The 71,238-nt window shown below is 45.1% G+C and overlaps 2 protein-coding genes across 5 annotated transcripts; one reads left to right on the top strand and one right to left on the bottom strand.

Annotated features, from left to right (window-relative positions):
* The first annotated feature begins 28,729 nt into the window (after positions 1-28,729).
* CCDC167 (coiled-coil domain containing 167) lies at positions 28,730-39,290 on the top strand. 4 transcript variants are annotated; one of them, XM_026122945.2, is made up of 5 exons: positions 28,730-28,817; positions 33,907-34,039; positions 35,103-35,315; positions 37,973-38,025; positions 38,443-39,290. In XM_026122945.2, the coding sequence occupies exons 3-5, from the start codon at positions 35,200-35,202 to the stop codon at positions 38,544-38,546; spliced, it is 273 nt and encodes a 90-aa protein (XP_025978730.2). In that variant the 5' UTR covers positions 28,730-28,817; positions 33,907-34,039; positions 35,103-35,199; the 3' UTR covers positions 38,547-39,290. The 4 variants fall into 4 exon arrangements, 3 of the variants coding, with proteins under 3 accessions (XP_025978730.2, XP_025978729.2, XP_064365596.1); XR_010388521.1 differs by lacking the exon at positions 38,443-39,290 and having other exon boundaries at positions 35,221-35,315; XM_026122944.2 differs by lacking the exon at positions 33,907-34,039 and having other exon boundaries at positions 28,731-28,817; positions 35,221-35,315.
* A 479-nt stretch (positions 39,291-39,769) lies between these two features.
* CMTR1 (cap methyltransferase 1) lies at positions 39,770-69,899 on the bottom strand. Its single transcript, XM_026122943.2, has 24 exons — positions 69,465-69,899; positions 67,486-67,617; positions 62,811-62,953; positions 60,364-60,522; positions 58,930-59,022; positions 58,114-58,185; positions 57,354-57,448; positions 57,177-57,249; positions 56,775-56,973; positions 54,580-54,698; positions 54,231-54,327; positions 52,879-53,011; positions 52,038-52,217; positions 51,557-51,613; positions 50,594-50,651; positions 49,832-49,900; positions 49,525-49,656; positions 48,979-49,101; positions 48,168-48,259; positions 47,600-47,668; positions 46,147-46,194; positions 45,383-45,495; positions 44,722-44,830; positions 39,770-42,822 (listed from the first exon to the last, which is right to left on the bottom strand). Exons 2-24 carry the CDS (start codon positions 67,610-67,612, stop codon positions 42,690-42,692), a joined length of 2,493 nt encoding a protein of 830 aa, XP_025978728.1. The 5' UTR covers positions 67,613-67,617; positions 69,465-69,899; the 3' UTR covers positions 39,770-42,689.
* Positions 69,900-71,238: the final 1,339 nt, after the last annotated feature.

Here is a 71,238-nt window from a genome sequence, read left to right as displayed (position 1 = left end):
TGTAACCTGGCTGCCTCCAGCTCTGGTGACCCACTTCCTTCCCTCACCCCCCATCCTGTGGGGTTGCAGAAGCCCAGCAGTACATGGCACTGAGAGCACTGATACAAACATCTCTCCATTCATTCTGTGTGTGCCCAGCACAGACCACATCTCAGGGTAATTGTCTTTGAAGGTTCCTTGCTTCTAAGGTCTTGCATCTGTCACAAGGAATATTTCCCATCCGTTGGGATGGGTTTACTGTGGATTCCCAGACCCAGCCAATTCCTGTCTAGACCCCCTCAACCAAGAGCAGTCGCATCAATCCCTAAACTGGCTTGAAGCAATACTCCCAGGGCAGGACCTGTCACAGGGAGTACATGGGCTTGCACACCATGAATCCCAGCTGGTAACTCTGCAGGTTACTTTGCAGAGGCCACAGCAGTCTAAGTCATAAAAGATTTCCCCTCTGCCTCCAAACTTTGCCTTCTGAATCAGTGGACTCCTGTAACACAAGATGGTGGGTATATGTTATGCTGAGGAGGGCTGTGGCTCAGACCTATGTGATGCTCTGGCACGTTACAGTGCAATACCTGCAAACCCGATAGTTTTGCAAAATGGAAGTATGACATTAAGAGCCATATCCCAAATATTTTCAGATCAGACACCACCCAGAAGCGTGGGACCAGTACTGAGGAGCTCAGTGGCCCTGGCACTGCAAAATGAACACATTGGCTGCATGCAAAGATGGCACCGATTTACATTAAATTCTTAACTTTGCAGCTCCACCGGGTTTAGTCACAGCAACCTCTAAACACCCATCCCAATCCGTCCTAGTTCGCATGTCCTTCAAGATTCACTGCCAGACAGCAGAGATCACCCTGCACGCCTGTATCTTTGCCTTCTGGAGCCCAAGGAGGAAAGAGAAGTTGTTGTTCAGAGTGCTGCCTTCTCCAGATGCTCTGGACTTACAGACTTCCCTCTGTGAAAACCCTTGCTGGAAGACTGCAAGCACGTAGCAACATCTACAGAAAATCGAGGTGTACTGCAGGCTCTACAGAGAGCAGTGGAGCCAGCAGCAACAAGGAATCGGATCAGCACTCTTTAAACATACATCAGCTTTCCACATCACCACTTTCCCATGCAGCCATAAATGTGAGAGTCAGATCTCATGCACAGAGCAATAATTAGAAAAGGTGAAACATGTTTTCCATATCTCAGCTCTAAAGCAAGGGAGGCTTTGGTGCAATAAGTCTTGAAATATTCCATACAGTCTCCTGAATCTGAACAAGAAACATCTTAGCCCGCTTCCATGAGAAAAGAGGAACTAATGGGCTCAGTGCAACCAGTCTTTGGAAGGGCTGCTCTGCAAACTGCAACCAATGGGGGGTAGGGAGAATAGGAGGCGAATAAAGTGTGTGCTAGAGGACTCATTATCCCCATTTTACTGACTGGAGGACTGGCACAAGAAAATCTGATTGTCAGCCATTGCTCAAGGGTACAAGTCAGTCCAGGAGCACAAGACCTCAAAGCCTCCTCCAACACTGCCTTTTCCAGATGACAGATACTGCCAGAATTACTGGCTGTGTCTTGGGTACCAAACATCCTCTTCAGTCACGTGGCACATAGGGAGAGCTGGCACCTCTGAGTACTGCTCTGCTTCAGCCACTGGCTTTGATGGGGGCCCCAGAGCAAGGCTGGGAGAAGGCTCTGAGCACAGGCTGCACTTCTCAGCCCAGCAAGGCTGGCCAGGTGGGAGTCCAGCTTCCCTCCATAGCCACAAAACCTCATTAGTGATGGGAGTGAAGCAAATGGGATCTTTACTCATATTTCTAATTCCGGGTGTTTCCGGCAGCACTAGAAAGCTGAACCGAAAGCAGACGTCTCAGCCTCTCTAAGTCTGCCTCATCAGCTGACCGCATCACAGATCATGCTGAGAAAAGCTTAACACAATGCAGCATATTCATAGAAAGGAGACTATCTTTGAGGAATAGCCACAAGTGCAACGGCATCATAACTCTAAGCTGTAACATCGTGGCTGTGCCTGCAGTACTTTTTTGTTTGACTAGGGAGATGCACTGTGACATTGCTGTTACCTATGACGCAGAGTGCAGAGCAGCAGATCCCCAGTGTGTCACGGATTATTGTCTCTTAGCACAAACATCTCTCTGTTATTCTTTTACTGCTGAAGCTGTCAGTAAAATACACACCTCCATGCCAGAAGAAGAAGAAAAAAAAATGACACTTCTCAGCTGACAGACACATCAGTGCTTTGTTGTTACCTTTTCCTGGTGTTTAACTCTATGCCACAGCTCCTCTATTAACCCAAGATAAGATGCAACATTGACCAGAACCTGAGTACTGGGCTAGGCTCTATAATACAGTGATCACATCCTTGCCTGAATGCAGGTATATGATTTTGCGCTTGCTCACTCTCACTGTCTCCCCTGTGTTTATAAACTTCTAGCAATAAGAATTTGACTGCAGTGGCTGGTCTAGAGTTCATGGCAGAGACTGGGCTTGATATGTCCAAACCTGCCTGGAACTGTTTTCTCTCTTGGAAATCTTGCAGTGAGCTGGCTGGAGCACAGGAGGCTCTATGCTGTGAGCCACCTGCTCAGGTCCATGCAAAGTGTATACGGTGGCATGGCAAAAAGAGGGAGGGAGGACAGAGCCTGCACCTCTGAGTGAGGTGACAACAATGGAGATTTCCCTGGACATTCCTCGTCCCCATCTCCTGTCACACTGCGAGTGACACAGGACCCATACGGGGGTCACTGCACTGGTGTGGAGCCTCCACCTCACTCTCTGCCCAGCATCCACCCCTGCGGGTGACCCTGCTCTCTCCCAGCCCTCCCCACCTCTGCTCAGTGATCTGGAAACTCCTTCACTACTGAGCTGCATCCCACCACCCCTCTCAGAAAATCCTGCCTGTGGGCCTGTTTTATAGGCTTGGACAGTGCAGACCAGTGGAGGTGGTGCTGTGGTGCCTGCCCTCTCTGCCCAGTGCCTGCTCCTGCATCCTCTGGGTTCAGTGCAATGGAGAGGGCTTTGGGTAGCAAGGAAATCGTGACCCTCAGGCTAGCTGTGGGAGATGGGAGCTGAGTAGAGGAGGAAGCTTCCCATGATATGTGGAGATTTAACAGGTACCTGAAGACTATTTTGCAGAAAAGAAGAGGGATCCCTTGGAACATACAGAACGAAACCACACCAAGACCCTATAAGAAACAGGGAGAGCAGGAAGCCTCCTCCAGCTCTAACCCCTGCTCTCATGCAGAAAGGCAGGCTGGGGACAGCACCAAGAGTACAAAGAAAGGTGGAGGCAGAGGGACCCCAGAAGGGTGATAAGTCACCACATCTGAGCAAGAAAAGTCAAAGTGGGGATAAAAACAGTTGCTGGGCCAGTATGCAGAATGGGGGGCTTCAGCTTACTGAGCATGCCATCAGAATGCAATTTTTCTTAGCAGGTTGCCCAGAGGTGCAAACCTGCTGAATGGAAACATTTTCTCAGAGAGCATGGTTACAGATATTTGGTATATTATGGGAAAAGATAGTCCTCCAGCAATGGGAAATGCTGCCCAAATCCCCAGCAGTGAGCCAGGAGCATCAGGGCAACCTAGACCAATTATAGTGACTCATTTGATTTCCCAAAACCTAGACTTAAAGCAACCTAGAAAAGAAAGGAAGACTGTATTATAGCTCTGTTACAGCTGTACTTTTTTGGGGAAGCCAACAGGAAGAACTTTCAGCAAGGACTTAAAAATGGTAGTTTAGAAAAGGAAAAAATATAAAACATAACACCGACCAGCTATTGCCAAGCGACCCTCTCTGAAGCTTCAGGTTTGGAGAAATACTCTAAAAAGTAGTTTGGCCCTTCCTGGCAATTTAAAAACACAGGCTTGCAATTGAAACACCTGACTCAAATCCCCTACTCCTTCTGGCAAGCAAATGACCAATATACCTCTTACATGCTGACAAGCTCCTTCTTAAATCCCACTGGAGCTTTTTCTCCCCATTACACCTGGAGGGAAACTACTGCAGAATCTCACTGCTTTCAGATGCTTACAAAACCTTTTTCCAGACTACTTCTATTTGTAACCAGTTACAAATTAGCAGTTCCCACTCTTTGCAGGAAATACCTTATTTGAGAGGACTGACATTTGCCTTTCTCATGGCTACACTATTCTAGTGAACCAATGCAACTAAGTAGTGCTCCCAGGATCTTTATTTCTGTGATTGTTTCAAAGACATGTGCCCCCAGTTTATGGCTGAGGTTTTCATAAGCAGTTTCTAAGACTGGTTGGCACTGTATTTTATAGTGTTGGATGTAATTACCTATTATTTAAGCATTCAAAATGATCCAATTCCTTCTGTGTGATATTCTGATCTTCTCCTGTCCTGCTGAAGCCTTCTGATCTCCAGTGAATACCAAATTTCACCAGAGAACACCTATGTTTTCATTAATGAAAATATTAGATCAGTTTTAAGATTCAGCCCTATGAAACACTAGTAGAGTCTTCAGCCTAGTCAGTATATTCCTGTGAAACACAATCTTTCGTCATCTCATCTTGAGCCAGTTCTACTGATCCCCAAATCCTTCAGCTTCACTGACTCCTCAGTGGTACCCAATCAAAACTGTATTTGAAGCACAGTAGATGTTCCACATCCCCTTTGTTTAGAAAATCAGTTGTCTTCTCAGAAAAAGATATCATATCGCTCTGGCACAATCTGCCTAGGGCAAAACCCATGCTTCATTGTATGACCTTTTCCATTTACCACTGCTAATTTGTCTATCCTTCATAAGTTGCTCAAAAGCTTTAAATATTGTTGAGGTCAGACATGTGCATGTATATTCTCGGAGCACATTTATCATCCATATTAACTATAGATATTACCTCCACTAATCTCTAAGCAGACACTATTCACAGTTTGAAAGATGTATCAAAGCTCCATGCCAGCTGCCTGTCATTCGCATGCAAGTCCTTTTGGAGTTTGGAAATGCTCATTACCTGTGCTTTTCCCAAACTCAGCGCATCCAGCACAGAAACTTGGCTTCCACCCTGGATGTGATCATTTGACTCCCTGGTACCTGGTGCTATCAGGCAGCCATCAAAAGAGGAAGAACATGCTGATATTTTAATACAGCTGCCCCTAGCAGAAGTGCAAATTGAAAAGGGCCAGGGCTGGAGTAAGAAGGCAGCAACCCCCGATGGCTCATGCGTGGTGGGTGCGGGATGTAGAGGGACTCTCACAGGTGGCACCAGGGCCTGCCTTTCCAGCAAGCATCACCCACGGGTTTGATCCAGGGCTTTGGGGAATTCCAGCAATGAAAGAGATGGTTTATTTTATTCCCTGCACTAAGAAAATTATTCAGCTGGCAGATGGGTAACTGTTGTGGTGAAAGGTTGTGCTAGAAATAAAGTAGGTTAGGAGTAGCAGATCAAATTAAGAAAAAAAAACATGCTAGTAGCTTGGCATAGCAACAAATGAAAACAGCACATAGAGTCGACTGTTAAAATTAAACACACTGTCCTCATTTGTCCCTTAGCCACCCAGACAGAGGTTTTTAAACATTATTCTCAGATTATTTTTTATGCGCACACATAAAAAATGCCCAGAAAGTATTTGCATGATAATCCAGTTCTCCAGAATTTGTGTCATCAGCATATTTCCTCAGGACACTGACTGTGTGTGGGCATTAGGTAGATGGGTATAAAGGAGATATCTAGCACTGTCCTGGGGATACCAGAACATGCCTTTCTTTTATGTGGTTTTTTTCCCCCTCTCTTCCTCTACCAGAAATGCCATTGAGCAAAGTAGATGCTTATGCTTGTTCAATGCCTACCCCAATGGGTGCCCCTAATGGAGTTCCTAAGGACTCTTATTTAAGTTTGACTGCTCTCTACAGTATTTTCGCATCTTTTCCTCTCCATATCCAAACTAAATTGATGTCATTCAGCAGGATGAAGATGTTCAGATACCATTGTCTAAATCCCTGCCCTGAGATTATATCAATGCCTTTTAAGCAACGCCTATGACCACTTAATACTTGAAATTAATATTTTTTTTCCCATTTCAGACATGAAAAACAGGCTGCATTCAGCATAAGAGTTCAAGGCAACATTTTTTGCCACATAGGTAAGCCATTCACCACTCTAGTATGGTGGTTCTGCAGACACACAGCCTCCCTGGGCTGCCCCTCAGGGGACTATGGAAGGAAACTGATGCTATGCAGCTGCCTACAAACATGAATGTCCTGTTAGAAAGTATTTATGTTCCACAAATCAAAGCAGGTTGGGCTCCAGCTGCCACACCAGAAGGGCACAGATCCTCTGTCTTACCTGTCAGCCCAACAGATCCAACCAGTGTGGGTCCCCAGATGCTCTAAGGCATCTCAATCAGCATGAGGCACCTGCATTTAGGCAACTAAATTCTGCCTTTGTCAATGCAGCCTGCAGAGCTGTTCAGCTCACTCTGATGCAGTCATTTCCCTCTGATGAGCTGCTTTGCCATCCGGACTCTGCTGACTGCCTCCACTCCGTCTCTGCTGACTGTAGTGGGAGCGGTGAGACATGGCTCATAAGCAGGTCATGTCAGCAGCTAACGTTCAGTGTCTTCTCCATCCCATCCCTGACCTCTGGACAACCCAAGATGGATGAGTTGGGTGCCTCTTGCAGAGCACAGCAATAGTATTAAGCTATCTTTTCACCTCATGTGATTAGCTGTTAAGGCTTATGTTGTGCCAGCAAGACAGAGGATATGTTTAAGTGTCATATTATGAGGTCTCAGACACATGTTAAAGTCTCTAGGTGTGACATTGCCAGGGAGAAGCAGGAGGGGTTTTGCCTGGGGGTTATCTGAGTAGCTGTTTAGAAACCATCCTTGGATTTCTAACACAGCAGCCTACAGGAACTGAGAAGGCTATTCAAAGGCAGATGCATACACATACAAAATCAGTATATTAAAAGGCAAGAGGCTCATTTGACAGATAGTGAGCATGAGAAAATGAAAAGGAAATGGGATGCTAAAATGTTTTACGCTACATACTCATCACAGAAAAGGGGAGTTGTGTTTTTAATGAGCAAAGATGTATCATTTCACTTACCGAGCCTTCCAGCTGATGATAGAGACATACTTTAGAGTGGCAGGATTAAACAAGGTGCAGATATGGATTATAAATTGCTATGTACCAGATGTGAACAGATTGCCCTTAAATGTCATTCTTATGTAGATAAATCAATCCTAGTTGAAAAGAGCAGTTCAGCATGGGGGGAGGTGAAGGAAAAGGCAATGACATATCTCCTCTTATGGCTCGTACAGGATCCATTTTTACTAAGAGCTATGCCCCAGGCTTTATTCACCCATAAGCTCATTTGTAAGACTCCTGGCACATACATTACCTTCTCTGTAGTGCTGAGGGAAGCTGGACTACAGAAACACTCATGATAACCTCCAGCACAGCCTATGCAAAACTTCTTCAGCCTCCTGCACTGGGGCTTGGAGGTACCACATACCATCCAACAGCAAAGACTTTTCTTACCCCCACAGCATTCACAGCACAGCCTTTCCCCCTGCTTTGACCCCAGAAAGCCCTCCAGACCTCCATCTGAGCCAGCTATCAAAACACGAGACCTGGAGGCTCCTGCCTCTGCTTGGCACTCCAGTCTAAGGGCAGCATTAGAGGTGAGCAGTGTTAAAAGCCTGCAGGCCTTTTCTAATCTGGGGCTCCTTGCCTCACCTGTCAAGAGCCTGGCACTATCAAAGTAAGCAAGAGGCAAGACAGCAGCAGTCCATGGAATCAGAAAGCGATTTCACACAGTTTATCCTCTTTTTGCTCACACTGTTTGAAACGCAGGTCCTTCCTATGCACCAGCCTACAGTAGGTCTGCTACCTCTGGGGAGGCTGCCTCAAAAGCCTCACAGAGCACCACAAAAGCATGGTCTGACAGTAGAGATGCAGTCTTGAAGAAAACAGCTTTGCAAAGAGGCAATTTGCCCCCACAGCCCTCGAGCCCTCCTTGGGGATGTGGAGGGCAGTCAGGACCACACACCATCTGTCCTAAGGCTTACATTTGATATGCAATAGTCTGCACCACCACTGGGAGTGCACAACGGTTGCTCCACAGGTTGAAACAGTTGGGAAACTGCTGTTCGAGGTCTTCTCAGGAGCAAGAAGCATTGCCAGGAGTCAACAGCTCTGCAGACTGCAAAGGACTGAAAGAAGCTACTAGGAGAAGGAAAGACACTGCAGGGAAATAAGGTGATCTCTCCTCCTCAGCATCCATCCCAGTAAATGCTTGGGGAACAGGGGAGTAAGGGAATGAGGCTATCCCAGGACCACTCTTTTCAGGCAAAACAGACAAGGGACTGCAAAGGACTGAGAGGCTGAGCGAATAGGTGCAGGAACAACCTAATGAATTCATAGATCAGCAAGGCACAGAGTCTCAATGGTTTATCCAAGTCTTCTAATGCTTATGATATCTCATTAAAATAAGCTACTGTACTGAAGGAGGATTGGAGGGCAGTAAAATTATATCTATCTTTAAAAATGGCATTAGTGGTGATCCTGGGAATTACAGACCAATGAGCCTTACTCTGAACTAGGCAAATTAGCTGAAAAGATCATTAAAATGCAAAGAATAAAACATCTAGATGACAGCGGTGATATAACAGGAACAAATCAGCACTGCTTCTGCAAAGGTATTCAAGCCTCACACATCTACTAAGATGCTTTATGTGTGTCAGCAAAACAGCAGATAAAGGAAAAGTGAGGTGGCTTACTTGGACTTTCAAAAAGCCTCCATCCACACTCCTTACACTGACTGGCACCATTTGAAAGCAAAGCAGTCAAAAATAAGATGTAAGCAGCTATTGATGATCAAAAGCTGCTTCAAAGAAATGCAAAAACACATTCAATGGTCAGTCTGGTAAGGGATTTCAAATGCTCCAGCACCTATATGGATAATAGAGTTAACAAATGATCAGAGAGGCAAGAAATCTTTAGTTATCACCCCCTCTCTTTATGCAGCTCTATTATCAGAGTACCTGTGCAACCTCTTAAAATCACACAAGAGTGTCTGTGTTCATCAGCCTTGGAGGAAACTGTGTGGAAAGTCAGTGGAGCCTGTGTTATCAGTCTTCATTTTTCTTTCATAAATATTATGCTATTTAATGGATATGAAAAGGGGGCCTCCTGGAGGCATGTTATTTCATGAGCATCTCAGCTTGCTTTCTCCCTATAGATTTTCTAACCACATGGTTACAGAAAAAAAGATGGAAGTTGCATTCACTAAAGTCTTTTAAATACCCACTTAAAAGGAAACTCAACCAAAAAAAGAAAAAAAAGGTCGTAACAGCAACACAACTTTGAAGCTGATTTTTTTCTGGAGCTCACTCTTGCCTTGTGATCCGTTGAGGCCAGCCATTTGGGGACTTTAACAACTGCACATGAGTGGGGAGCACAGAGCAGGCCCAGGCAGTGGCAAACAATGCTGACAGGGAGTGTGTTTCCCCTTGCCAGATACGGCATCTCGAAGGGATGGGGAAAGGTCCGTAAGGCCTGTGCCACCTGGCCTAAGTATCGCCAAGGTCAACACAGTACCTGGCTGCATAAAGGACAGGATAAAAACTATAGAAGACTGATAATGGCCTGTACCTGCTTCATCACTGTGTTATCACACTTTTATTCCAGTTCAACCCTATTTGATTGCTGCAGCTTTCAGTGAGATTGGAGCCTGGGACACGCAGAGGTGAGTCCCCTCCTCTGGGTTTGACTGTGGCCACTCTGTCTCCAAAATGATACAGTAGAAATCGAAAGAGTAGCAAAAATGATTAGAAGTCAGTAGAGCCTTCTGAATGGGCAGAGATGGGGAGACTGGGGCAGGTAATACAGGGAGATGAGTAAAAGGGATGTGAAAACCAGATACAAAATAACAGATGGAAGAACAGAAGTAAATCATTCCCTCACATACACTCTCTCATAATACAGGAACAGAGGACATGCAATTAGAGTGAAAGGCAATGCATTTCAAACTGATAAAAGGAGAGACTATTTTTATACAATGAATAATTAACCTGTGAAGTTCACTGTCACAGGATTTTACCAGGGACAGAGGCTTAGCAGCATTCAGAAACAGGAAAAGCCATTGATATGAATAATGAAAATATCCACTGCTACGCCTGACAGAATAAAATCTCTCTGTAAGGGTTTTTAACTCCTCCTGGCCCAATCTAGGACCTCTGCTGTTTGAATAGGAGGGGATAGAGGAAATGTCTCCTGGGCACACAGTATATTCCAGCCTATGGATTCCCCCTGTAGCAGCTGCGGTATCCTTCTCTGAAGCATTTGGTACTGGGAACAGAAAGGGGTGGATACTGGTCTGAAGGGACAGCAGAGATGCTCTCACATGGTGGTTCTAATGTTCCCATAGAAGTGATTTTAATTCCTTTTCATTTCTGTCTCCACATTGTTCAGCCATCTGCTAGGTACTGAGGGCTAAGAAGCTTGATGTCTCTGGAGGAAAGGAGAATTCTGCCTGGTTTCTGCCACATGAGACTATTGCTTCATCTCTTACAAATCTGACCAAAGTACACCCTGTTTGACAGAAGAGTTGGCCAGTTTTGAGCTAGTTGTTTTGACTTCACCTATACCTTCAGCATTTTCATGTTCAGGTAAATCAAAGTTACAAAATGCTTCAGTTATGTGAAGCTGCAGAATAAACACTTATGTGCTAATGAATTTTGAAAGGACTTATAGAGCAGACTGGATTTGTTTCTGTGCCATTTTGCATTCAGTATTGACCGTCTATCAGAAGACAAGTTTCATTATCCTTTCTTTCCAGAAGGAGAGAGTATGGCAGAGCAAAGTGGCTTGCCAGCTGTTCCAAAGAGCAGATTTGGAATAGGTCTCCTAGACCTTCACCGTAAGACCACCTTTCCCTGCCTAGGGCTAATAATAAGTTAGCTCTTGCCTCTGTGGATAATATTCTGTCTGAAGCATGCAAAACATTTCATCAAGATTACCCAGGCAGCCCACATCCCAGGGAAACAAGTGGGTGAATACCATCTCCCTTTGGAACTGAAAAATTAACAAGGGACTTAAGCAGTATATGTGAGCATAAAATGCAGATCCTTAAAACATCCCTGCAGAGCCTAAAAGCTATAGTTATTGCTCCATGAGCAACTAAGAGCTTTGCAATATATAAACCAAGCATCCCTGCACCTGCCTCATTGACTCTGCTCGGCATTTTCAGCGCATGGATGCAGGAGCCAGTCACCATGAAAAGCATAGCCAGGAAAAGGTGTTGCCACCTTCCCTGTGATATCATAGTTCAGCAGGTAACAGGCATAGCCAAGACATGGTAAGTCCAAGTGTGGTTCCTACCTCAGCTCCAGTAGGACTGGGGAATGACCCATTGCCACCAAGTCTGGTGTGCAGCTTGGTGGTTCCTGTGAGAATTGGGCTTGACTCCCCTAATACGCCCCTGGGAACTCAACCCAAGTTTCCCCCAGGCAGGGTGAGGCCTCTAAGACATACCCTAAGACTGGTTTGGTCACACCAAAGCCCATCTAGCCAATTATTTTGTCTTCAGCAGGATTTAAAGTGGATGCATAGGACAGGTATAAAGCAGGGTGAGCATAAACGGCACTTTCTGCCAGTACTCTCTTAGCCTCCAATGCCTGAGGCTCAGGGATTTTCCTGGGCCAGATATGGTTTCTGTGTATTTAGTAAATATTTCTTCCATGAACCTAACCAACTACCTCTTGAACAAATGTAAACTTTAAGCACATGCAAAACCCTGGGGCAAGAACTTTTACAGCTGAGTTAGACGATGTGTGAAGAACAGCTGCTTTCTGTTTTGAACCTACCAACTGTTAGCATGGTTTGATGAGCACCTTGTTCTTGCATCGGCTAATTGAGAGGTGGGAGGCCAGTGTGAGAAGAGCCTTTGTGTTCTGACCTGCTTTCAGGAGAGGCTTGCAGAGGCTCAAGGGGAAGGCAGTGCACAAGTCCTAGAGGAAGGCTGGATGAACTGTGAGCTACTTTCTCCCCACCAGAGAGTCAAGCCACTTAATGCAGGGCACTGCGGGGCCAGGTGTGTCTAGGTGAGGTATAAATCAGCTCATCTTTGCAGGTCCAGGTGAGTGGTGGGCTCTTGCACAGTAAGTAAGATGGCACAACTGAACCCAGAACAGTTGGCTCCCAGGTATCACTGATGGATGTACCAACTAATATCACAGTGTCACCCACAGGGAACAAACCACCACTATGTGGCACTAGAGAAAAAAATTAAGAAGGAATTAAGATTAGAATGTGAAGCAAATAGAGAGCAACTGTTTGCCATAGAGTGCTATTAAAATATCAAAAGAGATGCTGAGCTTAGCCTCAAAAAACTGTACCGTATATACCAGGCATGGGGAATAGTCCAATACCCATGGAGGCTGTGATAAAGCCAGGAAATTGTTAATCTGTCTAAAGAAAAAGTAAGAAAAAGATAAAAAATATTCTTCTTAAAGAAGATAAAGAAGTTTTTTATAACCCAAGCAGCAAGGTATCAGTGCTGTTTTTGTGGATTACTATAGGCGATTATATACGCAGCTAAGTAGGATGAAGTCAGAAGAGGGTTGATCATCTTTGGGGAAAACATGAATTAAAGAGATTTTAGAAAATGAATAAAGAACTCCAGATAAGGCTTTAATGGATAAGAGAATACTGCAGCCATGCTGCTTCTGCATTCGGGTAAAAGCTACCTGGGGGAAACATTTCATTGGCACTTAACCTGTTAGTCAGTTGATCTTTCTAAAGCATGCAGCAAAGGCATGGTGCCATCACACTGCCTACAGCTTGGGCCTGCCAGCCCTTGAAATGCCACTTGTTGTGCTTTTGCATGCAGTGCTGGGAAAGAAAGGAAAGAAAGCCTGTGGTTTATCCCAAAGCATCTAGGGAAGAGCACTGCTGCATGTGTGGTTTCCCCCATGCTGCCTTTCCTTGCAATGCATCTGGCCTTGATTCTTAAGGCTGTAGATCCCCAAAGTGGCTGGCTTCTTCACTGACTACAGGCCATCAGAGACAAGCACCTGTTTTCTGACACCTATACACTAGGATGTGGGCTGAGACCTCACCAAACTCATTTCACACAGAAGCTGCCATGCATTTGTCAGGCCTTACCAACTTTAGTTGATGAGGATTTTGTAAAATAGCAAATAGTCTCCCAAGAGGAGTTAGAAGACCTGAGACTCTCCTCACCTGAATAAAGCAGAGTACAATTAGCCATTTATTGCATAAAAGATTTCCTTTAGATGGTAATGGAAAAAACAAAAGCAAATAACTTCCAGTCCTCCTCATGTGACCAAAGTCCCACTGTGTCCTTCACAGCAGGACTCACGCTAGGTCTCAGGGTGACTATTTGAACAGAGTCTCTGGACAAAAGATCTTGCAAAAGTGGAGTTCAGCACAGGGGAAGGTTGGAAATACAGTGTCTGTCACTACAGAGGTGAGGAAACTGAGAATCAAAAGCCAGGAGCACTTCTGCAAGAGAGACATATCCTCCCAGTCAATAGTGAGGAACATTGCTCAGTGGAGAGGAGAGGGAGCTGCGTTTGACAGCTAATGTGTTTGAGCATCCCCTCAGATGGGCTTGACATAAGGGAACAGCATGAAGTCCCATGGCCTGTTTTATGCAGACAGGATGAACTAATGGTTTGTCTGGCCTATGAATCACTGGCTGTGCCTGTGAAGCTCTGAAAGAGCAGGCTCTAGAGTGGCCATAAGAAAGCCATTGCCTGTCTCCCACCCACAGGTCCCTTTCGCTGGCTCCCACCCACAGGTCCCTTTCGCAGCCAGGCCAAAGCACAGGCCCATGTGCCTGAGGGACATATGCCAGCCTCACCTGAAGACTAGTGTGTAGTCATGCTGGAGAGCGTGTTCCTTCTCCCAGCAGTCTGCCAATTAAAAGCAATGATATGGCAACCTTTCCAGATTAAAAAAAATAAAAAGGCTAGTCCCTGGCAGCAGCAGGGGGACACCTGAATTTGGTGTCTTAACTGGGCAGGACAAGGGGGTTTCTCTGTTTTTTCTGCTGCTGTACCTGCTGGGTTTGTAGCCCACCAAATGGAGGCATGTTGGTAAATCCCGAGCTTGCAGTGAGAAGATCCAAGCTTGTGCAAAGTATGTGCTAATTTTAGAGAGGCACCAGCTGCCCAGCAGTGAAGGGTGTCTCCTCTTCCCCACTCCCACTTCCCCAGCAGAGGAGCTTTCAAAGCATTCTGGCATATCTTCAGTTCAGGCCATGTTTCAATAGACAAAATATTTGTACTCACCTCTGCTTCCAGCTCTATGCCAGAAAAGGGGAGCCAGAGTATCCCAGTCCCACAAGCTGACACTACAAACTCTGGGACAGATGATGTCTCTGGAGATCACGGCAGATTGTCCCACATTATCAGCTTTCCTGCACTAGCCTGCTCTCAGAAAACAGCTCTGGTTGTTTTCTCCCATTTCTCTAGGCTCAACAGGGGACACAGGGAGAGCATCCCAGTGCTTCTGACCTATTTGACTGCTACTTTGTGCTCTCTTGGTGTCATGTAGGAAACTCATTGCCTTCGTGCCTCAGTTTCCCAAGGAGAAAATAAAAAGACCAGTACTTTTTTTGCTCTCTTTCCCAGGGAGTTGCAATCCTTTACTAATTAGCATGTGCAAAATACTTTCAAGCTCCTCAAAAGGAAGGTGCAAAAGAAGGACTAAATATCATTAACAGCCTTAAGGAGAAAATTAATGAGGTGTTGGCTGCTTCTAAACTGCAACTGCCACCCTGCTGAGAAAATTCTGCTTTCACAGCAGGTATCACCTGCATGTCTGTTCCCAGGGCGCTGTTGTTGCTTGGCATGTTAGCATCCAAACAAAGCCGCTACCAGCTCCTGATGTTTGTTCTCTTGCCAAGGCCTTTGTATCTGCCACTCAAAGCCTTTCAGTACATTTTCCTGGAGCCGCCTGGGATGCTGGTGACAGGAGATGGAGATTGGAGGGGGAGAGCCAGGAGACATTTTAAAGGGTGAGTTGTCTGCTTCCAGGTTCCTAATAACAAATGGCAATGGGAGGCAAAAGTTAGCTAATGTCAACAGGCTCCGAATTGGACAGCTTTGAAGGCTTCTCCAAGCAGCTCACTCAGACCGTGTCTGCTGCCAGGCCGCCATTGTCGAGGTTTTCAAATGGCAGCTTTGGGTCCCTCCTGCTTACAGGGCTGGCAGGCACTCAGGCCTGCAAGAGAAGTCACAAAAAAATTGCCCTGAATAATTTCAGAGTCAGCTCTTTTGCTGAGGACACTTGGAGTTGGAATGAGCCTTTCCTCTATGCAGACAGTTCACCAAGTGGGTCTTGCCTCAGCTGGTGTACCTGCTGCTTTGATATGCCAAATATATGCCGCGGGGGGGGGAGGCGTAGGGTGCATGTGTCAGAAAGTGTTTCCCTCAGCTGAGACAAGGACATGGGAGGTCCTAGCTGTGCCCCAGGGTCCTCCAGGGCAATGCACTGGGGACTGGATGCCAGCGATTGCCCCCACAGCTGGGCTCAGCAGCACCCTCTGCACACTCCTATGGATCTGTGTGCAGGAAACCCCAGGAGGAGAAAGAGGATCCCTTGCTGCAGTCCTTGTCTCTAATTCACTGTGAGCTCTGCTGCTGGCTGGAGCTGAAACAGGGGAATGGCATGTTTTTTTTAAAGAAGGATCCAAATGACTTCCATCTGCAAATTTCCCCTCATGGGATGCAACCCACCTCACAGCAGCAGAGTGTCAGGAGGGCGTCCCTGTGTGGGAGAGCTATGGGAACCGGTTCTTTTGTGGTATTTCAGTGTCTTCAGTCCCCGCCTGGTTCCTCCTTTAAAGGAAGTTACAGCAACTCTAACACATGGGAGACTGGTGCTCCGACCAAAGGCCCCTCATATTTCAGTGGGATACAGGCCAGTTTCTCAATTAAGTGCTCTAAAGAGCATTTGCCAGTATGTCTGTTGCTGGTAAAGCAGTGTGCCATAGCACACTGGATTGTGTGTGAACCAAGGCAAAACATTCCTCTCTGAGATAAGCAGCTGCAGTGAATGTGAATGGCAAACAGTGTGCTCTCCACCCGAGAGAAAAATATGGCTAAGCCATGTTTGTCTGTCTTAGCAGCAGCTGGTATACAAATTGTTTATGTCTATTTGTTTCCCCTATTACTTTTAGATATCTTCTCCTGTTTTGTAGCACCTCTCCAGACTCTTCCAAGCCCCCGACAGCATTTCTGGAGCAGCATGCTTCATCTCATTTCAAGGACTGCCCATCGGAGGTCGAAGCTAAATAGTCTGACTTATTTCCTTCTCTCTCCAGGTTGTGAAATGTGGGAACAGTGGAGTCCTTTTGTAATATCATTAAAATGCATTCAAATTCCACCTGCATGTGCCATGCACAGTTCAAGTCCCAAATTAGAAAAGAAAATGCATGCCTCGTGCTGCAGCCTCTTTCCCCCAGCATTTGTCTTCCACGCCATAGTCTCCCCACTGCCTGCAAATGCTGCACTCATAGCCAAGATGATGGCTGTAAGACGCAGCCTAGAGCACCACAGCTAGTTGTATCTGGCCTCAACTTAGAGATGCACATGCTGTCCCAGTTTCAGAGCCATCAGAGGAGCATGGAGCAATCATATTCTTCCTGGGAGAGAAACAAGACCAGCCAGGGCAGCTGCTATATTCCTAATCTGCGAGGCTGGAGAATCAGTTTCCCAGCTGCTCTAGCTAGAATAGACAGATGAGCTTTGGCGCCTCTAAACCTTTCCTCAGATCTGAGGCAGAAGGAGAGAACATCAAGTTCTCCAGTTCATCAAGGACAGAATGGAGAAAATAGTACTGATTCTAACTTCTTTACACTAATCAGCCAGGCAATCGGAGAGGAAAAGGCAATGAGGCTATTAGCTTGCCGCACACAGCTACTGCCTCTGCTGTCTGCAGAAGGAAGACTTGTAGCAAAGGGAACTTCTCTCTTACACGAGCATCCTGATGGTTGAGGTGCCACCCTTGAAACAAGCCGTGGCATATCATACCATGCCTGAACTGCCTCCCAGCTGGGCTAAAAAGCCACCTGGACTGTATCCACATTGCTCTGTCAGAGCAGCCTCCGATTAAGCCAAGAAAAGGACAGGTAGTGCCTGCATCCCCCCTAGCACAGCTGCCTCGCAGGAGACTGCGGAAGCAGGGCAGAGGTGTGCAGACATGCTGCCCACACACAGAGCCCTGCGTGCTTGGGAGGATGTGCTCTGGCCATGCCCAAGGCTGCCAATGGCATGAAATTCTTCTGTCCTTTATGTTTAATCCTTCAAACTAGAGTTTCACCTCCAGAGTTGATATCCAGAAGACAATTATCATAGCAAACCACGACAAGACCTTGTGGGCCAAGATAACCCTTTTGGGACACTGCTGGCCTTTCTGTGGTGTGGTGTCCCAGGCTAGATTGGCACAGCTATGTTGGGCCCAGACAAAGGTGATGTAGTATCAGCCACAGCCTTCCCAAGCATAAATCGCAGAGAATTAGCACCAAATAATTGAAAGAATCACAGCCTCTACATGTGCTCCCACCAGTCTTTAGACTGTGTTTAACCTGTATACATGCCTCTTGGGGGATCCCATATTTGAACACAATGTGGATGGGCTAAAAAATTATACTGTCAACCCTGAAGCAATGCTATAGGGCTGCCTATAAGGGGAGAGCTAGAAGGGGCTCTCTGCAAGGGCAGAGCCCCTTTAAGCATCACATCTGAGTGATCACATCTGAGTGTGGGTTCCAAATACTGCTCCCACAGTCAGGACTGCTCTGACCCAGGGAAGGGCAATAGTGCCCCAGTCCAGTCACAGCGGGCGGTCTGAGCCCAGCTCCCCCAAAGGGACTGAAACACTGCTGACATTTTGTGCATCACCAACATAGCCTTTGCAGTTCACCCAGAGCTGGTTCACTTCAGCAGGAAAGGGAATCTAATGCTCAGCACTGATTTTAGGAAGAAGCATATCTTGGGAAGCACAGCTGGCAGACTTGCTTATTTAAAGGAGAAGTTGAGAGGCACTCCCCCATGGGCTGCTCAGACACTTCTGCTTCATGGACTTGCAAAAGCCAAAGGGGGTGTGAAGACCTTCTGAAAAGAGGACAGTGTTGCATTGCCAGCAAGTGGAAGTACATGGGACTGTGCACCTGGTGGAAATGCAGCCTTTGCTTGCTAGCAATTTCACAAAAAGTATGTTCATGCTGTGTCAGAAGAATCCCAGCAGCAATTGAAAGGGAGGATTTCAATCAGAAATCTGTCTCCTGTAAGGACTGCTTCTGGGGCTGAACTCAGAAAGCAACCTGCAATCTACTTCCTATTGCTGTGCAATAATGGGGCCAGCCCAGACAGAAAGCATGATGGAGAGAAAGTGAATAAGGCCCCCAAACACTGGGGAGAGTGGAAACAATCAGAGCACCGACTACAGCAACATAGGCCGATGCCACTTCAACCTCCTCTGCAATAATGAGTCCCAGCTCTCTGTCCTCTCTCCATTTGCCTCATGACATTCAGCTAGTGAGCAAACATTTTCCTGACCACAGACTAGGTTTAAAACCACTTTGGCTGCAGCTTATCTCAACAAATAGAGGACCAGGAGGGGGTCTGAGTATGTGGCTCTGCTCAGCTCTGCCTAAACACAGCTTGGTACACAGCTACTTTTGGTCTCCCCGCAGGATTAGCATCCAGCATACTCACAACTTAATGGGTAAGGTGCTTTCTGACTATTGCTCCATATAGTGCCTAAACCAGAGCCATGGCAAGTTGGTCCGGTTGTTGCTGCCACTGACAAGAGGAAAGTCAAGGAAATATCTACAGGGGATTTGGGAAGGAGAGGAACAACTTAGTCACTGTGTACATCCCTCCTGTCATGAGGCACAAGCAGTGAGTGTGATTCTCCAAGGCTCTACTTCTCTGGCCTGGCCTTGACTCTCTGCCCACTCTTTCTCTCCTGCCAGGATTAGGCCAGCTCTGCCATGGCACCTCTACCAGCTGCCTGCACTGCAGAGAAGCCCAGAGCTGCCTTTCAGCATGTCAGCTGGGGACAGCATCACCACAGTTGGCTCTGCCCAGGCACTTCGAGATGAAGAGCCACATGCCAAAAGCTGCCTCACAGAGAGACCCTTGCCCTAGAAGGAAGCTTAAAGGACACCACAGCCAACGCAGGACAACACCCAGCTAGCACCTGCCAGCTTGGACGAACACCTTTTTCAGGGTGCTGAAGTAGATGACTATTGTCTTTTACAATCAACTTGGAAATCCCCTGGAACTGATTAAATTCCCCAAATCTTTGTCCCAGAAGATTCAGGGTTCAAGGGACAACCTGCGCCGGCTTGGAAGGAACAAAGGCCACGGTCAGTCCGGAGAAAGGCTGTAACGTAGTTCAACTGAAGTAACACAGGAATGGCTTCCTGCAGCCCAGAAGGATTTCTGATGTCAAACCAAAAGGGACACAGACCAATTTAAGACCCTGGAGTGTCCCATGTGGGCAGGAAGTGGCATCCTGCTCTCCTCACTATGTGGGTCTCTTTCTCCATCCCCATTAGACACAGCACTTACTGCTGGGTCCTCTTGAAGCCAGGGTACTGGCCTAGCTGGCCCCTTGATCTGGCCTGGTACCTCTGTTGTTCCTGAAAACATCTGGAAGGCCACAGTTACACCCCTACACAGGGAGACAAAAGGGACTGTGAAATCTCAGAAAGTTTTATGTAACACTGAAACTGTTTCTCAGGCAGCTGTATTTGTGCCATCTTTTTATATTTCAAGTCCATTCCAGTTTTCCTCTTTTCTTTTCTTTTTTTTCAACAGTAGCAGCAGCAGTGTACTTAGCCTGGTAAATAATGCATACTGCTCTCGCTGCTATGCAGACAGACAAAGGCAGGTAGTGTATCAAAGAATAAAATTGTACAGCGAATTCAGTGTAATAGCAGTAATTCAGTGCCCTGTGGGTGATCAGAGATTCAGAAAGTATCAGAGACCCATGCTCTCTGCTGACTGGCAGGGTGACTGGAGATACAGCACAGTGTTTGACCCTTGGATTGTTTCCAAGCTAAGTGAAGCCATAAAAAATTCAGGATACCATGCTGTCTCCCAGCAAAATGGTTTGTGGGGTGGATAAATAGATGGATTTGGTGTCTATGCACACACAGTGTATTTATGTGGATACATAGAGATAATCAAAGAAACACTGATCAACACCCAGACTAGTTATATAACAGAAGTGCCTGGGGAAGCTGGGGGTGTATCTAGGTTGTTTTTTATTCTCTGTTTCAGAAATGAAGGAAGTCTTCATTAGGGCTCCAGCTGGACCCCAGCTCAGGAAATCTCAGTTCATTTCACATGCAGGCTGGCGGCTAATGATGTGTGTGTGTGCGTCTGTCTGATTTCAGCTCTTTGGCCATCTCAGACTTGGGGGCATTCAGATTCCTTGCCAGGTTCCCATTTGGGGAGCATGTGCCTCCACCAATCACCCAAGAAGTCATTTCAGGAAGGAGAAATTGTATCAGGAGAAACAATGCTATTTTCAGACTCCCTAGTAGCCCCTTGATCAGAGGCAGCGAGAAGCACTGAGCAGCATGTTCCCTTGGAGAACAGTAGAGACCTGGAAGGATATAATCACTCTCCTTCTACTTAAAGAATACAAGCACATGCAGAGATGCACCTCGTATTTGCAGACTTCTCAGCGTAGAAGCAAACTCCTTTCTCCTGCCTGTTTGGAGGAGCCCCCAGCATCCTCCCATCCTCACAAGCCTCTGTCCCACTCTGCAGGGGAAAATAGAAGCACGTTGTCAGCAATATCTTCCCAGGAGCTCACCATTGCGAGGGGGCCTGCCCATAAGGCCCAGCAGTAAGTAACAATATAAGCGAGAGGGGGATCAAAGCAGGAATGTTACTGGAAAGGACAGCACTTAGCACTGTTACTATGTACTTTCTTTTCAACAGCATCCTGTCATGTGGAAAATGGCAAAACACTTTACAGAGCAAGTCAATCACAGGCCCTGCAAAAGGGGAAGGACACAGCCTGACTTCCCAGAGAGGTGTCTGAGCCAGGGAATATGTTTACATGGCTGTCCTTTTTCATAACAAGTGACAGTTCTGTTTGGATCAGCCAGGGCACTCAGCAGCCTGTTTGCCACATGACAGGCCTCCAGAAGGAACAGTGTAGTAAGAGGCACAGATTTGCCTTCTTCCCTCTCTGTCAGCAGTGCTACAAAATCCAAGAGCATTTCAGTATTCTCCCTGCACCTGGAGTCTTGTAGGATGAATTCCCCCATAAGATCCTGACTGAAAACATGGGGCTTTTTATGAACAACGGATCTGGCTCAGTTTCCTCACATCTTTCCTCATGCATCAGCAACTGGGATGAAAGGAGTTAACGCCCTGGGACAAGGATCTGGGAAAATGCTGCACAGAATGGGAATGTCAACAGGGAAACAGCAGAGGATCAGGCACTGCCCTGTTAACTCTTAAGGACTGCCAGGCAAAGGAGGCAGAACAGATGAAAAGGAGGTGACTGGAGCCAAGAGCAGAGGCTGCGGGCATCAGATCACTGACCCAGAAACCAGCTGCCCAGTGTGGGGTCAGAAATGCAATCCCAGCTTCTGCTGCCCACACAGACACGTGGGTGAGCGCTGCCTCAGCAAGCTAACCTTATGACCCTAAATCACTGCATCCCAGTTGCCTAGTCAGTATTTTCCGGCTCCAAGGAGCCTGTTCAAGGGGAAAAATCTCCAAGAAAGGGCTTAGGCTCTTCTGAATGTAGCTGTGGGCCCCCAGTAAAAAATACAGTTATAAAGGCAGTCACCCTATTTTGAAGTGGCATGGAAGCCCAGGGAAGTCACCCCAAGAGACTCTACCCTCCCACATGCAGGTCAGAAGCAAATTCGTTCTGGAGAACTGTGATAGCCGTGTTTTTCCTCATGGAGTATTAAAAGATAAAAAAATTCCATTCAGCCACATCCTGATTCAGAAACACTCAGCTCCTTGTGACTTCCTGGGCAGCCAGTGGGGCCTTGTGCTGTCTCTGTCCCACAGCACCTGTCTGTGATGAATGTACCTCCACTAGGCTGCAGAATAAGTTCAGCCCACAGGGTTGTGGCCCCAATAAGAGAATACTTCATAAAGCTGCTTAGGTTTCTCTCTCTGTTCTCAGATATTCATAAAGGGACCCATCCCTACAATACATCTGAGCAGCTCATGCTCTACAATATAGTCGTTCTTGTAACTGTTCACCCTACTCTGTAGATAGGAACTATGCCTACACAGCTTTTTAAGCACTTGAGGTGATGCCACATGCTCATGAGGGGCCAGGAATGCTTTCACAGAACAAATAACACAAATGCCTGGGGCAGGCCTGGAAGAATGCCTCCAAACTGGCACCAGGCATAAGAAAATTTGGGCTGACTCGCCCTGGAGGAATGGGCAGAGACTAAAGTGGGGGGAATTCTCCAATTTTCACTAATTAATTTGGGCAAATATGTACCCCAGTTCCCAGGTTTGCAAAATGGGGTCCACCCTCTAGACCCGCAGGTCCCTCTTCGATCACATGTCTAAAGGCCTTTGTTTCTTTCCTCCCAGGTCTTCCAGACTAACACAGCATGATTTGGAGTTCAGCATCATGCTGCAGCAAAGCAAGATTTGTGATTACACTGTGTCTGGCTCTGCGAAAGGCAGGGCTCCACCTGTTCCCACTGAAATTACTGGATCACTGCGTAGTGCCAGGGATCGATAGCTATGGATGTGGTGCCCTCACGATAGGTAGGGACATTGATACTCCTCAAGGCCCGTCGGCATGAAAAACGGTCAGTGTCGATGGTCGGCATCGCCTCCAGAGAGCAACATCGGCCCCAGAGCCAAAGCTATGCATGCCTGCGGAGAAGGAGCGGTTTGGGGACCTATCGATAGGGTCCGATATCGATATTGAACCCTATTGATAGGCCTGGAATTACTGTGCTGCGGGGACAAGTCATGATCTTGCATGAGGCACACAACTCCACAGAGCCCTCCACATATGACATAGGCATGTAGGACATGGGATTTTATCCAAATGAGATCTATCGATGAAAGTAGCCATCAGCCCTGGCTACAGAATCCCTTCTTGGCTCAACTGTGCACTTCAGTGATGCTAGTTTTGTCTCAGGGTAGGTTGTTCTGATTAATTTCATTTAATTAATTCCATAATCTCAAGCTGTTCCCAAAATCTGTATGCAGCCTGTCAAGGTGGGAGCAAAGAACATGGATGCACACACACTGAAGACGCAGTCCATTGCTTCTCTATATTTATCTTTCCAGAGGAAAAAAAAATCCAGCAAGAGTATCTTTCATCTGTACAAGTCTGATAGTGTTTTCTGTCACTCTTGTGTTTGCTGATGGCATTTAAATCTGCAGTTGTCCCAGATCTAGATAGAGGCAGACATGACTGCATTGGAATTTGTGTCCTTTGGTCATCATCACAAGGATGCAATTCAATTCCTGCAGTTAAAGGGTGGGCATTGGGAGAAAAAAAGGGAATGTATGTGTTGGTCCTATAGCATGGACATGGGGAGAAAAAAAGCCCTTGTCAACACAGGCAGCTTTAAGGACAAGTTATCTGCCCACTGTTTCAGTTCAACCTGCCTTATAAGCCACTCATCAGGTGGCCTCCAGCTCTCCACCCTCCTGCTGCTCCATAGCTCAGATCCAGCCTGGTGCACCTCTTGGCTTACCTTCTGCCTCTGGTGCATTCAGCCCTTCCTTCCTCCAGAAAGCCAACACAGGACTTCTGGCCCAGCCCTGCTGACATTGCCTGCTTATTCCTCTATGCTGGGAATCATTTCTAGCTCGGGAATTTCCCCTCCTTGGCCCTCACAGCAGCAAGACACTTCCCTCCATCTCTTACACAAGTGCCTGACCAGAGTACTGATGAGACAGCTCATGGAGTACAAGAGTCACTTCTGCCTGCTCTCACCTCTGCTTTCCCCTACAGACAGCTTCTCCCTCAACACAGGGCAGTGATTTCCTTCCTTCTGTGATCCAGTGACTGGCTGCATTTGGTACAGCACGGCGGGGATGGGAGAGGAGACATGCGCTAAGCTGGACTCATGCAACATTGGGGACACTCTTTCTTGAAATGTCCCTGGAAGCTCCCCTCCGGTATCATGATTCATGAGGCATTGCTTGACAAGCTGAGAAAAAAGATGCTTGGGGGATGGAGGACAGCTACCCATGGTAGAAGGTGAGGGTTCAGGCCAACTAGATTCAATGCTAGCCCAGCTACATACTCACTGTGGAGACTGGGCCAGATACTGCCTTGTTCTTCACATTTATAAAATGAGAGGTCCAGCCTGAGCTTCCTCTCAGACTTGTCAGAGGACTGATTCATTTATGTTTACAAAGTACAGTGAATCTTGCAGATGAGAAAGGTGGAAAGAGGTAGGAAAGTAGTAAATCAGGAGTGCCTGCGAACATTCCCTTGGATACATCCTGCTAACTAGCACAGAATGGCTTGCATCCATATTACTAAACTCTCTTCATCTCCAGAACAGAGTGACCCCATGCAAAACCCTACTGAGAATGGTCCTTTGCCCATGATAGCTCCTAGGCTATCAGACCTGGAAATTGTTTGGGACAGTCCTAGTGGGACCCAGTGAAAAACATGCCAAGGTGTGTGCTGACACTTAACACAGATGACCGAGTTGCTATTCTAGGAACATTCCCTGACATTGTTTAATTTGCTAATAAAGACTTAATTACTAGCAAAGACCAAGTGTCTGTTCTAGTAAATTACCCTCCAAGTTAGCACTGCCTTGATAAAAATCAGCAAATGTCCCTAAACCTTCTTGAAAACTTTGATTCTTCAGTCCTCGGTCATTATCTTTCTATCTCCAGGATGATAGTGGAACAAATTATTAAATAATCAATTTGTTATCATCTAAAAGATAATCAGATGATAAGAAAAAGCCAGCAGAGAGAAAACCAAAACAAATCATGTAATTTAATTTTCTTTCTTTGCCACAGTAACTGAAATACTGAAGAGAGCAGGTGCAGCAAAACAACCTATCTTGATGGTTAGTAAGGCTTTTTGAAACAATTCTGTACAGTAACTTTTACAGGTATGCACTCTGAAAGTAGCTATCGGTAGTTTGCAGGCAGACCAGGAGGACATATTGAGATGGGTTCCAGGGATACCTGACCACTTCTATCAAGGAGTTTCCTCAATGACTTAGATCATGGAATAAAGTACATTGACTAAATATACGCCTGGCACCAAGTCTAGAAGACCTCGTAAGACTGAAGGCAGGACTGGAAATCAAATGATCTTGACAAGTTGGAGAAATGCTTCACAATCAGCCAGACAACATTCAGTAAGGACTAGTGCAAAATATTGCACTGAGAAGGAAAAAAAAAAAGCACCAGCACAGAAATGGGGAGCAAGTGGCTGGATAGCAGCACTGAGGAAATGGACTGAGGAGTTATAGAGACCATGAACTGAATATGAACTGACATTGTGAAGATGTCACATAGAAAGTCAAATTTCGTTCTTGGCTGTGCTACTAGGGTATACTGCACGTAAGACAAGGGAAGCACTTTCTTACTTTCTCCATACTCCCAAGGCCTCAGTTGAAAAAGCTTAGCCCAGACTTGGACTGGAGGAAAGTAATATACAGGTGTAGGAGGGGGAAAATGCATAGGGTTGAAAGATGGGGGTTTAGTCTAGAAGAGAGAAAACAGAAGGGGGGGCATAATAACAAACTTCAAATATGTAAGGTCGTTAGAAAGAAAATGCTGATCAATTGCTTCCCATGTCCCCTAAGAAAAGATGAGGATGTCATAAGCTTAACTACATTATAAACAGGAAGGAAACCTTCCCACCTGTCAGTCAGTGAGCAGTAGGACAGGTACCCGGGCAAGTAAGGTAAACACCTGCTTGGGTAGCGTTCACATATCTGACCCTGCCTCTGGGCATTGAGATGGACTAAGTGACCTTTGAATGTTCCTTTCAGCCCGATATTTATGTGATTTCTGTAGTCTCTAATGCCACTCCCTCACTCGCTTTGTCTGCAGGGATGTTACCCCCATCTCAGCGGGAGATAGCCTAATCAGAGGGCAGGGTCTCACTAGGGCCTTATCCAGTCTCATTACTGCCTGCATAATCTGGTGTTCAACCATAAGTCATCATAGGCAGTGCCCTCCTGTGTTCAGTGCTTACTAAGTCTAAAAACTATTTCATTTTTTACCTTTTACCCTTCTTATGTGAAGAGTGTTCCAGAATCTGACTGCTCTCACAGGTAGAAACCTTCTGATTTCCAGCTTAAATATACTTGTGGCCAGTCAGCAGCCACCTGATATGGAGTTGTTTGAATTCATATTCATGTCTGTAGATATTTTAAATTACAAAAGCTGATGTCATTGCATGCAACCAACTTTCAGATCTGTTCTTCAGGATTCAGGAAGGAAAAGATTATAAATTTGCTGAGGAAAAGGCACAAGTTTCTTCTCTTCTTATGTCAGTGCATTAGAAGGTGACCTGGACGACATTACAAAGGAAACAAAGATGTAACACAGGAACAGCTTGAGGAGGTGCCAGTTCAGGACAGAACCAGGAGATCCATGACCAGCTGAACGGCATATTGAAGTCATCAGTTTGATGGATCGAAAAGGGCCAGCAGAAGCAACCCTTGAATTAAAAACTGCTGCTTGCAGTGGTGGGAGTAGTGGCTTGCCTGTGAGGGAGGAACCAGCTCCCCTCTTCTGTTTTCCCGAAAGATGTGACAACAAAGGTCACACTCATCTGCCTGTAAAATGATATGTGTATGTCTCTATGCAGAGAAGTGTGCATGTGAGAACTGACAGTCCTCCCCTGAATCAATACTCAGCTTTGTAGAGAAGAAAACAATTTCTGCTGAATTGATGGCTATCTCATCCCATTACAAACCATAACAGATGGGTTTTCTTCAAATCTCTATGCATTTTAAAATTGTATTTACACTCACTAAGTTAGTCTTCCGTCTAAGAGGGAAAAATAACAGTCTCCTGCTTCTTCCCTTTTTCCCTTCCCTGGTGCTGTGCTTTCCTGTGGCTGCTGGCTGGGTACAACTCACCTTCTTTCTTCCTTTTGACTGAGCTTTTTCTGTTTCAAAATCAGTTATCTGGTCCTCGTCTTGGAGACAGGAGTTCAGGCTCCTTTGGATTCAGCAGAGTAAGCTCCATAACAGGCAAGCACTGGACTGGAAAGCAGAGAGGTATAGCTATTCCTTAGTTTCTCCAGAGAGAAAAAGAGACTGATACTGTTACCCCATGCCCCCCCCCCCCCCCCCAGTAAAAAATGTAGATTTTTTTTTAAAGAAAAGTGAAACACATAAAGTATTATCACTCCTTCTATGACAGACATCTACAGTCCGGCCACTCTGGCAACATTTCAGTCAGCCAAGAGTATTTAGCAAAAAAGAAAATTCAATCTGTGTTTCTAATAAATGCTTCTGCTGCCCAATTTCCCATATTTTTGTCAGCAAATCATTCTGCTGTCCTCTGTCATGTAGCAGTCATGTCCCTCCTCAGAGATGGATGCATTTCAGTGGCATTTCTTTTTTTCTTTTTTCTTTAATACAAGATAGCAATGCTTCATAAAAGGCTTTCTGGGATCAGGACAAAAGCTGCCATGTGTACATAACAGTATGCTTAGTATCTTGCAATGGACTGGCTAGCATGCACATATGACTTGCTCCTGGTGGATCAAATAGCTGGCTTTTCCTGGAGCTTCTTTAGCTTAAAGTTAAGGTTTGGGAAAGAAGTTCCAAGAATAATCTAATGTTCTCAATTGTTGTAGCATGCAACAAACAGTAGTCTCTTCTTCTTCAGAGAGATGATACTCTTTCTAGATGAGCCTCAACCCACAGCAATACAGAAGCAGGACTGGAACGAACTGAGCAACACAAAGGTCCAAAATGGGACCCAACTGGCTCCTCTGTGGGGGGGGGGAGGAGGGGAGCGACAGACCAGTGTGGATTTGCCTTCCGACAAACCCAGAGAGCATGCCCCGCCAGACAGCAAACTGGTGACCAGCACCAGGACCTTCCCCGAGGGAGGAGGGTGCAGGCGTCGCAGAAGGATGGAAAGGCAGGACCAGGCCCAGCACTGAAAGGTCGCAACGGGACTTTGGTCCCTGCTGGTCCCTCTGCACCCCACATCCCCTTCCTCCCCGTCACTTGCTGCCGCTAGAACCAGCAGAGCCGCACCACGCTGCCACACATCCTAGGGCTGCTCTCATCTTCCCCGATAACCCCACAGGGCTCCTAGACCACTCTGGTGGCCACAGGCAGCCGCAGCTGGCTGCTCCTCCACCACTTCCTGCCGAGGCTTGCACCCATGGCACGCCTGCCCCCCTTTCCCTGCCGCCATCCCCGCTCCACGGCGGCCAGGCCAGGCACATTGCCCTCTCTGGGGCAGGCACAGGGAGGCCAGGCCAGCGCCTGCTCCCAGTGCGGGGGCAAGGGGCAGGAGGCCATCGCCTCAGAAGGCAGGAGGGCTGAGGCACGCACTGCTGGGGCAGCCCGAGCCCCTGGTGCGCCAACACCGTCATGGTGGGCACTGCCACCGGCACCGGGCCCTGCCCAGGGGCCGGGGCACAGCGGCCCCTCACAAAGATGGCGGCTGCCCGAGGACCCAGCCCCTCACAAAGATGGCGCCGGCGGCGAGGACGTGGCCGCGGCCGGGCTGCGGGGGAGGGGGGGAAGGTGCCGTGCGCATGCGCGACTGCGCCGCGGCCCGGCACCATGGGCAAGAAGCGAGAGGGGCTGAGCGTGGCCTGGGAGGTGAGGTGGCTGTGGGGTGGCCTTGCTCTGGGGTGAGGTAGTTGTGGGATGTAGTGACCATGCTGTGGGGTGGCCATGGGGTGGCCTTGCTCTGGGGTGAGGTGGTTATGGGGTGGCATGGGGTGCCTGTGTGATGGGATGGGGTGGCCTTGCTCTGGGGTGAGGTGGTTATGGGGTGGTGTGGGGTGCCTGTGCGATGGAGTTGGGTGGCCGTAGGGTGGGCTTGCTCTGGGGTGAGGTGACTGTGGGGTAGCAGTGCTGTGCGGTGGCCATGCCATGGTGTGGGGTGGCTCTGGGGTGGCCTTGCTCTAGGATGGGCTGGTTATGGGGTGACTGTAAGGTGGCTGTGCTCTGGGGAGGCTATTCACTGGGGTGAGGTGGCCACAAGGTGACTGTGGGGTGGCTGCACTCTGGGGCAGGGTGGCTGTGGGGCAGGGCAGCTGTGCCAGTCCGGTGCCAGTGTTTCCCGGGAGCAGCGGTGGGAAGGGGGCTGCCCAGCCAGTGCCTGCCCCCCAGGTGGGGCAGGGACAGAGTATGGGGCAGAGCCCTGGGGCGCTGCCCCCCTTTTCCGCTCTGGCCTCGCTCTGTGTCGCCAGGGTTCGGCCCAGCTGCCGTCTTCATGTGTGAAGGCCCTTTGTGAGGCTCTGCTGGGACCGGCCTGTGCTGGGCTCTCCTGCATGCGGGAAGCACGGCGCTGACCTTAACTGTGGCCATGGCCATTATTTTGGCCTTATTAAAATTCCCTGTTCAGAGGCTGTGAGGTGTTGATTTAATAAAGCAACTGTTAGTCAGCAGAGGGCAATACAGCCCTCACCTGTGAGGAGTTCTCTGATATGAAACCAGGCACCACAAGTCAGCCTCCTCTACAGTTGCCACAAGCCTGGGACTGTTTCCAATCGGTAGCAGTTGCTCTCTAGCCTTCCTCAGAGACGGGTTTGCTTCCCTGGAGAAGTGCCGGGTTCTCAGTCCCAAACACTGAACTGAGCAATTCCGTTTGATGATTTTGCTTTTGCAGAACCTGTGAGAACGTTAAGAGGCGCTTGCCCAGTGACGTGTACAGAGAGGCAGTGCAACATGTGTTTCAGTGGAGGGTGTTGGAGTAAGCTCTTGTTCCTTGCTAGCACATCCACGCACAGCCCAGTCTTTGAGGGCTGTGATTAAACAAACAGTGTGGTGTGCTCAAGCTGTCTCTTCAGCATCTCTACAATACTAAGTAAACCAGCATGCAAGATGGAGGAGAGTGTCAATACATCACAAAAAGGAGAAAGGGAAAAGACTTACTTTTAAAAGTATGTCTTCCTTCTAAAAACATTTTTATTGCTACCCTTGGGTGTTTCATAATCTTCAGAGTGGCAGGAGGTCTGCTGTCATAGCAGTTAATTTGTATTAACAAATGGGGTATGTTTGTTAAGGTCTCTCTGAAGCAGACTTCATTCTGGCTCCTGCACTGACCAGTGCTATCTTGACTGTTATAGAGGAGGCAGGGGAGAGCCCACAGTTCAGGTCTGTGGGTTTTAAATAGTTTGGGGAGAACAAAAGCCAGAACCTTTCTAACAAACGGCAGATATGGGGCAGAACCAATCCAATGAATCTTGTTGATTAACTCTCTGTCCCCAAGTCTTTCAGGTGAACTTATGCAAAATGGACAAATGCAGCTGGGGGGGTGGAAAGACTAGGAAAAGGACCTGGGGCATGCCATGTATGCTTCATGTGTTGCTAGTGAAAAATGTGTGTGTCCTATTGTGCCGTATGACTGGGAGTTCATTTATAGTAGTGTTATGCTCTACCTCATCTAGTTAGGCCTTTGTTGGAGAAGATAGACATTTCTGGGCACTCTAACCTAAATGCCTTGCCAAAAGGAGTCCAGAGGGGAGTGTTCTGACAGTCCAAGCTTCTCAGTAAGCCTTGCAGAAAGAATTGAAATAATGAATTTTTAGTTGTTGTTTCTGGAGATGTGACAGCCAAGGAGAGATGAGATGTTACCTTCCAAAAAGAGAGGTGGTAAAAAGCATGAGCCCTTCTCTGAGGCCTCCTGATCACAGAATGAAAAAGGACTGGTTTTAGCTGCCACAGAAAATTATTGCAAAATATTTGGGGACTTTTGGTATCTTTAGATTTTTAAAAGTTGTCATGATAGAACAAGCTCCTTTTGAAAGGAGTGTAGAGCTACTCTTCTTGGGAGTGTTCTAGGTGAAAATTTAACCTCTGTACAAAATTACTACTAAAAAATAAAATCCTTTTGCTTGCAATGAAGGGAAGAGTACTGAATGGAAATTGGGGAGAAAGAAAATAAAATTACTTTAAGCCAGAGGAAGAGAAGTCTCTGATTTAGGTATATCAGGAGTCAGAATGCTTGACAACTACGATATTGATTTCATAATTTAAACTTTCTTTCAGTTCTTTATTACCTTCTGAGCTGTTATGATTGTAAAGAAAACTTTCCAAATGAGTCTTAATATGACATGATGCATGGCTATCTCTGAAAGGCCTAATTTAGGCAGTGTCATGCTTGTTTAACTAAAGTCATGATGCTAAATGAATACAATTTTCTACATGGACACTCATGTCTGTTTAATTCTGTGTATCAGATTAGTTTGTACTTACAAATTACAGGTGCAATTAATATGACCTGGTTTAAATGTATAGATGTGTCTCTATAATGTTGTGGTGGTTTAAACACATGCCACTTCTTTTGTATGGCTTTGTTGTCTTCTGACAAGTGGTCCAATTGACAATACTGAACTGCCCAGAACTTCCTTGATGAAATCCATCAGGAGAATGAAACTAGGAAGACTCTGGTTGGTTCTGTGGCAATGTAGTAAAACTGGGAAGAGCTTAAAGAGAGTGACAAGGATGATCAAAGGTGTGGACAACTTGTGCAAGAAATGACTAAGTAGAGAATGTTCTTGTAAGCTTGAAAACAAATGGCTGAAAGTGGATCTGACATAGGTCTACATTCTCTCTACACTACTTGTGGTTTTAAACAAAAAATGAATGTTCATTGTCTCTTCAGTACACAAATTAGGGCTATCAAATGAAAGTAGCAGATGCAAACTGAAAGCAAACTTGTGTCATACCTGTGCAAACCTTCCCATAACTTGTGACTATGATGTGAAACTCCTCGTCATGAGATGTTGTAGCCCTTAAAAATATGCTTGGGCTTAGGCAGCAGCTGAACATGTTAATGGAAGGAAAAAAAATTGTGGGGTTATTAAATGCAAGAACACCTTGTACTCAGGTAGACCCTGACCTGCAAATGCCGAGTGTGTATTTGGAGAAAGTATTGTTACATATATTGCCCAAATCCTGTTCCTGACAGTGACTGATCAGTGTCTAGGCAAGAGTATTAAGAATAGGGGAAAAGTCATTACTCAATAAAGCTGTTACAGAATTTTTCAAAATGCTGTGGATGGTGCTTGTGGTCACATCTGTGTGACATCCTGCAGTGCCTCTGATACGAGCTGAGACAGTGTGTGCTAACTGGATAGGCTGTAAAGGAGAATATGCAGGTGGGATCCAGCCCTCTCTCCTTTGCCAAAATAGAGGGTTGATCTGCAGGATTTATCTTAGACTTTGCTGATTGATTATATTCTAGTGTGTAGTAGCTTACCTGGCAAATATTTCCAAGCATGCTGTGGGCACAGCATCTATGAAATGACTTGTAAGTATGCAGAATGATTCTATGAGCATGGTGAAAATTGAAGTGAGTCCATTGAGCACAAGTTAGCAAATGATTTTAAACAAAACTCATCTCTGCTGGGCTGATTTTAATAATCCAAATTTGTGAATGCAAGAACCACTAATTCCCTTGTGAAAAGAACTGCTCAAGCATACTGGCAGGTGACAGGTAGGCATGAGGAGGCTGCTCAGCAAAGGGATTTTTTTTTTCTTTGCTCCCACCTCTTCAGTTGGCTTTGATCTGTTTTATGTGAGGGTCAGAAGATGAAAACCTCATTACATAACGCTGCTGGATGTCAGTGTATGTGTGATATGGCTCTTTGCCAGTATCTTTATTAGGGAATTCATAAAAGTGGAGGATGCCAGTTCTTGGAAAGTGCCTTTAGCCTTTCTGCTGGAAAGAAAGCTTTTATTAATTCATTACAAAATGAATTAAAAGGGATCCAGCTCAACTCTGTAAGCAAAGCTCCCTTCCTCCCTCCGTGCTAGCCATTTTGGACTCCCTATCCAAGATGGTCCCAACAAACTAGATTTGTAATAAACATGTAAGTCAGTGCACTGAAAAGCCACTCTGTATCTCTCTGGTTTGAGAAGGTCTCTAGATTTTGTGTGAGTGTTGTCAGAATTCAGTGAAAATGCTTCTGTGCTTAGTCATACCTTTTGGAGCAAGGGAGGTACCTGGCCTAAGATCACTGTGTGTGTACAAGGCTGCTGGGACTTGATTTTCCAGAGTGCTTCATGGAGAGCAGAAGGGCAGCTCTGTATGCCCTGAGCTGCTATCTGGATGTTAAGCACCTGTTACACTTCCTCCTTCTAATGGGCACTACTTAAAGATGTTGCTGTGAGTAAAGTCCTTTATCCCTGCTATAGAGTGAGCTGACCCTGAAGAGTTGTAGTGTGAACTTTCCACACGCTGCGCTTTAGCTCTGTCCCAGAGGAACATCTTCATGGAAAGAGTGTGTGTGTGTGGCGGGGGCAGGGGGAGAGTTTGGTCTTCACAACTTGTTCACAGCTGTGCTGAGACTGCCATTAAAAAGATATGTTAATGTGAAGTGCAGTGATGGTTCAGCATCCCGCTAGAGAGCTCAGCTCTTCATTTTTGTGCAGACCTCAGACAGGCCTAGGTTTGTACTCCAACTAGCTTTTTAGTGCATTTGTTAGCATGAGGCAAAGGTTTCCATCCACAGTAACTCAGGTGTGCAACTGCATCTAGGATTGCTCTGTCTTGGAGAGCTGCTCCTGGGGATTATGCTGAAGCTTTAGAGGTTCCCTTGTGCTACAGCTTTACAGGCTGTGGGGCCCCTAGGAGATTCCTTGGCAGCCCTGAGAATAAGCAGTAATTCTCAGACAGGTTGCTCTGACTTCTCCCCTGTGTTTATTTTCTCTTTCTCTGTCTCCTTTTGCCTTGCAGTGAATGGATGGCTTAGCTGCTGAGAGACTCCTAGCATGCAGGAGCAGATCCCAAATCCCAAGTGAGGCAATGGCACTGGCATATCAGGATACTGCTCTGCCCATAGTTTGGGCTATTGTCTGGGGCTCTTTGCGTAAGTAAACCACCTCCAGAAGGCAGATAGTGTTTTCTTAATTTGAAAGTAGGGAAACTGAGGCACAGTAAATGGAAAACATCTAGTAATCCTTTTGTATAACTCCCTAATGTCCCAGATCAGCCTGAAGAAATAATGGGATTCCAGAGAAAAATACTTTGTTCCTTCAGCAATCAGTTCCTCCTTCCTTGCATTTGTTGTGATTATTTTCTGTCCCTTGTGTTTCCAGCTCAGCAAAGCTGATGGTGCAGTTCAAGGGCTTGTAGTTGGTAATGTTCTCTGGCAGGAGAGCCAAACTTTGGGTTTGATTTAAGAGCAGAAAAACAGCTGGAACTTTTAAAATATTATGTGGATGGCATCTGGAGGGTTTTAGTCAGCACGAAGTGAGCATATTGGCAGAGTTGGTAGAACATCCCAATATTATGTATCATGACAGTATGGGCAGAGTGTACTAATGAGAGCAACTGCAAACTGAGTGGGAGACCCAGTTCTGGAGGAGAGGAGGAGGAATGCATTGATGTGGCTAATTTAGTGGTGGGGCTGGCAGCTGACTAACCAAAGCTTTCGTTAAATTGTATTATTCAATATGATTTTTAAATGCTGTCCTGGAAAAGGCATGATGCTTTGTAATAAGTTTGCTAGCTAAGGAGGAACCAGGTAACATGCTGAAGTACTTCTTGCTGTGTTTGCAAGGGTTTCCAACGCGTAAGAGAGCAGATACTCAGTCATTTGCAAATGGTAGGAACTGGTGATGGAGATAATCTGTTCAGGGGCTGAGCATTGAGACTGATTGAATGAGCATGCCTCCTTCACTCTGCTGCACTCACCCGTTAAATTAACTCACCGATAAATGCAGTTGGAGCTGACTTGGGTGAAGCCCTTGGTTTACCCTGATGCAGACTGGGTTGTGGTCAAATAATGCATCCTGCTGACAGGGAATGATGAGCAGCTGGGGTGGGTAATATTCTTAACTGGCACAGCTGGATATGGAGGGGGACAACTATCTTCACCCTGAGTCAGTGTGTTTCAGGTAACGTTTCAAATATATCTTTCACCTCTGCAGGCCTTGTAGATTTAGCTGTGGAGGCAGGAGGTGGAGAAGCTGGACTGCCATCTTTTCCTTCTGAGCAGAGGTGGATCTGTATCAGCTGGGAGAAACAATGAGGGTGACTGTTTTTCAGATCGATGGGCTGGAGGAGAAGCTGGCACTCTGCAGACAGAGTATGGAAGAGGTGGATCTTAAACTGCGCAGGGAGAAACTCAGCCCTGAAGGAAGGTATTGATGATCACCTCCTTTCACAGCTATGGCTGCCCACTTCAGCCAGCTGCTGCCCCACTGTGGTACTCAGCAAGGGCTCTTGGATGGATTGGAATTTGTGCAGTTTCCCATGACAAGTCTGTCTTCCCCCAACTTGGTGCTTAGTCGGAGAACTTACCTGTGTAAGAAGTTTAGTGATATATGGAGAGAGCTGATCTTACAGACAGCCCCACTCAAACCTGCAGTGCACCTAGCCAAGCAATGCATGCACCTCCCAGTTTCTTTGCAGAACTGGCTCCAGGCCTGATAGGAAACAGCTCTGTAAGATGGGGAAAGGTTCACGATATGCTGGTACTTAAGCCTTGTGGGGGCTGCCTAAGTTGAGACAGGCAAGATGGGTAGCAACCACTACTCAAGGCCACACCCAGGCTGGGATGCATTTGGAAAAGGGCTGAGGGAAGTGACTCTAGCTCTGCCTGTGTTGCAAATAATCCTGGGTGTAGGGATGCAATGATCCACTGCCTTGTCATGGGAAAGGGAAGAGGGACAACTCCCCTGAGCTCTGTTGCTGACATAGAAGGGACAACTGTAGTCTTTTGAGCTGAAATTCAAGCAGGGACTTTAATCTGGACTTTTTTAGGAGATGCGGGCAGAACCTGACATCTCTCTGGAGCATGAAGCAAGAAATACGTCTTCAATCCTTAACAGGGTGCAAAAGCCAGGGCTTCCCCTAACTGGCACTCCAAACTGATTCTCGGATCTGTGAGCTTGAGGACATGTCCTCAAGTCATCACCATCCTATTTCTCTGCTCCTAGTAAAGAGTCTGGAAAGCTCAGTTGTAGGCCCAGGAAGGGAGCAGTCTTGTTGGTCCCCGTTTTCTGCTCTACAGGAGTATGTCCTATAGAACGCAGTTAGAAATGGCCCTAGCAATGACTCTCACACTGAGATTTTCCAGCCTCAACTTATGTTCTTTGCTCTCCATCTGCCGTTCCTTGAGCCAGCCCCTTGCTCTCTTTTCTCCTCCTTTACTGGAATTTTATATCCCCATTCATATTTGGACAGGGGCCTGCCTCCTTTCCCTCATCTCTCGAGCTCCAAATCTCACCAGTCCTTTACCAGGGCCTAAATTTGTCCCCTTGTGTTACTGTCTGGACTCCTCATCTGCTGCTGAGGTGGCCAGCCAACCAGCCTCCTGTTGAAGTAACTTAACAGAATGGAACATACCTGTATGATTTCTCTCTGAAGTGTGGGACCTAGAGCAGAGAATTGGTATTTGGGAATTCCTAGGGCCTTTTGTGAATGCAACTTGAATGCTGAGGGAAAGAGAAATCCTATTGCCCTAATTCTGATTCTTCCCAACCATGGAAGAACATTCTTGTCCCCTCCGCAGAATCATTGATCCAGTGAGTATTACATAAAGGAGATCTCTGCTTTCCCATTTTGAAGTTCAATTATCACATTTTCTTCCTTGCTTTCCCCACCAACCCAAAGCCCCCTCCTCCTAGATTCACAGTAAGCTGCCCACTTGTTCTCTGGGCTCGGAGTCCTTGAGTCCTGCACACTTCACCATGTTTCTTTAGTAAGGTCTCAGTTCCTGAGTTCCCTAAGTTTTCATACCCTCTTCCCTTGACTTGGTTCCAAAGGCAAGTTTCTAAGTAGCAGCTCAATAATGTTGGCAAATCTCTTCTCACTTCCTCCTGGGCTGTGCTGTGCATTTCTTTTCCTAGAGTTGTCTTTAAGAGCCCTTCTTTCCTATCCTGCTGCTAATGTATCCTGCTTTCCTGATGCCTGTCACTTAACCAGCTGTACGCTTAGGTTTGAATCTCTTTCTATTACAGGTTCTTGCTTTACCCCAAGGGGCACAACAAACTCTATTATGCTTACTGCCTTCTCTGTAATATTACTGTCTGTTCTGAACAGGGAGATAATTTGTTAGTACATGTTTATTTATATGTACAGTCTGAAAGGAGCAACAATGTCCTCATTGCTGTAATGGAAATGCTGCTGCTTTCAGGCAATTTATTTTGCTTTTATATTTTAAACTGTGTATTAATTAATCATCTTGTGCAGTTGAAGACACAGGCTGAGTAGGTGGCAGTGTTGGCCTGATTTACTTACTATCCTGAGTCTTCAGTCTAGTAACAGGTTGTTTAACTATTTTGTTACTGGGCCTGGGTTCAGCATGTCTTCCTGAGTTGAGGAATTTGTATAAATCAATTATCCCTGAGAAAGGGATCTCAGCTTCAATGGGTCAGAAGAGTTAGTCTTTCAGCACTGAGCCAAGATGTGGTGGAAGGGCAGGATCCAGCAGAGAGCATGTACAGACCCTGCCCTGTCCCATATCTACTGCAGAACTTCTTCCTCCACCTGGGGGAACAGGGTGGGGGGAATCTCTGACTGACAGACCCCTTTTGAGCCTGCTTACATACAGTGGCACTGTCCTGAAATGAGACGCACAACTTTTTCCTTCGCCAAAGCTACATCATTTAACTGTGGCATCTCTCCTCCTGCTCAGCTGGGGGTTTCCAAATTCTCACCTCTGCAGTGAAGGGTGAGGGAATCATTCTGTGAGCAACTATCCCTGCTGGTGGGGCAGAGTTTCTTTTCCATTATATAAGCAGAGAAATAGGCTGTGTTGTGCCTTGCAGGTAATGAACTCCTTTTCTCATTACAGAAAGTCACTGGAGAGAGAGAGAAACTTACTAATGACCAAAGCTGACAACTATGGTAAGAGCTTCATTAAAAATGGTCCCTCTGGGTTGGATGGGATCAGTGCTACAGCTTAGCTTCCTGTTCAAGCTCCTGCCACCTCTGACTTCTGCCTTTGAATTTGGGCTCAACCAAACAGGGCAAGGCTGAGGGAAGTATGGTCAGCATTTTATAGGAGTCTAGATCCTCTGTACCCCCTTTTCAGCTGGAAAAAAAAAAATGTAGCAGCTGATAGAGGGGAGAAGGGAGGGGTAAGAGGTCTTACTGGTCTGTTTCCTGCACAGCACTTCCCATATTTATGAGCTTTGCATACTGATCCCAAGAGAACAGCCCCTGGGTTAAGGTAGCCTCGTTCCTATAAGATAGCTTTGAAAGGAGAGGTGAAATATTTTTTTTGTGCTGCAGCTACAAGCAAGGCTTTTGTTTGTTTCCCAGAAAAAGAACTGAGTGTGCTCCGTAAGGAAAATCGCAAGAATGCTGCCCTTGCTGTGGCCATGGGGTTACTGATTGCTCTTATTTATGCCTGCTGGACAATGTGATTGCACACAAGAATTCTTCCTGCTCACCAGATGACTCTCCTGCAAGGAGCTCTTCCTTCTCTCACCAATGTGCCTTCCTCCCATGGGTGTGAATGAGCATTTCACATTGTTATTGTTTATCTTCCCAAGCCTCATTGCAGGGATGCTTTCTCTCCAAGAACTGAGCAGTTGGGAGGCAAACTAGAAATCAAAGCACACTTGTGATCGGAAAGGAGGTCAAACAGGGTTCAAGGCAGAGCCCTCTTACCCAATATGCAGTCAAGACCCTCCTGGCTGATGCAGGAAGGCAGTACATTCTCCCTTTTGAAGACATCTCTGGGTTGCAGACAAGTACTCTCTGGGCCACCTTCTTGGTTGCTGTGCCTCAGCAATAAGCTGAGCAGACCAAGCTCTCTGGATCAAAAGGGACACCTGGGTATTGTGCCCTCAAACACATATACATCCTTTGAGCTGATGCCAAGTAGAGATCCTTTCCTCCTCCACACAAACTTACATGAGCAGAGGAATCCTACCTCCACAAAATCAGATGGGAGGTGGGTAGCTCTCTTTCTGTAGGCAGGTAACAGCCAACTTGAGATCTTGGTGCTTGGACTTTGAAAGATCTGCTTACTTCTCATGTACATCAGAGCTTGTTGACCATTCTGTGCCTCTGAGAATCAGCACTTGCATAAAAGAGTTTGCTATCAACTCCCAGGTATGGAAGTGCCTCTGTAGGGTTTTAAATAAAATATTTAGATGTGGTAATTTCCAGCTTTTCCTTTTTTTCCTCTTCCTCTCCCCTGAATTTACTAACAGGCTTCTCAGCCACAGTTCTGCTCTGTTCTTGTCCTACACCCCACCCCCCCCCCAGCATGCAGTCCACCCACATAAGCCTAGAGAGGGCTAGGTACTTGACATTTCTGGGTGGCAGGTCTCAGTAGTGCGCTGTTGGTTTATTGTGGCCTGGAATCTACTTGAGCATTTGTTGTGTGTGTTTCCTCTAAGTGGAAAAGCAGCCTAGTGCAAGGCAGAGGAGTGCCAGAGGCTGTAGACAGTATCCTGCATTCCCTTCTCATTCTGATCTAGTAACATACAAAAGGGAGCCCTGAGGAAGCTCTTACTTATCAGGAAAGCCTTTAAAAGAAAGGACTACCTTCAAAGTTTAACTATGCAGGGCATTTCTCTCCCTGCACTAACACAAACTGCCAGCTAGGATTTTGTGGGAAACAAAGTAAACAAGCACCTTTGTGAACTAAAGGGGCTGTATTGATAATAGAGACAGTGAAAGCAGAAAAGTCAACACAAAATGATACAGGGCCAATACATTGTGCAATTAATGTACGTAAGCATTCCCTTCAGCACGACCTTCCTCATTCCCCTTCCCAGCATGCTCCCTCCATATTCAACCTGCAGCAGGGAAGCAAGTAGCTTGGTGGCTCATGCTGCCTTCTTGAAAGGGAGTTGAGAGTTAAGGTTCAGTTCATCAAAAAATAAAATTAAAATTAAAAATAAAAGCAAATTAAAATTAAGAGGAGCTAGAGACAACAGGGCAAATAGGAAGCATCTGTTCATAAAAGCTAGCCTGCAGGCAAATCAGGTTTCTTTTGTGCCCTGCAAGGTCCACACTTACCATGGTGTACTCCCTAGTTACCCTCCTGTCTGCCAGCCCAAAGGGGAGACCAAAGACCTGAGTGAAGGACAAAACATTTAGCAAAGGAGCCTGGTAAAGGGAGCAGCTTGCTTTGCTGGCATTATAACAGCCTCAAGGCAGTCAGCAGACATGCCAAAACTCAAATTACTGATTTAAAAAGCCAACTGTACACAGGCCTGGAAATCACACAGCTGGAAGTGCTTTCTTGCCCACTGGGAGAAGTTCTTCCCTGTCTCCCATGGAAGTGCCTTTGCTAAAAATGCCAGTGACAGGGTCTTGTCCTCTGAGGGGAAGGCCACAATCTCTCTCATGTTTTACCAGGCCTCAAGAGCACACAGGGTTGCAGTTCAGCAACAGCACAGTCCCACAACTGCTCAGGCAGACCTGCCTGTGTCTAGGGATTAATAATTATCAAGGGAGAGAGGGGGAAGCAAAAAACTTTGGCCCACTTCACTACTTTTGGCTGGAGTTTGAACAGAAATACAATAGCTCTTCTGCACAATATTCAGGGCTACCTATCTGTAACCTAACCTCCCATCAACACCCAGCTTTGCCTCCTCCAGCTTCCCTACTCCAACAGACCATACCAGGTTCTGTGCTGCTCCCCTAGCCAGGGTTTGTGGTTCTGCAGTGTTGAAGCCTGTATCCAAGTTTCCTTAGTACAAGGAACTGTGGCAGCTAAATTCATTTATGCCAAACAGTAGAGAACTAATGCACAGGTACCTGGACACAATTTGCTTGTGAAGACATGGAAGTGCTACAGGCTCAGAGAGCAGAGCCCGCTCACATTGACAGGATGACATTCAGTGTGTGCAGAGATTCAGCACAAAACCTACACACAACATTGGGCCTTAGAGTGGAGATGGGACTTTATAATGTTCTGTCCTTATTCTGGCCTCTTTGTGAGGGGTGCAATGCACCCATGCACCTGTACTCCTGCAAGACCCAAACTTTCCATGTCTCATTATACACAGCTTGTTCAAATCCTACATATGAGAATGGGGAGAAAGAAATAATAATCTAAACAACTGCTATAGTTTCTGGGAGAACTATAGTTTTCTTTAAGGCACAGTTCAGGCAACCCCTAAATAAGTTTCCTCTCTACTGCCAACCTGTGTTTAAAGACCAAAAAAAAAAAAAAAAGAAAAAGAAAAAAGAAAGCAACTTTGCTGTCTGGCCAAAAGCAGTCAACTGTGTGTTATCTTCTGATTTATATGGAAGACCTGGCAAAAGCCACATGGAAGCCAGAAGTGAAGGTAAAACATGCAACAGAAGACAACTTTGAGCCCAGCACAGAAGTGCATGGAGAAGTCTGTTGACACACAATCATGCTGAGAGTCATAGCTCTGGGCCTTCACACTCCAGATGCAGCTCCAGGGTCAGATCAGACATGGAGGGTTTCAAACACCACTCTGACATTTAAAAAGGAAAGTCTAATATCCTTTCCAGTGGATATACTCAGGCAATAGGATTTCTTCTGAATAACCAACATGGTCAAAGTCAAGATCTCACTTCATCAAAGCGCAGGGTCTTTGTTAAAGTCAGATGTTCCCATCATTTCCTCTCAAGACCTCCAGCATCACAAACTTCCTGTGTCTTCCCTCCCACATCTCTTTTCCTCCCTGAAGAAATGGGTAACAGTACCAAGTACTGAGTACCAAGAAAATCAAAGCACCTTGGTCTCAGAAGTACCACAAGGCATAGACACGTTCACAAATTAACATCAGGCTGGTGGCTCAGGGTCAGTCAAGGACCCAGAGAGGGGAAATCCTTGTCACAGCAGCTTCTAGAGATCTGAGAAAACCCTGGCACTCTACACATCAAAACTGTGCCAGGAACTCTCCTCTTATCACCTGGGGTGGCTTTTGTTCACCAGGATACCATCACATAGGAATTGTCAGCAGTCAGCCAAGTGCCTTGACAGCACAAGTGCTGGAGACACCAGCAAGAATACATACTTGTGTCCCACAGCTAGCGTTCCCTAATGAGTTATACCCACCACTGGGTAGCAAAGGCCCTTGACAAGGCCAAGGACACAGACAGGTGCTAGAACATCGTGGGGCTGCTTAAATGTGCTGTTCCCCAGCTCTGTCACCATCCTCTGCTCCTCCCCACACTGCCAAGGAAGCACGTGCCACCTCCAGAAAGTTCTGGCACACACAGAGCTCCACAAACCTAGCTGAATGTTTGAATAGAACAAGGAAAGCTGCCAGCCCCTTGGCCTTATGCATGCAGTAGGTCAGGACAAAACAGCATTAGGCCTTGGCTCCAGGAGTCTCCATGGGTACTCCTGCAGCAGGCACTACCTGAGCCACACACTTACATACCCTGCCATCCCAGGCTAGAGCCTTGTCCTATGCCTTCTGCATACCACCCCCCTGGTTAGATCACCTCCAGGAAATCAGCTCTGGAGAAGACCAGGGGTAGAAGGTGTGGAGTCTCCCCAGTCCAGCCAGTCCTGAAGAATCCAAGCGAGGCTCAGCAACCCCCTACACCCCTCCTGAGTGCAGGGGTCAGGGATAGTGCGCTTGGATGAAAGACAGGACATCCTCCTTCGATAGCTTCTCTGGATCTTGCCTTTTCTGAGAGTCATGCACTTTGACACCTTCCCCCCACTCCCAGAAGAGGCGGCTGTAATGGCAGACACTGTGGGCAGAGAGGAGAAGAAGATTAGTATGGCAAAGGGAAAGGAATAGGAAAACACTGTCATTGTAGCCCTAAAGTGCACTACAAAGACAGTTGCCCTGGCAATAGGAGCTACACGGAGACAGTCTAAGGGGTACCTTAGAAGGCCAGTACATTCATTCACCTGATAAACTCTAGAGCGTTTAAGGTACAAAAACCTCCAAGACTAAGAGATTTCCATGGAAACAAACAAGCTCCATTCAAGATTGACCATTTAGTATTTGCTGGAAGGAAATAGGTCAGTAGGGAAAACCTACCTCTCCCAAAGGTTTTCAGAGGATGAAACTCAGAGAATGTTGTTGCAGGCAATGAAGAGACCTTAATGAAGATCTTGGAAAGTCTGACAGCAGCAACAAGCAGCAGTCTGATCACTTACTCACCGCAAACCTACTACAGTCCGGTAATACTTGTCTTACGGAGCTTAGCAAATGAACAGAACTTCATGCTGTACAAAAGCAGCTGGGATCATCCCTTCTTTCCCCAAGCGATCTAACCAAGCCCCACCTGGCTGATGAGACTTTGGTCCTATAATGACCACCTCTCACTCTAGCCATCAAGCACAGCCTTCCCTCAATGCATCAGCGTAGTCCCAACCATAATGAAAACAGAAAGCTGCTAACTGCTGCTGACAAAGCAGCCTTTAGTTTTGTACAGTTACTGACACTTAATATTCACATAGCTTATTTAGTGCTACTGTTCTAACAAAGCAGTATTAGCATAACGACAAGAGCACATGTCAGTGGCTAATTGCACAGACATTAGTACTCACTAATGACAATACAACGCATCCCTTCTGGAGTCCCACACAAGCCTTCCCCATTCTCATCTATTCATGCTGGTCTACTTTTGAGAAAAGGAGTGTATAAGTAGAACTAACCCCATCCTAAGGCAGGGAGGGAAAAAGCACCATTTGCCACTGCTTTTGTAGTTTTAAGCCTCTTCTTCTATTTAGCTGGTTAAAAGAAGTTTACAGATTCCTAAGAGCACTGCTGTAAGCTAGATAAGGAGATTCAGAGTGGGAGATCAGGGCCCCGGTTTCATATGAACATTGCCCTCAGAGGCACAGTCAGGGAGGGAAGAAAAGGGGGAAAAATCTTTGGAGACCACCTGAGGCAAGGTGTCCAGAACATCTCCACCAATGAGCCCTGAGCTGCCAAACAGACTCAGAATTTACTGTCCTTAGGTGGCCTTGGCCTAGTACAGAATAGATGCTGGATTCAGCAGCCACAGCATTAATGACTGTCTAATGACAATCCATTCCCATCCTCTTCCAAGGAGCTGCTGCTACTTTTTTCTCCCTTTCTCATTAAACAATTCCCAGCTAGCTATAACTTATTCCAGAGCCCAGCCTAAATGATGTGGGATTTGCTTTTAAATTAGCAGCTTCCAACCAAGCATCTTAAGATACTTTACAGTTGCCAGACTTGACTTCCATTTCTGTGGGTGCAGGGAGGTTCAATAACTTGCTGCAGACAGGGAAATGAAAAGGGAAATGGAAGTTGTGAGAAGGTGCATTATTCATAGCAATCAATGGCAAAATCCACCACAGATCAGCAGTGTCCTAAAACTCCAAGAAGATACCAGCTTCTGCAGCACACCCTGCTGGTGACCAAGCTGTGCTTGCACTACAAACGACTGCAAGCACAGAGCACAGCCAGCCAGGAACCCCTTCCAAGTCCCCATAAACAAGATCTAGAGAAGCACCAACGGTCAGGACTTTTTCACCACTTGACAATACTACCTTAAGACCTAAGCACTGGCCTGTTGGAGAGAACAAGGCAGTATACATGGGATGCATGAACCCCTGTGCAGTATCCTTCCATAGCCTTAGCTCTGGCAAATACTGGGGCCTGTACTCACTGAAAGGGTGCAATGGATTCAGAAGGGAGATCATATGTTGAATTCTTGGTTATCTTGTTGAAGAAGAATTTCCTCCTGGATTTTTTGCTGTATGCCATTGTCCAGGGATCTTGGGAAAAAACACAGGGTCAAGACAGAAAATGGAACAGGGAAAAAAGCACAACACAAACACATATAGTGAGAGCAGGGAGGAGCGATCTATAAGAATATATTGTGATCCCTCCCTTACTCCTTTTCCTTTCCCTCCCCACCAAAGGACCTGTTTTGCAGGCTGCTCTCTATTCACTGACAAAATTCCCTACTCTCTGCACTTAAAAATGGACATTCTAAGTAGGATACTTCCATGTACTATTACTTTGGAAAATACTTTCTTGGTGAAAGAATATGAACTCAAAAAAAAAAAAATAGTCATAAGTCATGTAAACATATGGAACTCCCCACACAGTAACTAATCAAATCACAACAGAAAAACTTATCACAAAAAAACCCTAAATCTTATCCCAATGCAAGCTACCCTCATTTCAAACAGATGTAACCAGTCTCTAGCTACTGGAATACTCCCATTAATTTTTATGGGGTTACAAGAGCAAGCCTGGTCACTACTTTTCACTTGAAGATAAGCAGAAAAGGAAAATGAGAGCAGGGGACTCTCTCTTCCTACCATTCACAGTCCGTACGATGTAGAGTCCCGTGGGCACAAAGTGCCGGTCATCTCGGCCCGTGTAGGATAGCCGGGGTATTCCCCCTGAACTCTTGATGACTTTCATCTCTAACCTGAATGTTGAGAGAAGGTAGTGATAGAGATGGCCAAATGCAGCATCTCTTGTTTCTTCCTTCACTGTCCTCTTGCATACCAAATGCACCTGCACACCCTCTCCAGAGCATCACACTGAAAACTGACAGCACTGCACATAACAGGACAAGTCATCACATCTCTGGAGAATTCAGTCTCTTGCCTCCCCCACACATCTAGAAAAACCAGCCAGAAATCTCCATATAAACAGGCAGCAAGTCAAGTGCTGGAATGAAGGATCTATGGTGATTTACCATACTTAATCCAAATGGAGCTGCCATTTCAGGTACAAACTCTTTCAAGCCACTGGCACTTCTGTACACAAACTCAAATAAAGCTTTCTTCTCTCACACATCAAGAGAAAAGGCAAAGGATCCCTGGTGACAAGAGCTAAAAAAAGATGCTGCTCCTACTACTGTTAAGCACACTGGTCACATCTGTGCATTAGAATTCAGCAGGATGATTCTCTGAATAACCAACACCCTAGAAAGAGCAGCTATCAGCTGTAAGAGCTCTTCCCCCAAGGATCCGCAAGCACAGACAAGCACATCCCTCTCACTCCTATGCTGACACACATAGTGGCTGATGTCTTCAATACATTCTGAAGCATCTCCCTTGTGCTGGTCACTTACCTCACAAAAATCTTCTCCATCTCCTCCAATCTGTACACTTCCTTCACTCTGGAGAAAGCAAAAGCATGATGAAGCATGGTTAAAAAGTCTGAATTGTCCTCTTTTTCTCTCCCAGGTACTGGGAGCAGCCAAACAATAATTTTGTACAGCATAAGGTGGTCAAGCTTGACTAAGATTCACCTTCCTTCTCAGTCTTATGCCCCAGTGCCTTGTTTCTCCTGTCTTAAGAAAACCTGACACCTGCACACTCACAGCTGGGTTGCTGTAGGCAGTATACAAATGTCCTCACTGTTAAAGAATCTGTGTATTTTTACCTCAGGCTAAGCATACAGAAGAACAGTGAAAGCCAATCACTTTTGCTTTCTCACAAGGTAAATCCACCAAGACCAGCCCCAGACAGGAGATACAGTTCTGGCTTTGGCATGCTGGCCTCGCAGTAAAACTAAACAGCCTAATCTTTGGTGTAATTATCCTCAAGGACACCTCAAACTCATTAGTAACCCTGAGGTATAAAAATACTGTTATTTTTTTTTAATCATGAAAGATAAGTTGGAATCATCATTCTATGATCACGTCAATCTGCTTTTATTTTTATTGTTCTGAGACACACAAAGATAATCAAAAAATTTCAAAGGCACTGCCTTTGACCAGACACGTCAACGACCCATTTCCCACGTACGCCTACAAGCATCAGGCTTCCAAGGCACAGCTTGACCACCACAAGAGCAGCAAGAGGCCCCTCTGTAACCATTTCCACAGCCCTCTTTCTCAATTCCCCTTTGGCCCTCCCCAACACTTTTGGCTCCAAGTGCTGTGACTGTCTGTCTTGAGGTGGAGATCCTACTCATGATCTTTAATTAAGCCATTAAGCAGAGGTTCCACTTTCCTTCCTTCCAGCTTACCTCATGATTTCACGGCACTTGTAGCTAGACTGATAGCCTTCCTTCTGAGACAAAAACTGTTTTGTACGCAATATCTATGTGATATCCACCACAATGATGCTCTGATGCTCCACCACAGCAGAATTAACAAGATGGAAAGTCAGAAGGCAACCAAAGCTGAAGCCTCTTGTCAGGAACTTTCTTGGGATTATAACTAAAGCCTTCTCCTCAGATTAACCCTTTGGAGATTGCAAGCACTGGGGAACACTTCATTTATCTACTAATAATGATTAAGCTAACTGGGTGTTAGACCTACTATAGCATGCACTGGAGATCAGCACCAGCCACTGCACCTACAATGAAGGCATGGCTGCCCGAAATCTGAAAGGAAGGGACAGCTCCTCTTTTATAAACCTTATCTCGGACATCTAAAGGGCCTTTAGCCTCTTCCCAGTGAAGAGGCTGAAATTCATCATTCTGTTATAAAGTTCAACTCCTTCAGCTCCTCATCTTCATCCTTGAACGTGCTGAGACCAAAGCATTCCAGGCTGAGGGAAGGATGAGTCACTCACCGAATGGGGTTCATATCTGGCCGGCTAGGTTTAGAAACAGCTTTGACAAACTTCTCCGCAAGTTGAATCCTGAACCAAAACGGAAAGAGAATCCCGCAGTTTATTTAGACCTTCAGGCACAACAGGTAGGTAATGGATCCAGCAAAAGAACTGATACGACACTCTCATACATGCAGATAGACTGACTCCACTGGGAACCAAAAGGATATTGAACAACATCTTTCTCACCCTGCCCGCCCAGTTCAGTGCCCAGTGAAAATGGCTACTATTCAGTAAAAAAAGGTTTCCATAGCTCCTCCACAAAACCATGTGCTGCTGAACACATTACATTCATGCACCAGCAGAAAAGCAGGACTGGCAGAGACATCATGCCACTGATGAAGGAAATAGAGGGGTTCCTCCCTTCTCCTCAGCCAGTCATCAGCTGTGTTCATTCATATTCCCAGGATGATCAGTTCACCCAGACTTTGCCTGGCTCACCCCAGACCCCAGGAAGCTAGACCTGTCCTGATACACAGAGAAGGTACAGAAGCTTCGCAAGAAAGAAGCTTCTCCAGAGCCTACATACCTCTGGTTGAAGTGCTGGTTTCGAACATCATTGCCATTCAGCACCAAGACATCCAGGATGTGGATGGCACTGATTTTTCGCTGCGCTTTCCCCTAGGAGGGCAATACAGAGACTTACTGCTCAGACTGTCCATTGCTATTTCAGCTTTGTTTTGTAGTACATTTTTTGTCAGCACATCATTCTCTTCTAGCAAGAAAGCACTTCTTCAGATATTAGAAGGACAGCAAATTCCCTGCAGCCTGTGGTACAGTAACATGCCATCCTCCGAGAACCGTTGTAGTTCATCTACACAGTTCCAGCTCAGAGGAGGGAAAGAAGGCAGGGCCACAATTGCCTGAAGGTGCCATCACCAGCTCTCCGGCACAACTGCGTCATCAGGCACCACAGTGCAAAACTCAGTGCAGTGCAGCATCCTCACCTGAGGTGCCAGAGCAGCACCAGAGCAGAAACACCCTGGCAGCAATGCCTTGCACTCCAGGATCTTCTCCTAAAGCCTGCAATCACCACCTAGCAGTTATGCACCCAAAAAGTCACAGAACACGTTACCTCCTGGTAACAATGCCATCTCCTGCTGCACTTAGGACAAAAGCAAGTTACCTCCAAAGGGGGTTCAAAATGATGTTAAAAGATCATCTCTATAGCCCTAGATAGAAAGAAGGGAACTTAATCCAAAATAGTTTCTCTAAAGATCATACACAAAAGTGTTGCACTTCCACAGATGGAACATTTATTCTGCAGTACCCTACTGAGAATGAGTGAAACTGTTAATTATATTTTCAGACCCCTGGCAAGGCAGAGAGTAACTTCCTACCTCTCCTTTCAGTTCATGAACAATCTCCACAGAGAGAAGGGTATCTCGTGGCAGCTCTGTTTTCAAGTCCAGCTTTGTCCAGCGATCTGACTGGCGACCATCCCAGGTGTAGATCTGTGATTTCTGTGTGCAGAAGGCAGAGTCAGATTCAGCCAAGGCCTGATGGGGGGAGTGGAGGAGGAGAGACCTCCAAATTTAAAATTAAATCTAGAGCAGAATTTTCTTGTCCTAGGCTGTCAGTGGTAGTTTCTTTGTGGGAAGTTTTAAGGAAGAACCTTAATCTCCACAGCAAACGAACAAAACCCTGATTCTGATCTGTCAGTGGTTTTTCATACCCAGAACCAGAAATAGAAAATTTTTAAAAGGACAGTAAAGACAATTAGAGACACTAGTGAGCATACAGCTTTCCCTGTAGGCTGGGATTAGAAAAACAGGGTTAATTAGTGTGAAAAGCAGTGATGGGATGGATCTGCAAGGCAAAATAATAGCATTGAAATGAACCAGCAAAACGCCCTGGTGTAAAGTCTGACTGTTCTCAGCACTTACCCCTAGCCCCAAGAGGAACTTCTGTTCACTTCCAGACACCATACACCGGTAATCTAACACTTGGCGGATCTTTTCCAGTGTACTTGAATTGAGAGGAGTAGGTTTGTAACTGAAGATATCAATATCTGTGCCCTGAAGAGCAAAGCATGGAAGAGGCAAGTTAGACACAGTCCATTAACAAGTAGGTAAATGGAATTTCTACATAAACTGATAATACAGGTCTAGCTTCTTCATCTCTTAATTCCTAGAGGGGAAAGGTCTATATTTGTCTGAAAGGATCAGAAAAAGCTTCTGGGTAAGGTCTCACCTGGATCAACTCAAAGAACTTGGACTTGGGATCTGAAGATGAGGGAGCAACACGGGCCTGATCAGGAATCTGGAAAAAAGCATCCAAAGGATTGATGAACATGTAAAACTCATAGGAACCTTTCTGGTTTCACTACAAGCCAGTAGTGCCCTCTGCCCCCTGAAATTCCTGCTCTTAGGACTCTGGGCGCTGGAGGGCTCACCTGGCAAAGGAAAGGCCTAACACATACTGCAAACTTAACACAGCTACACCATGTCACAGGAAACAACAAGCAATTTCAATAGGGTTCAGGTTAAATATTTGATTCCATGTGCGTTTTGGAAAGTTTCACATGCTATGTGAAGAAGATGTACTAATTGAAACAGCACCTCCGTAGTGATGAAATACTGTCTCATCCAAGACATAAAATTAGCCCGTGAAACTGACTGCTATATGATCTCACTGCAGTCAAAGGCTCAGGAATGAAAAACTGCAGACCCACAAAGCCACTAGCTGCGGAGTTCACTGTGTGCACGATGAAATATCCTCAACCGCAGCACAACAGGATAATCAGAAGGCTGCTCACTTAAGCCACTCACATAACCTGTAAGCAACATGGTGTTTACTTACTTGAACAGCTTCAAGTGATCTCTGATTTTTCCAGAGGACAATACTAAACATATCAAACCCCTGGCTAGAAATGCTAATCTGTACTCCAGCTCCTTCCTTATTTCACCATAGCAAGCACACCTTCACAACCTCCCTGCTTAGCAGCCTACTTACCCCCCATAGCTGGAGACACTCCTTTCGGATTTCAGCCTGTCGTGGCTCAATCAGCGTCCTTGAGAGAAAGCCAACACACGGTTAAAACGGTGAAACCTCTTTCGTCTTGCAGCATTAACATATCCCAGCCCTACCCAGTCTGCATTTTAAGAGTCTGCATGCAGTGTTCCTCAACAGGTTACATTCAAGAGGATGTTCCCCCCACACCAAGTCTAGCTTTGTTTCATGGTTTGTGCTACCGATTAGCAGCCACTCCTCTATCTCAGGAATGTACTATGGAGACATCAGTGTTTTCACAAAGTGATGTATTACTATGAACTTAGTTTAATCTCCAAGAGCTTGGAAGATGGGTACCTAGCCCTATTTACAAATAACAATGAAGTCTTTGCTGAAGGCCTCAGACAGAATGGTCTCAGTGTTAGGATTAACTCTTAGATGACTCCTGGCTCACAGGCTCATTCAGTTTTCTACTACATATTCTCTCTGAATGACACCTGAACAGTAAGTCATGCTAGGGAAATGCCTATATATTGCAATGACTTAGGTAACTCTAGGTGCATAACTTAGATGGTCTGAATTGCCCCTGGAAAATAAGAGCTATGAAACACACCTAACTTAGATGGTTACAGTAGAATTGAGAATACCAGCCAGGAGTTGCTTTTCTGCTCAGATTCCTGCAAAGAAGCAGGCCCGCTTATGGTAACTGGAAAGCATGCAATCCACACAAGCCTTCTCAAAAAGGGTGCTGCTAGACCATCAACTTTGAAGATCCCTTCAGCTACCCACATATTTCAGGGAGCAACTCGGAGACAAACTGACCTACTTAAAAGAACTATTCATTTTCCAGGCTCCAAATGCCAAGTCAAGTACCTGCTCAAATCAAGAGTACATAAAGAAGGACAAAGCAACTCATTTATAATAGGTTAACTCAATCCTCACCCAAAGTTGGAGGAATATACTCACGTGTCTTGAACAAAGGCACGAATTTTGGCTAGTGCCTTGATCTGAACTTTGCAGTGACTGAAAGAGAGGACAGTTTTCAGTCAGGGAACAAGCTAATCACTACCAAGACTGTTTTACTGTTCAAAACAAGAAATAGCGTTGGGTCACCAGGAGGAAGTCTGACTGATTCTCAAAGCAGTATTGGATCATCATGGCCCAGTATTAATCAAAGTGACTGGAAGGCCATACTAAAGAACTAGGCAATAGCCTCCTTTCCATTCTGCACAAGAGGACAGCACTCAGAGGCCAACCAGTCACTACAGTATGAAGCATTTCTCTCTGCAGAGGGTCAGGCTCTGCTCTGCCAAGCCTCTTAGGGAGCAAAACCGGGGCCATCCAGCAGCAATCAACAAGTACCTCCAAGAGCGTAAGCAACTAAAAGTGAAAGCCACGTCGGCTGACCTGCTACAGCCAGTGGCCCTATTTGCCCACAGACACTCACTTTTCATTAGAGTGAACAATGTAATCACAGAAATCCTGATCGCCTTTGATCACGTTCACTGGGACAACGAGATTTACATCCACGTCCGAGTTGCGCAGCTGGTTGAGTCTGATGTTCACTGTGAAGAGGTAGTCCCGCACATCATCAATCCCTAGCTTTAATCCTTTGCATATCACATACCTGCAGAGCAAGTCAGAAAGATCACGTGGGTTCAGTCCTGCTACACAGCCAACTTTCCTGCCACACTCCTGACTGTTAGGGTAGCTTTGGTTTTCCAAATCCCAGGAATTCTTTGCCCCTGGGTTCCCCCAGTAAGGGGTAGTTTCACCTATCACAAATCCTTATACATCATTTTCTACTCTCTGAAAAGATTGGGAAACTCAACCCTATTCGAAAACTCAACAGATTTTCCTAAAGTAGTAAATTAAGTAGTAAATCAACTCAGCTAAACTTGACCAGAAAAAAAAAAAAAGGTACAATAACATACATAATATGCTCTAGCTTCACTGAAAGCTTAGTTATTTCATGCAAAACATAATTTGTTACATATTCAGGTCCACTGCTTTTCCCCCAGAAGGAAGTCAGTAGAGGCAGGAAAAGACGATGATAATTTGGTGAATATATTCTTTACCTTGTCAACCACCATCATTTGCTAAACATCTTAAATGTTTCCTCCTCCAAGACAGCTGCCAAATGAGTGAGGTCACAGAGTTTCCACTAAACTTACCCAAATCTATCTATCACTGTATTTAAAAAAAAAAAACAAAACAAAACAAAAAAACCAAACAAACAAACAAAAAAACACATTTCTTTAGTAATCCCTCACGCTCTACAATCTCACCTCTCTGAGTTAGCAGGACGGCTCGTCACAGGTTTAAAGATGCAAACTCGCTCAAAGCAGCAGTACAACAGATAAACAAGCCCCACACTGAACGGAGTAAATAGGTCAAAGGTTTTGCAGACAAAATGTCCTCCTGGAGTGAAGAGAGGAAGCACATCAACACCAGCAGATTATAAAGAAACAGGGATATACCAGGCACCTCAGCATCTTTCTCTCCCCCAGAAACAAACAAACAAAAAAAAGTTTTTGTACAATTAAACAGCATCTAAAACACCTTCATAAAGTGGATCAGTGGGGCTGCATAAACAGTCTCCATATTTCCATAGCAAAGAGAAAAGTAGTTCCCTGACCAGGATCAAATCAGTCTGCTTGCTGTCTCAAGAGCAACCTTTCTACCCTCTCCACTGAGCCCAAACCGTGCAGTATGGCAGAGCAGCATGCTGTGCAAGAGCCCTGACATAAGAGCTCTGATCTGTCCAATGAGAAGCTTCAAGATGGAGGAAAAAACAACAATTTTTATCTAAACAAAATAACTTGTCATGTAGAGAGAAAGTGTCTATACCCCCGGCGTACAAACAAGGCTCTCAGTTTCCCTAAGGGAGAAGAGGGCTGTGTCTACCCAGAGAGGAAAGACTTACAGAAGGTTCCTCGTTTTACCATATCAACTTTGAGATGCTACTGCTAAGCAGATCACTGCCTCAGATACTTTTGAGCACAGCACAAGGCAAACAATAACTTGATGAGACTTTTTTCTCTTCTGCTCTTTTGCCTCAGTGCCCAATGCTAACTAAATTCAGCACAAGAGAGGAGCCATCAAAACCAGATCCAGCTGTTGTGTTCATCACTTGGCAGCAAAAGAGGTAGAGCTAGGACAACATGAAACATCATCTTGTTCTGAGCATAGAGATGATACATTCAAAGGAGAAAAGCCACAAGTTAAAAGGAAGGATGAATTGCATAAACACTACTGCCTGTTCCGACCAGTTTGATGAAATATTAAGGAAGCAGCTGGTTTAGCTGAAACCATAAAGGTCAGATTTACTGTCCAGTCATTGTACCAGTGACCTTAGTCCAAGACAACTACAAAACATAACACATTAAAAGAGCTTTAAACTAATGCATTTTACCTCATGTTCGTAATTAAAACAGATATAGATAATCTTATTTTTTCTTTTCTCTAAACTTTGTGATAACGATCTCAGGATGAATGGGAACACACCTACTAAATTCTGTGCAACTCACTCCCACAGCAGAGCAGACTTCATAGTATGTTAATAAAATTCTAAAGCATCCATCTGCAAAGCCACTCATGCCTTAAAGAAGGAGGAAGATGATCAACGGATAAAACATACCTGTCCGGACAACAGACAGTGCTGTAAGGAACTGGCAGAGCATCAGCTGTTTGCTTAGGATTTCTTGCAGATTCTCCTGTCCCTCCACAGAGAAGCCCTGCAATGCACATAGGACATGATTAGCATCTCCACAAATCTGTTACTCAAGCAAAGGATTCTGCACAACTGCATCATGGAATCATGACAATTTCTACTTTTTAGAATAGAAAGCACTGCCACCAGGAATTTTAATGGCAAGCATTGATAAATCTCATTTTTTAAGTGTAGACTGATGTTAAATCACATACTACATACAGACAGAGGGATCAGTTTCAGTCATTAGTGCAAGAAGAAAAAGAAAGGGACCAACCCCGTCAGCCATTAAGAAATGCACTCCCTTCCGATCAGTATTGTCCAAAACAAAATTCCGGAAAGCAGTGATGTTCTCTGGGCGGGTGATGTCTCCATCTCCATCAATCCCTCCTTCCCCTAAGAGTGAAAGAGCAGGCAGTTACTAACATGTTTGCAGAGTACTGACAAAAGACCAGTACATACAGGTGATCTACTTACACAGGCATTTAGTCTGCAACTACACTGACCTTGGTAAATGAGTAAGCATTAACACATTCCTTTGTTCACCAAAGATAGTTAACTTAGGAAAATTATGCAGATTGGGTGGTCAGAGCTAAACAAAGACATATAACAACTATGCTCAAAATGAGTTGTACATTAGCCTCAGCAAATGACAAATCATTCATTGCCCCCAAGACAGGAACTGACTATGTTACAACATAACATTCTCTCATCCAAGTAGGAATGACACACAGCTGAATCTACTAAAAATGTAAGAATCAATCTCATTGCACAGCTCACCTGTAAGTAACACATTTTATAGGCAAGGCAGAATTATTTTTATTGTGCATTGGTAATCTTCTATTAAGAATTAGTACCATTCCAAAGTAACACAATGATCTATTTCCAAACACAGTGTAAACTGGAATTTAAAAAAGCACCAAAAAAGAAAAAACCCAAAACAAACAAAAAACTGTCCACATGCAAGCCAGTTTATAATGGGAGTAGAGAAAGTAAAATAGGGTTTGTACATGAAGGGATTATTTCTGTTTTCTGATATGGCTCTTTAAAATCAGACATACGTACTCCCCCAGGTTGGCATTTTAGAAAACTAGTCTAAGTTGTATTCCAGAGCTCACCAATTCTGACTTTTGAGAAGTCTGAACCTCCAGTTGGTATTAGTCCCTATAAATCTTCTACAACAGCTTCTATTAACTGAACTGGATGCCTACAAAGTAGCAGAGATCAGGATGCATGATAGTGCTTTGAAAACTAAATTCCTTATCAATTATCGTGTCACTAAGTGAAAAGACCCTAGAATTTGTTGCCATTCTTCACAGCACAAATATCAAGGCAATCTGCTTCCTTCCCATTGCTGGAAGAAAGTTTGTACATGTCTCACTAGACTTTATAGCATAGTAGAAGAGAAAAAGGGAATCAAGAAAATGCATCAAAATCATTGGGCTATTCATTTTTGCAGGTATTTCCTCTCTCCTTAAGAGCATCATCTACATCAAGTTACGAAGATCCAAATGCTGCAACTGTTAGAACAATGTGTTTATCTGCCTCACTGTCCTTGCCATGAACTTCCTCTTTAATTGATCTAATCCTCAACTGCTAACCATTCCCTAAGAGTTCACGACCAGGTGTCAGAAGTGGCAGTCAGCAAGAGTCACAGCGGTGGGGAAAAATAAAAGTGTGACTAAGTGGAAAAGCAAGCTGGCTATTGCCTTCTCTGCAAGATAGTCACACTTGACTTCCCCCTACTCATTCTGAAAGAAAAAACAGGAAGACTCACAATCTTTGTATTTCCCCTCCTACAGACAGGCTACACAGAAAGAGGGCATATCAGCAGGTTCAGTAAATTACCATCCATGAGATGAGATGCAGTAATTGTCTGTTTACATGTATTTAGTCTGTCACAAGTGCAAGGTAAAATATGTTAGTTTAAACCTCTTTGGATTAAAAAGTTCATTAATTCACAGAGATTCAGTCATGGCTTCAAGCCCAAATCTGATTTATTGGTCTTTACTAAGAATCCAGAATCAGTGATCAAAGCAGAGCTAGAGACGCCTGACACAGAAGCAGGCTGCCCGTCAGGCAAGTAAGGTTTCTATTTCTGGCTCTGCTCACAGACCTTCAGGCAAGTCATCTCACCCACTATGCTTCAGGCCAACAACAGTAAAGTGGGAGAAATATCAGCAAGCAACCTTAGAGCACACCATAATTTTCAAATAAGCACTCAAATACAAAATATTGCAATGGGACACATTCCCAGGCAGACTGAAAATAACTCTGGAAACACGAGAGTTTGCAGGCTCATCAATCTCAATCCCTTTTTCAGGCAACAGCTCCTTTCTATCTCACAAAGTGGTTTCCAGGAACAGACTTCTCTTAGATCCCCACACTGGTATCAATACCAGCCCCACTCCTGATACAGAGGTTGCAGCACAAGCAAAAAGATAAGGTAACACTCACATGTGTGCTACATACCATAGTAAGGTTCAAAGAGCTCACTGGAGGCAGAATAGAAATCCTCTAGTTTAAAGTCATTTGGTCCTTTCAAGGTCATGCCAAATCCTTTTGCATGCCACTTCCGCCTCCACAGGACGTACTCAGAGAAGCCCCCGGGGCCAGCACACACATCAGCAAAGTAAAGCAGCTCTGCATCTCGCTCCTTTATCAAGGGCCTCTGCAAAAGGAAACTGAGGAAATTCTACTGACCCAGTAACAGCTCACATCAGTCAAACCAGATATATCATCAACTGCACCACCAAGACTGTCTCTTTTAAGCATCTGCTTTCTCAGCTAATATCCTATGGACTCTCCTTTCTTCCCACCTTCTCCATTCTCTGAGACAGCACTGCTGTTTGAAAGTTAAATAGAAGCCCTCACCCCACGGAAGTCCTTTGGATTTGTAAACATGTAGTCAAAGACATGGTCCATATTTGCCATCTTCATTGCAGCTCTGTGAATACACAAAAAGGGACCTATTAAGTTTCGACCTCGATTCCCAAGGCTGAAAGTGGGCGTAAATAGGAAAGGGGCTACACAATCAGAAGTTCTGCAAACCTGTTTAGGAAGAAGACTCCACGGATCATCTCATAGGGATTAGATCTCGTCCGAGCTCGACGCATTTCTTCGCCATCCAGCTCATCAAATACACTCTGCACAAACAGAAATAAAGCTGAGCTGGACTTGCTACAGGCTTGAGGGACAGCTAGGCATGAGCATTTCCTGTCCTCATGCTTCTCTCTTCTTGGACAGCTAACTCTGTACAGGGTTTGGTCTTCACAATACAGAATGTTTTTCAGTCACGTAATATCCAGGCTTCTCAGCTACTCAATTTCTCAACTGAATTTAACAACACTGAAGAATTCTGCACTGACAGCTCCACAGCCTGATAGCCTGGTTAGCCACCTAAAAAGCAGTCACAGCCCAAGGGTTTTCTCAGACACATACGCACTCACACTGTATCTGCCTTTCTACTGCAATTCATATGGGCATGATCAAATCTAGAAGGGTAGATGGGACACCCAAGAAAGGAAAGGAAGTTTATTTCCTTAGCTCATTCGAGTCTTCAGACTTCCAGCTGAACTGGCTAAAAAAGGGAGACCACTGGTTTCATTCATCTCTTTGAATGCTAAGATGCGAAGCAGGTCACAGAACGAACAGTAACAACTAGGATTCTAGGTCATACCAGCAGCATAGAGGTGAGAAAGGGTGTCCCGAGCAGTTACTGATCATCTAAGCACATTACTCAATCCCCTCCAGTTATTTATTTCACTTGCTTCCCCGAAGTCTAAATTCCTCCCTAGAGAGGGGAACTCACCTTGCACTGCAGGACATTACGTAAAAGCTCTTCGCTGCAGAACTCCGTTTCATCTTCAATCACCATCTTCCTCTGAAGCAGGATAAGAACGCATAGACAGCACTTAGCACACATCGTATCAGTCATTTCAGAATGCAACATGCAACAGTGATGGATGAAGCCTGCCAACCACATACTAGGCTGTATTAGCAAATGTTCAGCCAGCAGGTTTAGGGACTACCCCCCTCTTTTCAGCATCCTGAGACCATGTCTGGAATACCGCATCCAGTTTAGGATTCCCCAGTACAAGACAGACTGATATACTGGAGTGAGCCCAGCAAAAGGGCCATCAAGATGCTGAGGGGGCAGAAGCACGTGACATACGAGAAGCACTGACAGAACAGTTTGTTCAGACTGGAGAAGTAAAAAGAGAGATCTTGTTGTCTATTACCTAATGGTAGGAAATAGAGAAGATGAATCTAGACTCTTCTCAGAGGTGCACAGTGATAGGACAAAAGGCAACGGACAAAAGCTGCAACACAAGAGATGCTATACGGATTTTTTTTTTTTTTTTTTTTGCCAAGTTGGCAGTCAAACACTGAAACAGATGTCCAGATAGGCTGCGAGATCTCCATCTTTGGAGATACACAAAACTCAGTCAAACAAGGCCCTGAAGAACCTGATCCAACTGGACCTGCTTTAAGCAGGAGGTTGCACTGGTAACCTCCAGAAGTTCCCTCTAGCCTAAATTATTCTGTGATTCTTTGACAAGACAACCATTCCAGGCTGAGTGCTCCTGCATCTTAGGCTGGTAAGTACTGGGATCTAGAAAATTACCTTCCCCACAGTCATCCACTCCTTCAACTCCTGGGCATCAGGGATTTCTGTGGTGCAGCCTGGGCACCAGTCCACCTCCTCATAGGCACTGGGCTGCAAACAAAAGGCATAGGAAAGGTCAGAGAATTTTTTGCTAATAAAATATAACAACTAAGTGCTCCCAGAAAGCTTGCCACTCAGTCCTGCTTATACCATGACTTCTGGGCCAACCACAATTTTCCCTCCTAGCCTGTAACACATCATTTCTTTGGAGAAAAAAAATGAAATAACTTTCCTCTGATGAGAGTCCTACAAATAATCAGGGCATAAAGCTAAAGCCTAGTACTCTCAAGGTGCATTTTAGAGATATTGCAAAGGAGACAGTTACGGGGTGGGGGGGAACACCACACACACATCTTGATGATGCTTTACACATCCTTTCTCCCCAGTTCTTTCTGAAAGGCTCTCACAACACAGCTAGTTCCAGCTTCAACCAACTCTTGTCAATCTTGGGAAGGAATTGTTACAGAAGTAAAGATTAAAGTGACTCCACTCCTCCACACAGAGAGGCTGCTAACACCTATGCACCTTCTCCTTATGATTTAATTGTATTTATTAACACTATTATAATAGCATCATCTACTAAGACCAATCACACATAACACTTAACTGTGCTGTGAGCTATAGAAACACACTGGAGAATGAGCCCTAACCCAAAGAGCCTACAGAAGAGGTCTCAAACTCCCAGCTTTCAACGGATAACCTCTGATGTTATTTCTAACTTCTGAAGTTGAAACAATTCAAAGAAAGGAGGTGAAGTACTATAACGTGCACCATACTTCACTTGATAAGCATTATTGTCCTTGCCTAATGGGACCTTCTGCCTTACTCTCCAGAGGACCAAGTCCCTAGTATTTAAAAAAAAAAAGAACAAAACTGAACCCAACACATACCAGCTATTTCACACCAAACAGTATCAACGCTGGGCTTTACTTTTTTGATGACACTCATTTCTATTGCCCAATTTTCTTCCCTGTTGAAGAGCTTGACAAGATGCAGCAATACAGCAGCTCAGCACTTATTTGGGACTATTAAGCACAGCCAGAAAAGATACTTAAAAAAACAAAATCACCTACGAAGGCATGAAAAACACTGATATACACAATAAAAATGGTAAACAGAAAACAGCTTGATAGCAATTTTCAATCACATTCACTCCTACAAACACAGAAACAAACTGTACAGATCACAGCAACAATCTGAGACCGATTTTGCACCAGAACATTAATACGTGTGACCGAAAACAAGTTTTGACATGCTTTTCTGGGACAAAATGAGACCTGGATCTACCCAGCAGAGCCATTTGACAACAGCCAGTTATATCAGATGACAGCAGAAAACATTCCCCCAGGGTGAATCCTGAAAACATCAACAGAAAAGGGATTCAAAACTTACCTCTGGTTCATCCTGCCAGTCAACATTCAGCTCCCCATCAAACCCTTTGAGGGTCAGTCCAAAGCCTCTCCTTCCCTTCTGACTGGAGGCCTCAACAATATCCTTTCTGCCTTGGCTATATTTTCCCAGACCTTCTCCTTCACGGAAGCCCATCTTGGCCTATAAAGAAAGCAAAGGGTGCATACTGAGGCAAAGGGACATGAGTTTATGTACTGCTGGGGTCGAAGACTAGCAAGGAAAATGACACATTACACTGAAGTGACTTAAAGGCATTGAACATTCTTAATCTCAGCTGCGGCTTTCAAGACTTAGTATCAAGTTCACTCCACTGAGGCAGGAAGGAGAGAACTATATCCAGAAAATGATGTTTGAAAAGATAACACATTACAAAAGGTTCAGTAATGCAGGAACAGCCTGCTCAAAAGGAAAAGCAGTGAGGAGCCAGGAGCCATTTGTCACCAAGTTCAGCGAGTGTGGATGGTTCATAAACCGGAAGATACCGGCACAGGAAAAAAATCACGTTGTGATGATATTTTTTGTTGTGAAAATGTAGTCACACATGTGTGTACACAGGCATCTGCAAGTGCCAGTTAAAATTTCACCTAAAACTCAGAGGAGGAATGCAAGACCGCTCCTGAAACACAGTCCTATCTCTTAGCTTAAAAGGAAGATCTTCATTAACTGCTACTTTTTAAGGCTTATCTCTTCATAAATCTTAACAACAAGGGCACAATAATATGAGCATGAACAGACTCAATTCCACTTCTTCCAGTATGCATCCACAAAACAGTAAGTAAATAAAAAACCTAGAAAAGTATCACTTTGATGAATAAATTATCTGTATCTTCTGTCCTGTGTAAAGCAGCAATGACATTGTTATTGCCAGTCTGTATGAGAAGGGATGCAAAAATATTATACAGGCTTTATACAAAGATTCGTAGTGTTCCACGACTGCCTTTGCTATCTGGCTCTGAATTTTCTGAGTTATCACATCTTGAAACATGCACATCAAGCGTGACAGCCACTGAGCCTGTTACACACTAATTTACCGAGAACAGAATTCTGAACATCTTTTACTTACCTAATGTTATTAAGTGATTCAGCTAGAGTTGAGAACAATCTTTATACCCAAGTCTATAAAGCTGTACAAACAAAAGCCTTCTGAATTCAGCCAAAGTCCCATACTATGGTGATTGAAAGCACATACCCTACTTGGCTCTGGAGACAGCTCTATGTGTTAAGGACAGTCTGATGGTAGGATCAGCAAACTGTAGCCCTGGTGCCAAAAAATGCATGTGGACAGATTCTGAATGATCAGCAGCAGGATTTACCCACAGAGCAGCACCTTAACAATCAGCAACTCAGCCTCCGGATCCTGCTGAGTTTTAAATTTATCAAGAACTGAAAGCTCCTGTTTCGTAAACGTATGATCCTGCTAATCAGCAACAGTTCAACTCTTTGAAAAGCAGTATCACCTGATTCCCATAAACAGTAATACCTATAAGTAGAAATCTGGCTGTGAAAGGACATACCACATAGTGTCAAACTAGGAGTCTTCCCAGACCAGCAACTACTTTGTAAGAGATTTGGGGAGTAAAACATCATACTCACCACCAGTAATAGCCATAGTATAGTTAATTTGCCAAGTCTTCCATTTGATGTACGACTATCTGTGCATATGCAAGTCAAAATTCACATGATACCAGATGCACCAATATGTCCCAGTTAATCCTGTGTCACTTTGAAAAAAATCTGTCTTCACACTTTTTGGTTCAATATATCTGATTTAGTCATATCGATTCTCAAAAGCAAAGACAGGGGAAAGAAGGGCCTGGTGCTATAAAAGGTTAATTATTAAATACCAATCTTTGGATGCAATTCTGAAACCATGACAAAGCCAAGCACACAGTTACTACACTGGAGGCTTCTGTGATCTCCTTCAAGAAAACATCCCCACTTGGAAAAAGCATTACAAACTTCACAAGTCAGAACTTCATTAACAATTTTACAGCAAGGCAAAACACAAGCAGAACTACAGTTCCTCAAGTTAACAGCTGCATTTTAAACCAATCTCAAATATTAACAGAAATAGGAATCTTCCAAAATTCTAGAGGCCTAGGGCAAACAGGAATAAGTTTCTGTGCAGAAGGCATGTGCAGTAAAAGGCAGACTTGGACTTGAATGGAAAATATAATTATAAGCACAGAGGTCTCCCTTGCGAGAAGGAAAGGTTATATTCACTGTAGTTTTGGGCTTGTAATTAACAAGGCATAAACCACCACTGATTGGCCTTGCTGCAGCCAGAACTGCTAATGAAAGACATTAGGGGCATGAAAAGTTCAATGGTAAACATATGGAAAAATCTCTTAAAACAGACTGTTTTTTCCACTTTGCCCTCACGTACTCATCAGGTCTTAATAGTCTCATACAAAATTATTTTGACCTACCATGAGCTTCTGGGAGACACTGTTATACATAGAGTAGCGGGATGAAGTACCCTCCACGAGAGAGTCTTGCTTGAACTCATTGCTGAAGACTGGCCTTTTTTCATCACTCTCACTATCAGATCCACTGCTGCTACTAGAAGACTCTGAAAACAAGAGTGGAAGAAGTGAATATGAAAATAAAAAGAAAATGGAAGCAAGGCATCTCAGGAATCACATCAAGAACTTTAAAGTGTGACTTATTCAATCCTCTCAATGAATACAAGGTCAGACAGGACACTTTAGTATCTCAGATGTGTTACAGGAAGCATGCAGGAGCAATATAAAATATCATCTGGAACCAGTATTTGGTCACCTACTTTATTCTACTGAATGGTTAACACTCCTTTGTCTCAGGGATGCATACGATCTCTCTCAGCCAGTAACAAGCATTTTAGACATCTGGATTTCAAACACTCCAAAAGGCCTGGCAAATACCATTACAGCAACAGAAAAGGCCACAGCACGATCATCATGGCACATTACAGTGTGTCTGACCTTTCGAATGATCCCAGACAGCTGAGAAAGTCCATGAAGATTCCCTCCTGAGCATAACAATAGTTACTGATGCCTTGATAAGTCACACTGGATTCTCCTCATTTCCCTACCCAGCTACAGGAGTGAACACATTCCCTGACCTAACCACAAATTCACATCACGCAACACAGACATGCACCAAATGGCCAATAATGCAGAAAGAAGAGAAGATTGAAGTCCTTTTAGTCCCCATAATAAACTTCACTTTGACTTGATTACCCACTTCAGCAGTGTGATCCACAAGTTCACTGTGGAAAATGAGACAGTTTTTCATCTCCAGAGATGTTTACTGATGTATATAAATCTCAGTGAAAGGTAAGGTTAGAAGACATGAATTTTGCACAAGCATTACTTGCCCTGTAAGTCTTTCAGGCAAAGGTTTAACCTACAAACAGCATAAGAGGATACAGAATAGAACACAGCCAATTTCTCATTAACGTTGTGGGCCTACATTAAGTCAGTGTTTCCCAAACTCGACTGGCTATCCCCAACATCCCTTTTGGCAAGCTACACATTTTGGCAAACTCTTAGCTGAAAACAGTTTAACACAGCAACATGGACCTGCTATAGACCACTAATGATCGACAGCCACAGTTCAGAAACACTAATAACCACTTCTTTGCTACACTTTGCTACATTCTAGAGCAAAACCATGCTATTAAGATTTCCCAAAAGTTACTCTGAAAGAGCTAACCTTAAAGCTTCTGGTTTCCTTCTATCGCAACAGCAGGTCAGCATTCCTCTTATTCTTTACCCTACACGTGTGCTGCATAGGACTGCAGCTTCAAGCAGCTTACCAAGCAAGTACCTTAGCTGGCTAGATTCTACTGATATGCCCAGGTATAGTATCATCTTCAGTAATATGAAGAAAGCAGGGTAAAACACATGTTTCCAGCAAAACAGAATGGTAAATCCCTCAGAAAGAATGTTCTACCAGAGTAGGAAGACTGTTACAGAATCAAATTAGGGTGGAGTGATGACCACCAGGCCTTCCCTCACAGAGGAGATGGAGAGTCTCTGTCCCTTCCCTATGAAAAGTAACCATGCTTGATGCAGGTTGAGCAGTCTGAGGAAACACATGAGATCCTTGCCTGGTGCAAGACATACCTGGAAACAGGCATGCAAGGTTATTCAAAAATAAGAATAAAAGAAAAAAAAAGCTTTTCAAGAAAACTCCTAACACTCAAAACTAATGCTACTCCCTTTTTGAAAGTAGTTTGGTATATACCTTCCCCCAATCCGCTGCTCAAAATGATCCAGGCCACTATGACTGCATTAAGGGTATTTGCACCAGATTACCACATGTGCTCACTGCCCCAGTGCAGAGCAAGTTGCACACTATGGCTCAACTAGATCTAATTATAGATAGATAGAAGGTTGCTAAAACAGCGTAAAGTCCAATCCATGCAGGTGCTCCATGCCTACATTACTTTGTCTAGTGTAACCACCTCTCTTACCAGCAATTTACCTTGGCCACCCAGATTCCAGCTTTAAGGAAAAACGAAGCAAAAAAAGAAACCCACTCAAACCACAGTTTACCCCAAACCAGGAAGCTCCAGGCTAGAAAGGCAGCACTCTGGCTGACAGAAAGGGGCTGCAGGCTCCAGCTGCTTCTAACAGAGGGGGTGAAGCTCCCTGACTGCATCCTTGCAGGCAGTGTGCTGTAGAGCCCTTCCTCCCACACACAGTCTTCTGCTCAATGCTGAGATCTCCTCTTCCACACAACAATATATCTCAACACTTCCTGCTCCAGGAATTGAAGACAGAAAAGCCTAAATTTTAGATGAAATCACTTGGCCTACCCCAAAAGAGCACCAGGGACAGGTTTCTCTTCTTTTTGATAACAGCAGGTAGTTTTTTTCCCTGTGTCACATGCACCCCAAACAGCAGCAACAGCATGGAAGCAGACTAACTGATATGGTTGCATTTGAAAGGTTAGTTTCACCACCATAAGGCTTACCACTGCTTCTAAAATGAAAGCTGACACTAGGAAGAATTGCAAGCATCCAAAATAAAGTGATGCGGAACAACTTAACAAAACAGAAGAGCTCTTAGAGTATCTTCCTCTCCCTAGACTACCCATGCTGACTGTAACCTTTCAGTTGATCCCAAAACATTATATAAGCCCATAAAGTTACTTGAAATTTGTTTTAGCGAATACAAAGAATTTCTTCTAAGCAGTAAGCTCTGTTAGGCTGCTCCTCTCTCTTCAAATCCATTACAGAGAAGCATCAAAAGAGTTTGTAATCTTATAGTCCATTACAGTGTCTCAGTCAAATGAACATGATATTAAAGAAAAGCAAGAAGCCTAAAATACAAGACTTTTTTTTTTTAATGTGGTCTGATTCAAATCAAACCAAAGGCAATTGTTGTAAACAATGCTGAATGAAATTATTTGGTCAGGTCTACAGAAGGAATAGCTATTATTGTAAAAAATAATATCAAATCCAGAAGTCTTGACACAGTCATTCATTCATTAAAAGAAATGCTGCTGTGCCACTGTGATTTTTGGCTGATGCTGTCTTATTACATTTTAGGAGTGGGAGAAACAAGTCATATTAAAACATTAACTCCCTGTGTGGGGAGCCCAAGTCACATCAGGATTTTAGAGATGTACTGACAAAAGGAAAAAAAAAAGACACAATTTTTTTCCTCCTTGCAACAAAATAAAGCTAAGGAAGAAAAAGGCCATGCTTGATAAAGTCCCTTAAAAGCTGTAACAGGCAACAGTGCAACAAGAATACAATTAACTAGACTAATATGATCACCGTCCTAAGATCATGAATCAGTTGAAGAATTACTTTGCCAAAGCTAAGCAATAACCATAACTGCTTCTATGAGGACCTCATGTGATAATCTGCTAAACTTTTACTACTGAGAATTCAGAAAGTTATTTTGGATTTTCATTGAAGACAGTTTCTCACTTGGACTAGTGAAGCAGTTAGTTACGGATTTGGGAGAAAGGGAACGCAGATCCGGAGAAAGAGACATAATACATCAATGGAAGAGAGCTGTAACATTTCTGTTATCAAAAAACAGAGTAATAGCTCACAGGCTAGCTTCTTGCTTTACCCCAAATAAGGGGTAAAAAAGAGGAAAACAAATACTGGTTTGAAATCTTTAGCCCAGTCCCGAGTGCACACAGCATTCCCTACCAACTCACACTCTACAACTGTATCTTCCCCAATCACCTCCAGTCTTGCCAGACACAAACACGACAGACCCTCTCTGTTATTGCGCCTGCTCCCAGTCAAACTGACCCACTCATCTTCCATACCTGTCCCCCTTCCATTTTCACAAGATCCTGGGCCCAGAACCCATCTCACTAACACTTTATTACCATGGGAAATCCCAGGACTCAAAAGTAACAGGTGTGAGTGCGAGGCAGCCTGAAATGCCATCTTGGGAGTATTTACAGCACCCTGCAACAGGGATAGCAATAGTGTAGAGCACTCTTGCTGTCTTTAGTATATTCCAAGCCCCTGGTGAGAAAGCATACCCAGCTTGAGAAAAGTTAGAAAACCAATATAGTTAATTCTAAACCATTTCTAATTTGTGAGCCCTCATAACTCTTACAGAAAAGTTGCATTGAATTAGCAAGATAGATGCTGTTACAACCTAGGAATCCCAATCAACTCACCCTTTGTACACATTTCAGTTTGTTCCGTCTGCAAAAACTGGAATAATGTTACTGAATTGTTCTTTCAAAGTGAGATTATGATGTTTCATTATCACACACAACACACAACTACTCACTAGTCAAAGCTTCCAAAACAGAAAAATCCACCATGACTGAGAAGACTGATACTGCTAATTTATAATCAGAATCTTTACAGATATTAGACCATGTCTTTGGTCATCTACCTCCAAGTTTTATTTTCTATGTATAAATTCATATAATTCCCAGATTAAAGTGTCTGCATGAGACTTTAGAGGGGAGAAAGGAAAAAAAAAGTTCAAGTTTGTGAACAGAAATAATGCATTTTTTCTCCTAGAAAGAAAGTATGCCCTTGAAGCGCAGGCCCTTAATTAGGATTTAGGTTCAACTCCTGGCTATTATTTAGATCCCCTGCAGTGATACACAAACTACCTCCAACCTTACCTTGAGTCATATGATTACTAAACTGAGTTTCATCATCTGAAGTAGAACTGAGGGTTAATCCCAAGTCTTCTACCCTCTTCTGCTTCTTTTGCGGGCTGTTAAACTCTGGCTCTGCCCTTCTCTTCATTTTTACTGAAAGAAAAAAAAAAATCACACTTGGTAAATGTTAAGCAAGTTAACTTTCTCCTCCTTGCTGAACAGTAAGGTGTGGTTCTCATAACAGCAGCACTGCGGCATACATCATTTTACGGACTATTCAGTGATACCCTTCTCAACTTAAGTATCCCTTAGGTAAACGTATTGGGGTCTTTTGAGATCACCTACTCAACAGTTGTCTAACTAACCAAACAGGAAAACTATATGGAAGCTTCCCTATTACCAGTGGCTTGAATTCAGAATCACTTCTACAACCTACTCACATTAAATGGTAGCAGCTGATGAGAACCAAGGTTTCAGCACTTAACTTAAATATACAAGTAGTCAATTATTACTACTGAATCAAAGATTCACTTCATCCAAACACAAAAAAGAGGAAGATCAATCTAGACGGTAACAGATAGGGTGGAATCAATTTCTGACAAAAGAATCACAACACCTCTGACCTTACCCATGCAAATATTAATAACAAAATGAGCTTTTCTACATTAATTCTACAGCAGAACTTTATTAAATACAAAGACTCAAGGTTCTTGGGGTTTTTTTGGTTGATGTTTTCTATTTGTTTGTTTGTTTTTACCATCAGACATCACTAGCAAGACATCAAGTTTCTGGATATGCCAGATAAACTTTGCACAAACTCCAGCAAAGGAATAACACTCAAGCCTGAGTTAATAGGACCTAGGTGGAAAGGCCTGCAGAGAAGTGTCAAGAAATAGGAAAATAGATGACAATAAAAAGACATAGATCACTGGAGCACTAACTAAATTTTCTTGCTATTAGTGACAAGTGATAAAAAGCAATTAACATTTATTATTTTACATATGAATACTGGACTAGAAAAAGCACCCCAAGTTTCTGATTCTAACCCAGTCACCAAAATTGTTTCCACAAACTTATAGAGCTTCATCTTAAAATCAGTTTCTTTATTCACCACTACAACTCTGACTGGAAGACCATCCCAGAACTTCACTGCACTGTGGCTAAGAAACCTTTTCACCTCCACCAGAAGTTCAGTCACAGCCAACTCATGTTTATCTGCTCTTGTGCAAATACAGACCTCTAGCTTAATAACCAGGACAGGAAGAATGCTAAATATCTGCAACATACTAAGACAGCAATTTTATTTCTTCTCAGATGTTGCTCTCTTTGATTAACAAACTCTTAGCTCATCCCTTCTAGTTTCTTCTCAAGATGTACACCCTCCTAATCATACTAATGGTCTATCAGTACCCTTGTTTTCCTCCTCGACTTCAAACCATGCAAAACTAACTGAAAGCTAAACTACAGGAGATACACAAGGTGACAATACCCCATCTAATTTGGGTCAATGCCACAAGACTTGCACCTGTTCTCAAGAACAGTGTAAACTGGAAAAAAGCAGCTGAGTTCAGCCATCAGACACATGTACACCTATGCCCTGTAACCCATAAAAACTGATGCTTTAATTCAAACCAGAGGTCCATCTTACCCATTACTCTCTCTCTACAGTGTAGAATGGGGCTAGCTAACAAAACCAAGCCCTCAGACTCATCAAACTCCTCGTGGAAGGAAGTATCTCCTTTTCACTACTCGCTTCTGCCAGTTCTCGAAAATTTCAAACATCACCATTAATTCACCACACCAGGCAATGTGGAACATCCTTTCAGGCATGGAAATCATCAGCTCAAAACCTCTTTGGTGCCTAGCCCTGTTGCTCGCCGGGGATGTCAGGACTTGCGCTCAGCGACAGTGCAGCACCTGTTTCACACTCAGCCCCGTCACTAATTTTACACAACGCGCTCTGGGTTGCTCCCGGCGTTTCCAGGGCTGCTGCCACTTACACAACGCAGCGTCCCGCAGACGACCGTGGAGAACCGAAGCGGATCCGCCGGAGGAGCCCGGGGGCACAAGCCCGTGCGACGCCGCGGTACCTAACGGCGGTGGCAGGGCTCTCCGCTAACCGCCGGCAGCCGCTACCGCTTCCCGGGCCGGCTCCCGAGCCCGGCGCCCTCGGCGGGCCGCGGGCCGCGCCCGGCGGAGCCGCCGGCGAGAAGCGCGCCGAGCCCGGCGGAGGCCCGAGCCGGGGGGCCGCGGCCCCGCTGCCCCGGCTGCGGCGGCACTCACGGAGGAGATGGGGCCGGGCCGGCCGCACCGTCCTCCGCGGGCCCCTCGGCGGCGGCGGGAGGCCCGGCGCGGTCGCCCCGTTACCCCGCTCTGAGGCGTCGCCCCGCCCCCTCCCGCGGGGCCTCCCCCGCCCGCGGGCGCGCGCCAGTGACGCAGTCGCCGGCCGCGCCGCCGCCGAGGGGCCCGTCCCGCAGGCGCGCCGCGGGCAGCCGGCAACCCGGAAGTAGGCACGGCTTCCGCCCCTCCCGAGGCCCCCGGTCGCTAAGCAACGCCCGCTGCCGGGCCGTGTGGCGGGAGCAACGCTGCGGCCCCCCCCCCCCTTAAGGCGGTGGGGGAATGAACATTTTCAATATATATATTCATATATTATTTATAAATTTAGTATTTATCTAATTTGCTTAATCTTCAATTTAATGTAATTAACATTTATAAATTTGTATAATGTATACAAATTGTATGGATTTATATAAACTGTACACATATACAACATTGGCTGAATTGTTAGACGCACACGTAATTTGTGCCACCGTTAGGAAAAGCACCCCTGCTTTTTGTACTTGAGAAGGAGCCCTAACTGAGGAGTCCTGCACAAGGCAGCTGCTGCCACTGAGGCACAAACTCGAAATGTCATTACTGCTATAAGCAGCGCAAGATTTCTCACAAGCAGCCTGCCTGCGCAGGGGAGTTAAGCGCGCTCACCTCATGGTGTTTTGTCATTAGCTAACTACAGCTGTTAGTCTAACAGATTTTGAAATGCCTGTGATAATAAAAGCTTTCACTCAATAGAAGGCTAGCACATTTATAGATTATTTGTCATGAAGATTTCAGACACTAATTGAGCTGTATTCTCCTCAAGGCTGAAACCCCGAGACACAGCTTGGTGTACAGACTCAAATGCTGAATCTTAAGCTCAAAACAAACAGGGCAGCACTAAGAGACAGGAATACTGTTAAATGTAGTTTATGATTACCCAGTTGCTATAAAGTATGCATATACATATATGAAGTTACAGCAAAAGGGACTGGCAGGAGGAAGGAATATGAACAGAAACAAAACACTGACTAGACAGAGGATCTTAAGTTGTGGTAGGAGGTTGGGGGGGGGGGGGGCTGAACTATTACATTGCCATTTACACGATCTGCGAAGTTAAACAATCATTGTTGCCAAGGCTTACCAGGCACTAAGAAGCTACATGGTATGTGCAAGAGAAAAGCATTTGTCAGACTCCTCTCAGAATCAACAGCACCTACAGCAGATTTAAACAATGCACCCCTGACGGTCCCATTCCTGAATGCATTGAAGTTCTTTCCCAGTTATTCTTGCTTCATGTCAATAAGCAATACATTGCTCTGAAAATGTTTTATCATCACACTGTATGACAACTATCTCCCAAAAATACTTGAACCGGCATCAAGCCTGCTGTGGATCAACTGTGATTAGCTCAGAGTTGTAATGTAATCTTTGATGTGAGACAAGTGTTTGATGCCATCC

Source organism: Dromaius novaehollandiae, chromosome 3 (assembly GCF_036370855.1).
Source record: "Dromaius novaehollandiae isolate bDroNov1 chromosome 3, bDroNov1.hap1, whole genome shotgun sequence".
NCBI lineage: Eukaryota > Metazoa > Chordata > Aves > Casuariiformes > Dromaiidae > Dromaius > Dromaius novaehollandiae.
The sequence above is the reverse complement of the archived record's forward strand: the minus strand, read 5'-3'. Positions and strand labels throughout refer to the sequence as shown.

Coding starts and splice junctions, on each gene's coding strand:
- CCDC167 (XM_026122944.2), top strand. CDS start 28,779: ATGGGCAAGAAGCGAGAGGGGCTGAGCGTGGCCTGGGAG. Junction 35,316..37,972: donor AAACTCAGCCCTGAAGGAAG/GTATTGATGATC, acceptor TTCTCATTACAG/AAAGTCACTGGAGAGAGAGA. Junction 38,026..38,442: donor GACCAAAGCTGACAACTATG/GTAAGAGCTTCA, acceptor TTTGTTTCCCAG/AAAAAGAACTGAGTGTGCTC.
- CMTR1 (XM_026122943.2), bottom strand. CDS start 67,612: ATGAAGAGAAGGGCAGAGCCAGAGTTTAACAGCCCGCAAAAGAAGCAG. Junction 62,954..67,485: donor TAGTAATCATATGACTCAAG/GTAAGGTTGGAG, acceptor TCTTGTTTTCAG/AGTCTTCTAGTAGCAGCAGT. Junction 42,823..44,721: donor GAATCCATTGCACCCTTTCA/GTGAGTACAGGC, acceptor CTCTGCCCACAG/TGTCTGCCATTACAGCCGCC.